The following is a 69,683-nucleotide window of genomic DNA, read 5'->3' as shown; positions in this document are numbered from 1 at the left end:
CACTGTACAGTACAGTGTAGTGCAACGGTGTACAGTGTGGTGCAGGTGTGTACAGTACAATGTAATACTGCAGTGTACAGTACAGTGTAATGCAGAAGTGTACAGTACAGTGTAATGCAGACGTGTACAGTACAGTGTAGTGCGGTAGTGTACAGTGTGGTGCAGGTGTGTACAGTACAATGTAGTACTGCAGTGTACAGTACAGGGTAATGCAGAAGTGTACAGTACAGTGTAGTGCGGTAGTGTGCAGTGTGGTGCAGGTGTGTACAGTACACTGTAATACTGCAGTGTACAGTACAGTGTAATGCAGAAGTGTACAGTACTGTGTAGTGCGGTAGTGTACAGTGTAGTGCTATAGTGTGCAGTGTAGTACAGCACTGTACAGTATAGTATAGATCAGTAGTGTGTAAGTAAGTGCAGTGCAGCAGTGTACAGTACAGTGTAGTGCTGGTGTGTACAGTGTTGTGCAAGTGTGTACAGTATAATGTAATACTGCAGTGTACAGTACTGAGTAGAGCAGTAGTGTACAGTGTCGTGCAGTAGTGTACGGTACTGTGTAGAGCAGTAGTGTACAGTGTCGTGCAGTAGTGTACAGTGTAGTGCAAGTGTGTACAGTGTAGTGCGGTAGTGTACAGTTTAGTGCAGTAGTGTACCGTGTAGTGCTGAAGTGTACAGTATAATGCAGCAGTGTACAGTACAGGGTAGTGCAGCAGGATACCTGGGTTCGTCTTGCGCGCTGGCGGAGGGTCCGGGGTCATCCCGCCGCCGCCCGCCCGCCATGGCTTCATCTCGTGCCTGTCGCTCTTCCCGCGTCATGGCTGTGTCACAACTTCACATTACAACAATATTCATTCATTCATTCTTAAAAACTTTATTCTAAATGCTGCGTGGATTCAGAATTCCGTTGTACAACGACCTCGGGCACTGACCCCGGCCAACAGAACTTTAATTGCAAGGTTTTGATGAGAGGTGCGTCTCCTGGCCGCAGCCCCAGGTGGTGGCGGTCTCTACAGCTTTATTTATCCAACCAATGTTAACAGATATTTTTAAAGTATAATCTTGAATGTTAAAAAGCGAGATATTCTGGTACATGACGTACTCCTAGCGTGGCGCGGCGTGACGTGGATGGCGCTGGATGCGCAATACCTTTAAAATCTGTGGAGAGGTTGAAGATGGGCCTGGCCCACTCGGAGATGAGTCGGCCGGCTCGCTCTCTGTTGGCCTTGGTCTCCTTGGGGTGCTTGTAGAGGTACATCACGGCCTTGCCGATGCCGGACTGCTTCAGCAACGACTTGTCTATGGGCGGAAACTGAAATGATGACATCGCTATTATTGTATCCGGAGCTTCATTACGTGGAGTTGTTGGGTGCGGGTGCGGGTACTGACGTCGGTGAGCAGCTTGAGCACGGTCTCGCGGATGAGCAGGCAGGGCAGCGCGCGGTTGGGCATGGGCGCGAGCCAGTCGCACAGCACGTTGAGCGCGTTGTGCTCCAGGAAGGCCAGCTGCAGGTCCTTCTTGATCAGCTGCGACATGGCCGTCTTCAGCATGGACACCTGCGGGGGCGACGGGTTAGCTTCCGGTGCCTGCTGTACCTTCCTCAGATACGTATGTGGACGAGCTCACGGCCCACCTGGTGTTAAGTGGTTACCGGAGCCCGTGGACATCTACAACGTAAATGCTGCCACCCACCTTGTGACATGAGTTCTAAGGTCTTAGTATAGTTAGAACGGCTGCCCCAGTCTTCAAATTCGAACGCATTACCGCTTCACGGCACAAATAGGCAGGGTGGTGGTACCTACTCGTGCGGACTCACAAGACGTCCTACCACTAGTAACGAATTAATTAGTAAATTTATGACCATTTAGAAAGAAAATAGACAGGACGAAGGCTACCCGAGGCGAGGGCCACTGTGATCCAGGAGTCAACTATTCAGAGATGGCAGCCATATATAATAATAATCTATTGTGTTTTAAGTTTAGTATTTTTGGAATGTTGGTATTTATAATCCACTTTTCTGGTTTATTACAAGATTTTTAATAAATATTGCAAATCATCTGTAGGTTGACCTTCTTCACGGCGGGTTGGTTCTTGCGATTGAGCTCCCTGTCCTCGTCGGCCGCCTGCCTCATGGACTGCAGCAGCTGCGCGATGAGGTCGTCGTTGTCGTTGATGATGTCGATGTCCCTGCGCCGCCGCCGGCCTCGCCGCTCGTCCCGCTTGCGCGCCAACATCACCTCGAAGTCAGACAGCCCGCCCGCCGCCTCCGCACTGCAACACGCCACTGGGCTGTACTGCACTGCACTGCACTGTACTGTACTGTACTGTGCTGCACTACACAGCACTGTACTGTACGGTACTGTATTGTGCTGCACTACACTGCACTGTACTGTACGGTACTGTACTGTGCTGCACTACACTGTACTGTACTGTAATGCACTGTACGGTACTGTACTGTAATGCACTATACTCTACTGTACTGTACCGTACTGCACTACACTGCACTTGTACAGTACTGTAGTGTCGCCACGCATCGAGACGCGCCCCGCTGCGTCTCTCCCCGTCCGCATACCTCTTAGAGTCGGGTGCGATGTCATCGTCGGAGCTGTCGGGCTGCGCTGCTTCCGCGTCCAGCACGCGCCCCTCCCCTTCCACCTCGGGCGCCTCGTCTCCCTCGTCTCGGGCTCGCTTGGGCTCTCCTTCATCATCAGAATCGAGTCGAACAGCTCGCCGTTTTTTACCTGTGCCCAAAGAAGATAGTAAAAAGGGGTATACGCATCTTCAAAGTAGAGGGTAATACGAAATAGCGTTAAACGCGGTTATCTCATTATGTAAATAAGGTTAGGGGAAGATGGATAGAAAATTAATTGGTTATTTTAACATGACAACAAATTAAAACTCATAATATTTGTCACTATATCAATCGTTTTCTAACATAAATTTATACAAAAACATATTTTACAACAGTTTATATATATTAGAAATAAAAAAGGACCCAGAATGGAACCCTGAGGTACACCCATTTTCAACACGGTGCCTGAAGATCTATTACCTTTTACATCAACTGTTTGTATCCTTCCTGATAAATAGGAAGTAATAAGTTCCAATGCACCATCCCTAATACCATAGTGATGTAGTTTCCTCACCAATGTTTCATGTTCAACACAGTCAAATGCTTAGGATAAGTCACAGAAAATTCCAAAACAATCATGCGACTCCTCCCAAGATTGAAATATATTTTTGATTAGATAAGCACCTGCATCAGTTGTAGAGCGACCCCTGGTAAACCCGAATTGTTTATTATGAAGCAGGTTATTTGAATTGAAATGTTCTTAAAGCTGTGACAAAATAATTTTTTCAAAGATTTTACTCAACGTAGGGAGTACTGAAATAGGTCTATAGTTTGAGGGGTCATCAGTACTACCAGATTTAAAAAGAGGAATCACTTTACTGTTTCATTAAGTCAGGAAATACACCACACCTAATACAGTCATTAAAAATACTAACAAGATGAGGAGCAATAATGTCTATTACAGACTTCAAAACTTTTACTGATATTCCCCACAAGTCAGCTGTATTTTTTACATTAAGGCTATTAAAACTTTTTATAATATTGCTGGAATTAATTTTCTTAAATTTAAAAATTTCATTACATTTGTTAACATGGTTATGCAATAATATTTCAGCTGCTGTGGGAGATGAATTTAGAGAAGTAGTAGTTCAAACTGGAATGTCAGAGAAAAACTTTTCAAAAGCATTAGCCACATTTTCATGACTAGTTACCAATTTATCATCTACCTTTAATGAGAATTCATGGTGGCTATTTCTGACTTTTCCACTTTCTCTGCCAATGATGTTCCAAGTCATCTTTATCTTGTCAGGGGCATTTTTTTATTAAATCACTTAAGTGTAAAGATTTTGCTGCTAAACAAACTTTTCTAAATAGTTTTGAATAGTCACTCACATATTGTTGAAATATTTCATCATTATTATAAGCTTTTTCAGAGTACAGATCATATAACTTTTTTCTACTTTTGTACACTCCGGTGGTGGCCCACTCGCTGAACACTGTTTTGTTTTTTAATGGTACGGTTTTAGGAATAAATACATCAGTAAAGACCAAATTAATTCTCTCAAACATATTCTGGTATGACAAATTTGGGTTTTAGTTATAAAAAATTTCTGTATGTTCTTGCATAATATTATTTCTAAACTTCTCAATTCGTTTTTTATTAATAGGAACAATCACAAGAGTATTTTTATCTTTAGAATTCATATTAAATTCAAAAGACACAAATTGTCCACTATGGTCTGATGTTAACTGATTAATATTTTTTTTGTTAAACGGTGTTACATTTGTAAAAATGTTATCTAAACATGTTGCCGATGTGGTTGTTGTCCTAGTAGGCTCTAAAAATAAGTTTGGGAGGTTATATGACTTTAACAAAGTTCTGAATCTAATAGTGGTATTTGTGTTTTCTAAAATATTAATAGGTTTATAATAATTAACCACATATAAAAATTTGTTTATTAGAGACAGAAAGCTTTAGCAATACATTTTCCAAAATATTTTCGAAGGAATCATATAACGCATCAGGAGGTCTGTAAACGCAGACAACAATGAGGTGCTCAAGCTCGACACAGGAAATTTCAATAATTCTCTCAACAGAGAGGGCCACTACGTCCTTTCGTTCCTTACATTTTAAACATTTACTAACGAGAATCAGTAAATCACCGCGAATAGCGTTTTCTCTGCAGAAGGAACTTGACAACTGGACATTACACATTTAAACCTGAAGAAACACTAAATAGACAAAATAAAACAAATCATACAACTTCACTCCTCGCGTTCCCGCCAAAAAGTCTCTAACCAAACTGATTTTTTTTAAGAGATGTTATGACCTGGTAACTGAGACCTTTAAGTCATGTCTTATTTTAATTTATATTATTCATATTTTTATGAAAAATTATATTATGGAGTGAAATGAAATGAAGATGATTAATTTGAGACACTAATCAACTGGGATGAAATTAAATGAAATGAATTGAGATGATATGGGATGAAATATAATCACAGTAAAATGGTGGTCATTTACTAAGATTTTTTCAGTGGGCTTTTTGGAGGATCCCGAGAAGTTACGTCCAGCGGCTTTGTTTCATTTTCCCACATTTGTGCACTTTCACAGATATTAAACAGTTAATAAACCACCATTATTACACATTTAAACCTGAAGAAACACTAAATAGACAAAATAAAACAGATCACACAACTTCACTCCTCGCGTTCCCGCCAAAAAGTCTCTAACAAAACTGACATTTGACTCGTCCACAGAGTAAATAAAAATATAGGATAAAGTACATATCAATTTGAATAGAGTAAATGACGATTTCATTTGAGGATAAGTAAAGGTCAAAAATCTTAGATTTTACATGTTGGGTAATTAAAGGTTATTATTCATTAACAATTGGTTTTCGTAATGAGCTAGCCTGTGTCCGAAATGGTTTTATAAACAAAGGAAAAGAATACTTGATGCCCGTTTGTACTGTGAGAAGAAAACGATTTACCAATCGTGACCCTTGATCGTAATAAAGGGACTGATGGAAAAATTGGAAATGATCAAATATCTTACCCCTGCGCGAGGGCGACCCGGAGCCGGAACGAGAACTGGACCTTGATTGGGACCTAAAATGAAATTTATAATACTTTTCAAGTTGTTACAAATTTACTTTATAATGTGACATGTATGTATATTATGAAGTACAGACCTTGACCGCACTGACTTGGAGCCGGAGCGCGACCTCGAGCGCGATCGAGACACGGAGCGAGACTTGGAACGAGACCTAGACTTCGATCTCGAACGAGATTTAATGAGAGATTTGGATCGGGATTTAGAGCGAGAACGGGACTTGGAGCGGGATTTAGAGCGAGAATGGGATTTGGAGCGAGAATGGGATTTGGAGCGAGAACGCGATTTGGAGCGGGATTTAGAACGAGAGCGCGATTTGGAGCGGGATTTAGAGTGAGAATGAGATTTGGAGCGGGATTTAGAGTGAGAATGAGATTTGGAGCGGGATTTAGAGTGAGAATGAGATTTGGAGCGGGATTTAGAGCGAGAACGCGATTTGGAATGCGAACGAGATCGTGATTTTCGTGGCTGGGACCTCGAATGTGACCTACTTTTTCTTTGCCGCTCTGAAATATAAAATACATTTAATAACATTTTAAATGAGAGAATATGCTTTTATATGGAATGAAAAGAAACCACTCTTATAGTCGATTAGGTGTTTATAAACTAACTCTGGATAAATGGGAAACAACGTGTGGTGCAAAGTTAAACACAAACTGTGTTCCAGCATCCGGTGATGTATGTATGTGTTATGGTGTAAATGAACTCACCAGCTTCAGCAGACCGGTAGCGGCCGGCGAGGGACCCTGCGCGACGCAGCGGTACATTATACCTAGACTGTGTGGTTCACAATCCCTTACTATTTATTAATAAATTACAAACCTTTAATCCAGGATTTGCATTTTATTTTAAAACTCTGAGTCTACTGAGGTTTTACAAAATAAGATACGATAAAACAAGATGCGGATCTTACCAGCAGATTTGGATCTTGATCTCCTTTCTTTAGAGCCACTGCGCGATCTCCTCGCGCTGGTTGCATCTTCATCAATCTCTAAGTTGGCAGGGGAGTCTGACTTGCTTCTGTTGTCTCTCTTGTCAACTTTTGGGGTGACGCTGCGAGATGTTCTTTGGGAAGCGCTATTGAACTTAGATCTCGAACCGCTTCGTGATCTGCTGCGAGACTTTAACGAGCCGCTTCTAGAACGAGCCTCGGCCCGCGATTCGCTCCGAGTACGACTTTTCGCATGGGAACTACTTCGGGATCTAGATTTCGCAGGTGATCCACTACGAGATCTTGATTTAGCCGGTGACCCACTTCGGGACCTAGACTTTGCAGGGCTACTGCTTCTAGAACGAGCCGGCGAGCCAGACTTTGAGCGTGAAGACGTATGTGACCCACTTCTAGATCTGGACTTGGAGGGAGAATGTGATATGCTGCGGGACCGAGAACGAGATTTTGATCTGGATTTTTTTCTTGAGTGTGTGGAACCATCATGAGACATTTCTGAATCCACCTGAAAGAACATTAATGAGATAAATATTTTGTTCCCTCAAAACAGTTCCAAGCTTTATTCATCTCTCAGCCTCTTGTGTTAGTTTACTTGTATTTATTATATTGTTTACATTGTTCTTATATGTTCAAATGTTTTTTTTTATGATTTTTATGTTAAAACTACACCTTTATATATTACTAGCTGACCCGGCAGACTTCGTAGTGCCTCAATCGATAAATAAAAGACCTAAACTTTTATATAAAATAAACTTTAAAAAAACAAAAGGAATCCGTCCGACGGGGGACACACGAAAGGGAAAACAAAATTGTTATTTTTATTTAATTCCGAGAATTTTTTTACATTTATGTACCTTTTAAACCTTCTCTGGACTTCCACAAATAATTCATAACCAAAATTAGCCAAATCGGTCCAGCCGTTCTCGAGTTTTAGTGAGACTAACGAACAGCAATTCATTTTTATATATATAGATTTCACTGTATTTGTGCTTTATTGTAGGAAAATTTGTGTCTTGTAAATTTTTTTTTTGTTTTTTTTTATTGCTTGGATGGGTAGTCGAGCTCAAAAGTTGTGTCTATAGTTTTTTTTGTGTACTGTTGTATTCTTATTTCTTTGCCTAATAGAACATAACTTAAATTACAGAACATAACATAAATATTACTTACAGATCTACTACGGGATCGAGACTTCCTGCCATCTGTAAAAGATTACTTATTTATGAAGCTTTATTTCAACTATTCCTGGTTTGAAGATTAGGGTATATAGTCATAAGGTTCTTGCACAAAATAAAAACAGTGAAATATTATATCACACTATCCCAATGAACAAGATTAAAAAATATATTGTTTTTTAATGTCACACCCTTGGACAGTTCTTTTAAACTAAATAGCTGCATGAATCAAATAAGTTATTCATCCAGCTTTAATCCATTTTTTTGTAAGCTCATGCCCCCCCTTGTGTTAAGTGGTTACCGAAGGCCTTACACATCTACAACATAAATGCAGCCACCCACCTTGAGACATGAGTTCTAAGATCTCAATTATTACAGTCCAAAAGCTGCCCCACCCTTCAAACTGTAACATTACTTTACAGATGCTTCACGACAGAAAAAAGCTGGGTGATTGTGTTACCCATGCAGACTCACAACATGTTCTACCATCAGTATAAAATAATGATAATCTTAGAATTGATGGTTTCAACGATGGTCCCACAAATAACTGAAGATGGGTTTCAGAAACTTGAGAAATCCATCATCTTTTTCAGAAAAGAAAATCCATTCTTAACATGACCTCAACAATAAAAAGTAAAAATAGTTTTCGAGATTTTGTGGCAAATCACAGGCTGAATTAAAAATATTGCAAAAATTACTAATGTTAAGTATGATTTTTACAACTCTACCTACCCTTTAGAAGCCTATGTTTCAATTCAATGCATCAAGTATATGTATCCGATCTGTCTAGTTTATTTAACAAAGGTGTTGTCCAGTACCCAAGTGTCATGAATATGAGAGCTAAGAAAGTGTAAGCTGGGTTCTACAAATCCTAATGACATTGACTTTTTAAATATAATTTAGAAAGCATAGCATACCTACATACATCGTGTTAACATAATATTTTAACTTTTGGGTTTTGGACAAACAGAAGATCTCCTAGAAATGTGCAGATAACTGCAAAATAGATAATCAATAATTCTATTACTAATCTAAATCACTATCTAATAATATGACAACCATTTTGTCTTCTTAGTCTAGAAAAACTTATTATAATTTGTTAAATAAATCACACCCAATCTATTTTCCCTGAACCACCTATTTCGCTTAACCACCTCTAAAGGTGGTTCCTGTGATTTTATTCGTTTACAATGGTATCTGCGAGTGATATCTTTCAATTATTGTAGCTGTTATCTGTAGCTTTTTATGTTTTCTTTAGAACAGGAATATGTGAAGAGAGTTTAAGTAAGTAATTTCTAGGATTTAACCTTTTGAAACAGTGAGGTTAGATTAAAATACTACATAAAAGGTTTAACCTGTATCGACATCCATTTCGATATACACTTTAATCAAATATACAATTCACTCTGAGTAATATTTTTAGATAAATTCTGTATTAAAAACACCATTTAATTATTAAACTCGAATTACAAATGGTTTCAAATTCTTCAAACAAATTACAGTTTTTATATTTTGTCACAATTTCATTTTTTTGTCTGCTTTGTTAAATTGGACAAAGGGAACGTGGCCAATACATCAAATCTTTGGTAATAAAAAACCAAACTCATGTAAATCTTGCGAAAATGAACTGGATTGAAACGAAATAGAATGGAATTAAATGAGACGAGGTACTTTTCAGCAGGATCGCGTGGTGTGAAGCTCTGTAAAGTGTTTTATTTGTTGATTTATTGTTTCTTCAAGTTTAAACGTGGAATAATGGTGGCTTTTTAAGTTTTTAACATCTGTAGACCTGGCTTCTCAGATTTTTCCAAAAAGTCAAATTCAAATTCAAAATCATTTATTTCAACTTAGATGTCAGTATAACACACTTGTTGAATGTCAAAATATAAATAACAATGTTAACTCTACCTCCGGTTCCAAAAAAAGCCACAGTTCTGAGAAGAATCGGCGAAACAAACTCAGCGGGCTTTTTTTTGGTTTTTTCTCAAATATTTTCTTTTTTTTTAAATAAGTAACAATATTTACAATAAACGAAAAAACAAGTCAAAAAATACAATTACAAAATAATAATAATAATAATAATAATGAAAAATGAAGAGGCCAGGAGCGAACGCCTCATTCCCACGTAGTGCCATCTAGTAGATAATCCTTAACTTTATAATATGCCTTGTTGCACAAACGTTCCTTGACAGTTTTCTTAAATCTATGAACAGGTAGTAATTGAACGTTTTGTGGGATCTTGTTGAAAAGTTGTACACCCAGCCCCCTAAAAGAGTTGCTTATTTTCTTAATTCGAGCCGCCGGCAACGCCTATGTTTGTTCCTAGTGTTCACATTATGCAAATCGCAGACTCTGGGGAATTCTTCAATGTTTTTACGCACGTATAATACATTTTCAAAAATGTATTGGGACGCTAAAGTTAGAATTTTGATATCCTTAAACTTGTCCCTCAAGGATTCCCTCGGGTGCATATTATAAATAGCACGAATAGCCCTCTTCTGCAGGATGAAAATCGTTTCGACATCGGCAGCATTGCCCCATAGCAAAATGCCATAGGACATAACACTATGAAAATAACTGAAATAAACCAGACGTGCCGTATTTTCATTAGTATACGTTCGTATTTTTTTTACGCAAACGCTGCAGAACTAAGTCTACTCGCTAACTTGCATATATGAGGACCCCACTGCCGCTTGGAATCAACTTTTATACCAAGAAAAACTGTCGAATCCACAAGCTCCAGTGTCTCTCCACTTACAGTAATATTAGTATCTACTTGTCTAACATTAGGTGTGGTAAATTTTATAAATTTTGTTTTTTTGTTACCTATTTAATAACAGATTATTAACAATAAACCAATGTACCACGCGCGAGAAGCATCATTCCTTCATATAGAACCGTCCAACAAACAATAGGTAGTCGATCCGTCCGTGTAACGGGCAACGGAAGAACTTTCTTAATAAAATATCGTTATCCCCAAAGGGTGATTCATTCATTCCTTCATAGCGGGGTATAGACATTATGTTTGCTTTAGGTTTCATACTTCAGTGGTTTGCTTGTTTAATTTGACAAATGAATCAACAATCATCTGAGAATTGAAAAGTGTTGAGACTTATAAGCGGGAACGTGAGTCCGCTCCTGGACTGAAGTAGTGTGAATTTTTTAATTTTGTTAATTTAATTTAGTGTCTCTTTAGGCTTCAATTTGTAATAGCGGTGGCTTATTAATTGTTTAGAATCGGTGAAACTGCATGAATGTGGGAAAATGAAATAGTCACTGGACGTGGTGGTTTCTTGTCTACGTGCAAACTAGTCTTTGCAAATAACCATCATTTTACTGAGACTTTATTTCATCCCATTGAAACGGGATGGGATAAAGTCTCAGCAATTAAATGAATTGAGTCTCATTTCATTTAATTTCATTCCAATTGATTACAGTCTCTAATAAATCAACGTCATCTTATTGAATCCCTATTATTTTCACTTTTTTTTTATTGATTAGATGGATGGACGAGCTCACGGTCCATCTAATGTTAAGTGGTTACCGGAGCTCAGACATCTACAACGTAAATGCCGCCACCCACCTCGAGGTATGAGTTCTAAGATCTCAGTGTAGTTACAACGGCTGCCCCACCCTTCAAATCGAAACGCACTACTGCTTCACAGCAGAAATAGGCAGGGTGGTGGTACCTACCCGTGCGGACTCACAAGAGGTCCTACCACCAGTGATTACGCAAATTCATTAAAACATCATAATATCACAGTCTCTTTAATAATTCAAATGAAAATATTTCTTTATAGAATGAGTTTTTTATTTTATTTTTTATTGCTTAGATGGTTGGACGAGCTCACAGCCCACCTGGTATTAAGTGGTTACTGGAGCCCATAGACATCCACAACGTAAATGCGCCACCCACCTTGAGATATAAGTTCTAAGGTCTCAGTATAGTTACAACGGCTGCCCCACCCTACAAACCGAAACGCATTACTGCGACAGAAATAGGCAGGGTGGTGGTAGCTACCCGCGTAAACTTATTAGAGGTCCTACCACCAGTAATTACGCAAATTAAAATTTGCGGGTTTGATTTTGGTTTATTACACGATGTTATTCCTTCACCATGGAAGTCAATCGTGAACATTTGTTGAGTACGTATTTCATTAGAAAAATTGGTACCCGCCTGGGTTTCGAACACCCCGTACATCGCTCAACACGAATGCACCAAACGTCTTATCCTTTAGGCCACGACGACTTCTAAACTACGTTATTTTTCAATTAACAGAAAATATAAAAGATCCGGTTTTATGGTATGATTCCTTCGCTTTTCCTGTTAAAAATGAAAAAAGGGTACAGATGAAATATTTTGACATTTGACATTATTTTGACAATGGGATTAAAGTTGAGATGAAAATGAAAACAAAAATCTAAAAGGAAACGCCATAAACCTAAGAGATAGATAGATAAACAATGTTTATTTTTGTTTGAGCAAATTGAAATTTCATCTTCTATATTTTAAAGATCTCTATAAATTCTTATCCTGAGAAAATTGTAATAAAGAATGGAAGAAGAAGACAAGCTGCCTTTAAAAAGAGTAGAATTTTCATTAACGAAGTTTAATGAAGTTGCAATTCCACATCATCTGGATTTACTACGGCAGCACAAGGCTAATATTATCAAAGTGCGTAAATTTGTATTAATTGTGGGTATAGTTTATGTTTATGAATTTAAAGCCTATCGAAGTTGAAAGTTGTTTCATAATCGTTTCCATTTTATGCGCAGTATTTTGTAGTTGTGATGTTGAGCTCTCTGTGAGCTAAAAATAGTTTAAACATCTGTGGAATAGAAGAATGTATAGAAAAAGCAAACGTCATTTTTTTATAAAAACTATTAATCTTTTTTGTGTTACGCTCAAAACTGATACAACTCTAGAATTTGTAAATAGCTTTATATGGCAAACCCAGTCATAAGTATTCACAAGGCATTCTTGTGGATAATAAAATAGAAAGCATTCAGTCTCTATTTTTATGTTCAGTTCAATTTACAATTAGAAACATAAGTAATTAAGATTTGTTTTAAGCTTGCAGTATTTTTTAATTCCAACCATAGGCTAGATTTACTAAATTTAAAAAAACAAGATTTCTACCATCAATTTATGTAATTTCTATATTCTGAAATAATTATAAAATTAAAAGTAATAATTATTCCAAATTTACCTAAAATCTTTTGGCTCTTGCTGTTCTTCCTTATCTTGATTTCAACAATATATGGTTGGTTGGTTAAGAAACAGTTAAACCTTATTTTTTTCTTCTTATAGTTCAATAAGTCATGTGGACTATAAGTAAATGAGATGTAGACAATGTTGATTAGGGCGTTAAGGTACTCTCAGCAGAATCTACCTTTTCTTTTATGTAGTTTACGCTGCCAGCAATTAGGGAGGAGAAAAAATGGATTATATATATATATATATATATACATATATACATCTAAGTGCATTCCCAATCTATTGTTAATCTAGTCTTAAATCTATTGTTCCAAGTTTTGAATATTTTACACTTGTTTGTTACATATGACTAATTGAAGAGTTAGTCACGTGTTTTTAATCACAATCATGGACAAATGGTAACGGTTTGTTGACAAGGAGAGCTGAACTGTGTCTAGTTTGTGAACAGTATGAGGAGGGCGGCGAGTACGCGCGAGTCCGAAGCGAGCAGACGCACGCGCGGCGGGTGGCGTCGCAGCTGCGCGCGCTGCTCGGCGAGCTGGAGGCGCTGCGGCGACGCGTGCGGCTCGACGACCTGCCGCGCTTCGACGCGCTCACCCGGAGCTCCCGGGACAACACGCTCAAAGCGATCATGGACTACCTGGGTGAGCGTACAGCCCCGCACTCTCCTGCTCCCCCAAACGTAACATACATGTATAATTTACTTGGCTCCCACAAAATTTTAGGTATTATTGAAAGCAGTTGTAGGGCGCTAGTGTCGCGCAGGGCGAGCTCTCGACCGATCGGTGAGAATAACTAAGAAATGCATTCTTGTTGGAACTTGAAGTAACACTGTGCTACATTTCATTCATTTTACTAATTAAACTTGAATGGTACTGTTTTTGTCAAACACGCTTAGAAATAATATGCCGTCTGTAAGATAACTTGCTACATAACACTGCGCATAGAGTACCTGTGTTTAAGTTAAACGGTGAACGTATTTCTGTTTCGAACTGCTCTGGGGTAGACCGGTGATATATAAAATAAAAGAGCGGACTGTATTATTTGGTAAGTTTATAAAAAGAGTAAAACAAGATAAAAACAAGTAAGTGTCGCGGGCGGCGTTGCTGCACGGAGTGACGAAGCCGGTGTCAATCCGCTACCCCGCGCCGCTGTCCTCCTCCCGGCGCCCGCGCCGCGCGATCGTCGATGTCCGTGCATCGACAGACTGCCCGGGTTGAAGTATATATGGGTACTTCAATGAAGAGGGAGGGGGCAGATGGAGTTGAAGCCTCGCACCACGGTCCCCGTCCTCGTCTTGACCTCTGCGACCCGTGTGATGCCGTCGCTGCCCGGATACGTCTTGGTAATGCGGCCCAAAGGCCACAACAGAGCCGGTAGCGTCCTGTCCTTCACAAGGACTAGCGTCCCTGGTATCAAGCTCCCTGTAGAGGTGGACCATTTAGATTTCTGCTGCAGCAGAGAAATGTATTCATTAATAAAGCGCTTCCAAAAATGCTGCCTGATGAGTTCCACTCGTTGGTAGCGCTCCAAGCGCGTGATGTTGCCGTCGGTAATCTGCGGGTGCGGAACTGACGTGAGCGGTCGTCCAATCAGAAAGTGAGCAGGAGTAAGGGCAGTTAAATCTAACGGATCAGAGGAAATAGGAGTAAGTGGACGGGAATTTAGAATGGCCTCAATTTGACATAAGCACGAAGACATTTCTTCATACGTGAGGTGAGTAAGACTGAGGAGTTTTTTGAGATGGCCTTTAGTGGCCTTAACCGCTGCTTCAGCCAGACCATTAAAATGAGGGGAATAAGGTGGAGAAAAACTAAAATCTATGCCTTCTTGAGACATGAATGACGCAATGTCTGAGTTTGAAAGGACGCCTTTGAGTTCGTTGCAAGCACCAACAAAATTTGTCCCATTGTCGGACCATATGCTGCGGGGCTTGCCTCGACGAGACACGAATCTTTTGAGAGCAGCTATGTACGCCTCCGATGACAATGCGGTGACGAGCTCGATATGAACAGCTTTTACTGCAAGGCACACAAAAATGCATAAGTATGATTTTACTAATTTACAGCCTCGCCCTTTACGATCAGCGATCAAAATTGGCCCAGCATAATCCACACTACAATTCAAGAAAGGAAATTGTAAATCAGTACGAGTTTTAGGTAATTGACCCATGATAGGTTGAACATTTTGTGCTCTATACCTAAAACATTTTAAGCAGTTTCTGACGACAGTCTTAGACAGATTTCTGCCTCCTAAGGGCCAGTAACTCTGGCGTATGTGAGTTAGTAAGAGCTGTGGTCCAGCATGTAAGAGATGCAAATGTTCAAAATGGAATATTAATTTAGTCAAAGCGTGTTTACTGCAAAGAACTATAGGGTGTTTTATATTAAAGTCATATGGGGAGTTGTCAAGCCTACCACCAACGCGTAAAATTGAATTACTGTCTATAAATGGTGTTAATGAAATAAGACGACTGCTACGTTGTAGGGACTTCCCTGATTTCAATATAAAATATTCTTCGGGGAACATTTGAAGTTGAGCATTATGTATAATGAGATTTAATGAGATTTGTAGTTCTTCATTAGATAGATTAGCTATATTTTTATTTGATTTGTTTTTAAAGTTATATATCGCTCTAAGTATGTAAGCAACTACTCTTTGTAAATAGCGTAAATTTGAATATTTAGTAATAAGATGATGAATTATGGAACTACCATGAGTTTTATTAGTATGAAGCGTATCGACATTACTACTAACTACATGACAAACTACGTCTGGTAGATCTTGTTTCATATTGGGTTTTTGTGGCCAATATTCTTGTGATTTAAATAGATAAGACGGGCCCGACCACCACAGCGAACTGGTGCTGATAGCATCAGCCTTCAGCCCACGGGAAACAAGATCCGCCGGGTTGTCCTTCGACGGCACGTAGCTCCAAGTACAACCAATCGTACTCTCTTGAATTTCGTTGACTCTGTTGCGCACAAAAGGCTTAAGTCGATTAGGCGACGTCGACAACCACGCCAATACAATTGTGGAATCGCACCAGAAATAAACGTTGTCTATACGCATGGTTAGAGAGTCACGAACTTTGGTACACAGTCTTGTAGCTGCTGACGCTCCGCAAAGCTCAAGTCGCGGTATTGTGGTGGGCTTAATAGGAGCTATGCGACTTTTTGAAGCCAAAAGTCGTACGCAAATAGAACCTGAAGCTTTAATTGAACGGATATAAAGACACGCACCGTAAACCTTCTCTGAAGCGTCGCAAAAGACATGAATTTCGTTATTTGTTGAGTCACTACATGAAATAAATCTAGGTATCTTCAGCTGATTGAGAGAAGATAAAGTACTAGTAAAGGAAGACCAAATATCCCTAAGTTCTTGAGACACTACGTCGTCCCAGTTGTACTTGTCGATCCAAAGTCGTTGCATGAGAATTTTTGCTTCGACAACGCACGGACTTACCAGGCCTAGTGGGTCGAAAATTTGACTTACAACCGACAACACGTGACGCTTTGTAATTTTACTACAGATGTCAATATTAATGGAAAAAGAAAGCATATCAACATTGCAACACCATTGCAAACCTAATGTTTTAGATGAAGTGTTGACGTCACTATTTAAGTCTAACATATTGTCAGTGGAAGCGTCGCCACGTTCTGACATTATTGCTGATAAGATACGAGAATCATTTGATTTAAATTTACGTAAATGAAATTGAGCTGATGACAAAGTATCAATCACGCCTTTACACAACTCAATAGTACCTGAGAGAGTGCTATTACCGCTTAAAAGATCGTCAACGTAAAAGTCGTGAATTATTGCATGTTTGACGTCTTCACTTACAGCTGACGAAGCCAGACTGGTCAGGCATTTCGTGGCTAAGTAAGGCGCTGATGCTGTTCCATAAGTCACCGTGTTTAAACAATATACTTTGAGGGCAGCATTGTGATTATCGCGGAAAACAATGCGCTGAAGAGATCGCTGCGAGGGGTTTACCTCTATAGATCGATACATTTTCTCAATGTCCCCTGAGATTACATATCTATGCTGACGAAAGCGTAGTAATATGGAAAGTAAGTCGTCTTGCACTACAGGACCAATCATTTGGATGTCGTTCAGTGAAACGCCGGAAGTTGTGATCGCAGATGCATCGAAGACCGTTCGCAGCTTTGTAGTTGTGCTGGACTCACGAATAATTCCATGATGAGGCATGAAATAACTGACTCCCTTGTCAGTAGATGACTCTGAAATATTGCGAACTTCACTTTCCTTAGTCATATGCCCTAGCTTTAGGTATTCATGCATGAAGTCTACGTAGCGCTGCTTGAAACCCAAATCACGCTGAAAGCGTCGCTCTAAGGATAAAAATCGACTTATAGCCATTTGAAGAGAGTCTCCTAATATTTGAGGATCCCTTTTTAATGGAATAGAAACTACAAAGCGGCCATCGTCGTTTCTATAAGTATTACGAAGAAAATGTTGCTCACATGCATTTTCTTCATTTGTGAGTGAGTGTTTTGATGGAACTGAATCGAGTTCCCAAAAACGTTCTATATTAAAATTGACGTCGTTTTTGACAAGACTACAGAAGTGAGATTGAGATTGAATGCGTGGAGAATAAGCCACAAGACCTGAAACAATCCAACCTAATTTTGTTTCGTGAAGTGTAGGTTGATTCTTACCTAAATCGATGGTATTATGTAATAATACTTGCCAAAAGATTTCAGCCCCTACAAGTATATCTACGACTGACGGAATGTTGAATGTAGGGTCAGCTAGATGTAGACCCGAAGGCAGAGGGACATGAGTTCTAGGTATGAAACGCGAAGGCAATACTTTTGTTACCTCAGGCAATATTAGACAACCTAAGTCGACTGTATAATTACCGTAATAGGACTCGAGCGTGAGATTACAAGACTGTGTACTATAAGAGGTCTGATTGTTTATACCTGTGATTGTAGTGGAGCTACTACCGTGTCGTGACAGCCCAAGCTTGGATGAAAAGGCGTCTGTGACAAAGTTGGCGGTACTACCGTTGTCCAGCAAAACTCGGGCGGGGTGCTTAGTGCCATCGGCACCACGCACTCTCACCATAGCTGTGGAAAGCAATATAAAAGAAGCTGTATTACTGTGTTCAAAATTGGCTGAAAAAGCAACATTATCAGCGCCTGGCATGGGGTTTGACGCTGCGCTACGCTCAGGCTCTGAATGTAAAAGGGTATTGTGTCGTGCTTTGCAGTACTTGCAATGGGATAGCTTGCACGTTCTATCAGTATGACCTAAGCGTAAGCAATTCATACAAACTTTAAATTTCTTTGCCTTTTCAATGCGCACCTCAGTAGGTAAGCTCCTGAATGTTTCACAGGTGTAAAGCAAGTGATTTTCATTACATAATGGACATCTAGAATGATTTGATTGAATTTGATTGCTATTAGATTGTATGATGTAATTTGTAGATTTGTTATTGTAATTATTGTTATTTGTTTCTTTAGATTTAAGGTTGATTTTACTGTTTTCTTCTATTTTTTCAAGTAGGTTAATTTGATTTTCAATAAAAAAAATAAATTGATTTAAAGTAGGGGGCTCTGAAAGTTTGTTACGATGCTCCTCCCAGTATCGGCTTGTGCTGCTGTCTAGTTTCTGTGAGATCATAAAGATGATTAATGTGTCCCAATGTTCAGTTGGCTGCTTTAAAGTTTTTAATGCCCTAATATTTTTATTTGTGACATCAATAAGGTAGCGCAAGCTTTTACTGGACTCTTTGGAGCACGGTGCAACACTAAACAACGCTTGAACGTGGTTGTGTATTAACAGCTGGTCCTTGTCGTACCGCTGACATAGCAAGTCCCAAGCGTTATTGTAATTTTCACTGGTAAAATCTATATTTTTAATAACTAAAGCCGCGCTGCCGCGTAAACAGGACCGAAGGTAATAAAATCTCATAATATCATCATTACATTTATTATTATGGATGAGGGAAATGTAGGTATCTTTGAATTCGAGCCAACCCTGAACGCTACCATCAAAATGTGGCAAATCAATTTTGGGCAATCGAACATTTGTGTGTACCCTACCTGAACCTTCTGAGTTGGTAGTTGCTGAAAGCAGGCTTCGCGCCAGTGCCACCGTAGGATGGTATTGGTCCTCGAACTCACACCGGGATTTAAAGTCGCCATCGGGTGCGTCCAACAACGTCTCGATCTCCGTCTGTAACTTGTCGAAGTCGTTGTATAAACACTGAATACGCTCATAACGTCCTTCCAACTCAAAACGTTGTAAGTCGGTCAAGCTAGAAAAACTACTAAGAGGTTTAATATAATTTCTGAAAATAGTAAGTTTGGCTTTAATTGCACCTCGTCGCTTAATAAGAGTATCTAAATCCTCAGAATGTTGGCTCATAATGTATTATAATAAGCAAAATAAACAGAAATAATAAGAATAATTAAATAAGAATTAAAGAATAAGAATGAATTTTGATTGTAAGATGAGGGTAGTTTTTATTTTGGCAAATTGAGGCGAAAATTAGGTAAAAAATTGAATGCGCGAAACGGCAAAAATATGAGGGAATAAAGGTTGTCTAATTGGAACGAACTCACTCAGGTATGCAATCCGTCCAATATTCCGAAGTCCAATATTCCGAAGTCCAATATTCACGACTCCTTGCAGCTTCAACGTAGTGAACAGTAAAACGTCCGTTCGTTTTTAAATGGCCAACCAACGCCGACAGTTTGTTGTACAGGTTTTATTCCGGTGAGTTTTAAGCTGACAAAACTAAAGGACCATGTTTCGAACTGCTCTGGGGTAGACCGGTGATATATAAAATAAAAGAGCGGACTGTATTATTTGGTAAGTTTATAAAAAGAGTAAAACAAGATAAAAACAAGTAAGTGTCGCGGGCGGCGTTGCTGCACGGAGTGACGAAGCCGGTGTCAATCCGCTACCCCGCGCCGCTGTCCTCCTCCCGGCGCCCGCGCCGCGCGATCGTCGATGTCCGTGCATCGACAATTTCCAAGTTCTACAGATATCTCAACGCTCTGTGAAATTTAATTAATATAAAAGAGTACATGTTGGGTCTGGTCGATGCGTTCGTTACTGTTTCAGTATGGTTGAAGACTAGCCGTGTTTACGTAACTGATGAAATACTGCATTCACTAGAACACATAAATTGCACTTCGCTCATTATTTGTTTTGAAGTTTCTTTGAATATTTCTGATAAAAATAACTAAAACATTAGTCTAGGTAGTTGGCATCGTATAGATCTTTAGTATTTCATAACGGAGACTAACTCTTGCAATGGTTTTAATAGTTAATATTCTGTTCTCGCATTTAAATTAAAATACAAATAAAAACTGATATGCATGAAATGGTATGTTGAAGTCGTCGTGGCCTAAAGGATAAGACGTCCGGTGCATTCGTATGTAGCGATGCACCGGTGTTCGAATCCCGCAGGCGGGTACCAATTTTTCTAATGAAATACGTACTTAAACAAATGTTCACGATTGACTTCCACGGTGAAGGAATAACATCGTGTAATAAAAATCAAACCCGCAAAATTATAATGTGCGTAATCACTGGTGGTAGGACCTCTTGTGAGTCCGCACGGGTAGGTACCACTACCCCGCCCATTTATGCCGTGAAGCAGTAATGCGTTTCGATTTGAAGGGTGGGGTAGCCGTTGTAACTATACTGAGACCTTAGAACTTATATCTCAAGGTGGGTGGCGCATTTACATTGTAGATGTCCATGGGCTCCAGTAACCACTTAACACCAGGTGGGCTGTGAGCGCGTCTAACCATCTAAGCAATAATAAAAAAAAACTTGGTAAACATTGATTAAAGACGTAAGGGGATGTCAAATAAAGCACAAAATGGTGAAGCAAGCAACCCTGCGTGGGCCCGCGGTGTGTTAACTAAATTAGAAATCAATAACTAATAATGATGATTGTCCTGAAATGCCTTTTGTACTACATCACCTCAGAAGGGTATCGGCATTCTACAGATGGTATATGAAAATAAACATTTTAAACGTTAATATTTCCTGTCTGAAGGTAGTGAAGGTAGGAGAGCTCTTACCATTAGTCCACTGAGTTTCGCCGTATTTTGTCAGTGCATGAGACGCGCGGCAACTTACACTTTGCATGAGAGTTAAGCTTTTTAATGTCTAATCAATTTATTATAAATGAATAGTATTATTTATTTAGTAACTAGCCGACCCGGCAGACTTCGTAGTGCCTCAATCGATAAATAAAAGACCTAAGCTTTTGTATAAAATAAACTTAAAACAAACAAAAGGAATCCGTCCGACGGGGGACACATCAAAGGAAAAACAAAATTATCTTTAATTAATTCCGAGCATTTTCATATTCATTTATCTACCTTTTAAACCTTCTCTGGACTTCCAAAAATAATTCAAGACCAAAATTAGCCAAATCGGTCCAATCGTTCTCGAGTTTTAGCCAGACTAACGAACAGCAATTCATTTTTATATATATTCTAATATATAAAATTCTCGTGTCACAATGTTCGTTCCCATACTCCTCCGAAACCGCTTGACCGATTCTCATGAAAATTTTTATGCATATTCAGTAAGCCTGAGAATCGCTACTATCTATTTTTCATACCTCTAAGTGATTAGGGCTGTCCACCCCTAACATATTTTTTTTTATTTGGACATTTTTATTGTTATAATGAGGTATTATGTGGTTGAATGAGGTTTTGTTATTTTTATTATATATTCCCTCATCGTTCACAGCACTACATACCTCTTTCACTCATTTACCACATTACACTTACAATAAGTTAGTTTTTTTTCTACACTAGAAATTCCCTAGAAATCTTATATATGGAAAAACAATGTTTGCCGGATCAGCTAGTAGATTATAAACTATTCACCAATTATTGAAATAAAGAAATCGAATTGGAAAGCACCTCGCAATGCTTGGAAGAAATGTACATACACTCGTCAACAAATGAAAGGCGCCGTGCGGAGGCAGAATGAAACAGAACAATCCCGCCCCATCTGTTCCCTGGTTGTCGTAAACGGCAGCTGAGAGATACACCGGACAGTGGGCAGCATGCCGCGCCATGCCGCGCCACCCCACGCTACCGGGCGGTACAAGTGACACTTGCTACTGACTGCACTGCTCATCTCCATTAGCGACGGTAACCACTCATCCTCGAGTGGGCTGTATGCTTTTCTGGCCGTCAAAAACTAGTCAAAAGTAAAATTTGTACATCAATATAGTTGAAAAGTGTGCAAAAGATTTGCAGTCTGAAAGAACGCTATATTACGCAATAATCTATAAAGATAAAATGAAATCCAAAAAATAACCATTCCTTAATTCTTTCTTAATAACTATGGTAACTATAAGTAGGTATCGGAACCTTTCAATTTCCAGAGCGTATTTTTAACTTTATTTAGAGACTTATTAAGGACCGATAACAATACAATACTTTTATTGCTTAAGTCGAATACGCTGACTAGTCCAGAGAATGCTTTCGACAAAGATAATGCATACATGGCAGGCAGCGGCTTGGCTCTGCTCCTGGCATTGCTGACGTCCATGAGCGACGGTGACCACTTACCATCAGGTGGGCCGTATGCTCGTCTGCCTCCAAAGGCAATAAAAAAAAAAAAAGATAAGACGAGTCTAGAACATATTCGAACTATCTAGTTCTATCAAGAATGTTCTGGAAAATTGTAGACATAGCCGACACGACTATAAAAGGCGTGGAATACGTGACATAAAGGCCGGCTCGGTGAATCTAGTGTAACCCCTCGAGGTAACTGCAATAGGTTGGAGCATTCAATATAAGCAACGAACGGGTCACTTGAAGCGAAGCGAAAGAAATTAATTATGATATTGAGGTCTACTTTAATTGTCGTAATAACTAAACAGATTTTTCATTAATATTTCGGTGAAGAGTTTCATTTTGTTCTCATGTATGGTGTTTTAGTTTTAGCTATACAGGACTATATTATTATAGTGTGTGTGGTGGGAGCCTGCACTACTCGGCACCATGTACACATGCACATACATATGTATGCCCGCGTCTGGCTTGTTTCTGCAATGGAGTTATCAGGCCAGCCAATGGAAAGATTACCCTAAGATAACTCGTAAGTCACGTCCCTAGGGGCACGGTGCGGCTGCCGCCCGATGGCTTCGGCAATCTCCTCACTTGGTGGATCATCAGCTCCGCTAATTGACGCCTATAAAAATGTAACCGTAATGTTTGGTAACGTGGGTTCAGATACGTCTCCGTTGTCGGCGAACCGGCGCCCGGTGGAGGCGGTGGAGGTGGCGGCGGGCAGCACCGTGTCCTCGGAGTCGGTGGGCGTGCTGTCCCACCACGACGAGGTGCGCGAGCTGGAGCTCTCCTCCATACAGTTGCAGGTCAACGACCAGGTCAGTCCACGTTCATCGTTACGGTTGCAGTTACGATTGTCTCGTGCCCACTCGAGCCGAGTGTTGCTATGTATTGAGGATTGTGACGCGGTCACGTAAGCACCATGATGCAGAGCCGTTTTCTCAAGACACTCAGTGTAATATACACTCCCGGACACATCTATCGGCCCACCTAGTGTTTTAAGTTTTGACGGTCTCTAGCTAAAAATAAATGTTAGGTGGAGCAATAAGTTTTTATGTAGTTTTGAAGCTGATTTATTGTTCAACTTGCTTAGCTATGTTTTTTTTTAAATTTCGAATTCTTAATTATGAAAAAAAAAAGTGATAGCGTATAAGATGGTAAAAGTCAACTAAGCGCCTTGGTGAAGGGCAAGAGTAGTAGTCTGGATTTGGATTATTTTTTGGGTTAGTCTGGATTCTGGAGGGTGTATTTTTTTTTTCCTAACTAAGCTGATAGCCTTGAGAGGCTATGTCAGCGTCGCCTTAACTAGTAGGTGAGCTCACGGGGCTCAAACCTGATGACGTTGCTAACACTGGCCCTAGGAAGAGCCGTGCTTTGCAGAATCTACCACCGGATCGGAAACGCGACCCACTGAGAAGATCCGGCGAGAAACTCAGTGGGCTGTGTTTGAGGGTTAATTTACTTACGATGACCGGGGAGCGTGTCCGGGAGTGTAGTGTGTGAGTGCGCGTGGTTGTGCAGGAGAGCTCGTTGCGGGAGCGCGAGGCGGCGCTGCGCGGCTGGTGCGAGCTGCAGGGCGAGGTGCGCGCGCTGCACGAGGCCTGGCAGCACGTGCAGGCCGCCGCGCTGCACCACCGACACCAGGTGAGGGGGGGGGGGTCACACCCGCTATACTATTCACTGCTGGTAGGACCTCTTGTGAGTCCGCGCGGTTAGATACCACCACCCTGCCTATTTCTGCCGTGAAGCAGTAATGCGTTTCGGTTTGAAGGGTGGGGCAGCCGTTGTAACTATACTTGAGACCTTAGAACTGATATCTCAAGGTGGGTGGCGTATTTACGTTTTAGATGTCTATGGGCTCCAGTAACCACTTAACACCAGGTGGGCCGTAAGAACGTCCACCATACTAAGAAAAAAAAACCACGCACTCGGGGACACAAAGGCAGTTTTCCAATTACAGCACAAGAGCGCATTATGCGGCATAATGCTCAACGTTGAATGTTTCAACTACAGCAACGCTTCGCACGATCGAGCACTCTCAAAAGTACTGCTCTCGCGTGATACTCGCAATCGATGCCGACTCAGTGACAGAAAATTGACAAGTGTTTTTTCTTTAAGTTGGCATTGATCGAAATTTTGTTTATATTATCGTTAGTAATATTATTTAATGTTGAAAAAAATTGTAAGGCTTCCGTTTCGTCGTAGTTTCATAGAAATAATCAATGTTAATTAAAACTGTGCTAACTTAGCGCACTCTGCTGATGCATTTGAAAACTAATTCACGTTCCAATTAAGCTTCAGCATAATTCAGCATTGTGCGTCACTGAGTCGCATTATGCTCCGTAATTGGAAAACTACCAGTGTTAGGTAATGTAAGGGTCCCCGGCGCCCCCATTGCAGGTGTCGGCGGCGGCGGCGCACGTGGAGGCGGCGGCGGGTGAAGTGCGGGCCGCGCGTCAACACCTCTCCGCGGCCGAGAGGTACCCACACCTACCCATTGTGTCCCTCACATCCAACAAACAGTACTTGTAGATAACGATTGCTTATACTCAAACAGAATAAAGGCAGGCGCGTTGGGCGCCAGCGGAGCGATAGCGGGAGCCCTGGTGGGGGGACCGGTGGGGGTCGTGGTGGGGATCAAGGCGGGAGCCCTCGCTGCGCTGGCTGGTTCTGCGCTCGGATACCTGGGGGGGCGGGTGCTCGCCGCTCGACAAAAACAGCCCCAGAAACAAGAATGATTAGAGACGTAGACGCGGGTCGTTACCGCACGAACTCGACCGGTGCTAAAAGCTCTGTGAGGGTTTCGAGTGCTCATCGTCTATAGCCACTCATATACACACAAGTATACAAAAACACATATAATTAAAGGCATAAAATACAATAATATGTTATGATTCAGTTCGACAAACCATTTATTTAAATAGCCACCATTTTTACTAACCGAATAGTAGTAGTGGTGTGCGGCCCCTTCGACCAAGACTAGCGCTGGCTCAGAAACCTTCCCCGGGTGCTAGCGGACTTCATCACGATCGGAGGAATGGCCTGCAGAGGAGTGCGTCGGCCAAGAACAAACATACAAACATTGATAATGTTCCACAATGGGTATATCAAGCTGAAAGGTCGCAATAGTATCAACAATGTAAACCACGTTAAAAATGTATAAAAATTAAAAGTCGAATTAGTTCAAATTAGTTTCACAAAAGAAGTAGGTACTTTATTAATTATTTCAACTGCTCGTTGACAGCTCTGAATTACAACAAAACTACCGCTAGGCCATTTATTCCGTTTAATATTTCAGAGAGATATAGACAATTACAAATTAGTTCAACTTATTTCAAACAATGAAAACGACACAAATTTTAATTATATTAATATACCTGTTGACAGGTACATTGGCTCAAAAACTCAAAACCAATTTTACAACTTCTTACGGCTTATTACGCAACTTATTACGGCGAATGTTACTAAATTTAACCTTTATTGTAAAGACAAAAGAAGCTGTTTAATGTGCCCACACAGTCGGAGCGGCGCCCGCTGTGTTTAAATATGTTTGGATCTCAATCAACTGACATTATGTCAACTTTTAGTGATTCTGAACACAATTAGCCCGGACCCACCATTGCGTTTGTTCCCTTTTCGTCCGACTTGAACCCAATCCAAAATTGGTATTTTTTTCTTTCGTGCGCTAAATTTGTTATGCGGACATAATTTTTTGAGATTCAAGTTATCACTTCCGTAACCTCGACCTAGAAGATAAATATTTTTGTTCCTCTGCCAAAGAGGACTTAATGTAAGCTATATCACAATATATCAATTCGTACGACCAGTATTAATACGTTTACTTCCTGCGGGTGCAGACTGGTGCTGGGGCATCCTGTGAGTCCGCACGGGTAGGTAACGTACGAGGTGTCCGAGCCTGGGGGGCGCGCAGGGTATGTGGAGCAGACCGCGGGCGCAAGGTTTTAGGGCCCTACCCACCAAACGACGCCCCTTGTTCTCTTTCACGAGGATATCACTCGACGTCCGATCTCCACTCGGAGTCAGAAGCCTTGCGCTCTAATCGCTCTATCGCCGGGACGTGGTTCCCCCCGTGGCGGAGGTTGCATCGCCACACATAATCGGTGGTGAACGCTTCCTCCGCCAGGTCCCAGGGAGGCATCGGAGCACCACCCTGCCCATATATTCCATGTAATAGTAATGCGTTTCGGATTGAACGGTGGGGCAGCCGTTGTACTGTAAAACTGAGAAAGGTGAATGACCGCATTTAAATAGTTGATATCTATGGGTGAGGTAACACCAGGCGGGCTGTGGGTTCGTATATCCGTCGTAAGTAATAACAATAAAAATTGCATCTTTTATTAAGTGGCCAGCCTATTTTTTTAATACGAATCATATCACGGTATCTTACGTAAAATGTAGTCCGTGTTGCAGAATAGTTTGGAACTTTTTACTTGGGAACATATTTTTGTCGGCGTATCGATTATTTTTATAGAACATTGTCTTAAATGTCTGTCTGTCTTTTCCGCTTGATATACAGATTGCGGGGCACCCTGTATAGATAAGACCATCAAAATTTTCGTGAAACATCCAAAAAAATTAATACCCAATAATAGCCTCAATACAATAATTATTATAGAAACACCGAAGGCAATCTCTCCAAACACAGTTTGTTTTGAAAATACTTATATAAATAAGTCGCTTTGTAATTGCACTTCGAGTTCGAAGGCAATGAGATGGCCATGAATAATGCCATGTCAACAGAAACATACAGTAATTTGTGCATAGTAATGCAGGTAGTGGTGGTCGTACAGAGTTGGGTACCATATAGTTAATAATTATTTAAGTTTAAGTAAGACACAATGTAATTAAGTACAATTAAAAGATGCGATTTAAAAATTGTAAATATAATGTAAAATATGAAAATATTATGTAGATAGACATTTAAATTCACTGTGATATAATCTGCCTAGACTAGAGGTCGGCAAAGTGCGGCTCTTTGAACTCTCGAGTGTGGCTCTGGCACAAATATCCTACTCTAATATTATCCGGCTGTGGACGAAAAAGCCGGTTAATAGTATGTACGGTCATTTAATATCAGCAGTACACATACAATATAGTACTTATTTTATGATTTGCAATAATAATTTACTACAAAAAGATGTATTATTTCAAGAAAAATATATCTTTTTAATATTAAATAATTTTTTATGCATTATTATAAATGAAATGTTAACACAAACAATATGTTTTGTTGTAGAAATTTGATTTTTATATGAGCTTATTTGTTTTAAATAAGCTCATATAAAAATCAAGGCTCGTGCAGCCTCGCGACGCCACGCTACCCCTCCTTTGCCTTCAAATGACTATGAACTTTTTAATCACGTAGATAAGATTCAAAATAGTTTGTAATATTTTGCCTCAAAAAGACGCTGCCGGCCGCTGCTCTTTCAGTGGGAATTGACCCTAATAGCCGTTCAACAGCCTGTTTCCGCGGAAGCCGGGTGCAGTCTTCGCGACCCTAACATTTAACAATAACATTTAGTAATTAAAATTTAAGATTTTTTTTTCTTTATTGCTTAGATGTGTGGACGAGCTCACAGCCCACCTGGTGTTAAGTGATTACTGGAGCCCATAGACATTTACAACGTAAATGCGCCACACACCTTGAGATATAAGTTCTAAGATCTCAGTATAGTTACAACGGCTGCCCCGCCCTTCAAACCGAAACGCATTACTGCTTCACGGCAGAAATAGGCAGGGTGGTGGTACCTACCCGCGCGGACTCACAAGAGGTCCCACCAGTAAAATAAAATTTATCCAGCATATAAAATTTCTACGTGATTGTGTGTATTACAATGAGTTAATAAAATCCAGACTTATCAATAGTAATCATTCACCGCATCCCCGCTTTGCGCACGCACAAGGACGGTGACCGGTGTTTGAAGAGCCTAAAAGCACCGAGAGTGAATACAGGGGATCCGACAATACATGTTTCAAGTGACGGCGGCTTTGCGTTGTCCCGTCGCCTGTGTTGGATATATATGACTTGAAGAGCACAATAAAGTCCACTTCGATAAAGCGGCACGACACGAGAACCCTCTCATCGTGGCCGCCGGCTACTACATTCCCGATCCTGGGGAAAAAATGGAAAGCAGTCGACGTCGCCCAAAACACGTCATCTCGGATCCTCCCGATCCACTAACGGTGCTTCTAGGTACTTCAAGCACCGGTCACCGTTCTCGTCGAACCCGTCGCTTGCGACGAAGGGCTCTCGCCGGATCTTCTCAGTGGGTCGCGTTTCCGATCCGGTGGTACATTCTGCGAAGCACGACTCTTGCTAGGGTTCGTGTTAGCATTGTCGTCAGGTTTGAGCCCCGTGAGCTCACCTACTAGTTAAGGTTCCGCTGGAATAGCCTCTCAAGGATACCAGCTTAGGCAAGAAAAAAAAAAAAAAGAAAAAAAGACCAATAGGATCTGTTTTATAGTAAACTCGTTATACATAATCTACACAATTCTACATAAGAACATAGCATAAAAACAGAAACTGTTATAAAGCATTATACTAATATGCTAAAAATACTGTGACGACGATTTCAATAATAGGGGTTAAAGTATGAAATTGTCGTTCTATTGTAATAGGTAGGTACCTACTACAAAATTACATAGAACCTTCATGGTTTGAGATTTTTGAGTGAAACTTTTCTATATGGTACCGAATGGTATCGATGAGGTTGTTCTTTAAAAAAATTTGCAACATTCGATTATGTATCGACTTTAGTTGTTTTTTTTATTCAGCTTATACAAGAAATATGGATACTTCGAAAATTCAAGTGATATTTGAATACGAGTTCCGACGCCGAACTAACGCTCCAGAAGGGCCTCGCAATATCAATGTTGCGTTTGGAGAGGGGACAGCTAATGAACGCACTGTGAGATTTTGGTATAAACGGTTTCGTGATGGAAACTTTGATTAAAGAACGAACCACGTGGAAGACCGCCCACACATGCGATTAACAATGAATTGAAAGAGATAGTGGAAGCCGATCCGAGCCAAACTACCCAGGGATTAGCGGCATGGTTTAACGTTACCTTACTAACAATATTGACTCCTTTGCGTCAAATCAATATAATAAAAAAATATTAAAAATGGGTGCCTCATAATTTGACTGACCTGCAGAAACAAACGCGTTTTGAAACTTGTGTTGCCTTGTTGAATCGATACAGAAATGAAGGAATATTGGATCGAATTGTGACATGTGATGAAAAGTGGATTTTTTACGACAACAGTGTCCTAAAGCAAAGCTTACCAATAAAAAGGTAATGGTAAGTGTTTGATAGTCTCAGCATGGTGTTATTCACTATAGCTTTCTCCGATCTGGTCAAGCAATAACTGCAGATTTCTACTGATGATAGCACAACTTGCAGTAAAACAGCCCTGACTCATGAATCGATCTTCATCATTATTGTGATGGGGAAGACTAGCGGCTATAGCAATTAATTAATACTTAAATAACACGGGTCAACACCAAATTTGACTTTGATTGCAGAGGATAAAATTTCGATGTTTTAGATCGAAATTAGACAAAAAAAATAAATAGGCATGAAACAGTTTGCTTTTGAACTTTAATAAATTGACCACTTAAGAAACAAAATTTTAAGTTTTTCTGGGCTTGTACAAAACCTCTGATCGTTGTTTATGACTCGATTGCCATCTAGTGGCACTGTGTAAACGTAAACAACCCACTCTCATAGCGCGGTTTTTTTAAAAGTATTAAATTAATTAAATTTAAAAAAAAAATTGAAAAATGAGTATTATTACTATGACTATCACAAAAGCAAACTTTATACCAAAAAAGGTATTTTATTTTCGTTTTTGTCAATAATTAACCGGAAAAACCTAGTATAAATGTTAGGACAAAGAACGATTTTTTTTTGTAAAGTTGTGTAATACTTGAACACATTGTGTTTACTCGTATATTAGAAAAAATAATATTCATAATAACACCGCACATCAAAAAAATAAAAGAACATAATGCAAATTCAAATGCAGTGTATCATAGACAAGTTTACGTGGATAGCATCATGCCCTTCCAACATATTGCTCCATGATAATGCGAGACCTCACAGCACGACAAACCGTTTTAACTCTACAGGAACTACAATTAGAAACAATTCGTCACTCTCCGTATTCGCCAGACCTTGCTCTAATGCCGGCCACTCACATACGCGCAAATATTCGTACATTGTACGAATGTTTGTGCATGTACAATGTACGAATATTTGCGCGCATGTGAAGGGCCGTCAAAAATTCATTCGCAAACTTAGCGGTTGTGCAAATGGTTTCGGTACTCAATTTGCGAACCCGTTTACGCTTCCTCCTACACTTGTTTACGAATGTCTCACGAATTTCTTTTCCTTTTTAATTCGTCAATAGAACATTGAAGAGAAAAAGAGTTTTGAATTCTTTCCCAGACATAATTAACAGCCATGCTGTTTTTATGGGATTTCTTTTGATGAAGATACGCTACACAGTAGACGTCACGATCTATGAAAATAGCGAAACGTCCGTTGCCTTCGCCATCCTGGGCGTCACTGGTCACACGAATGTGTGGGAGACTACGTAAAGGATCGCGGTTCGCGCGCTTTGATGTCTGTTAAAAAACCGATACAGCTTGGAAAACCACGAATGCAGCGAAAACTTTGCATAATCATTTGCAAATGTCGTACTACACTTGCGGGTTTGCGTATTCGTGCGAGTGTGAGTGACCGGTATAACAGCCTACCATTTTTTTCGTGATTTGGACAACTTTTTACGTGATAAAAAGTTTTCTTCCCAGAAAGCAGTACAACATGTTTTCACACAGTTTCTAGAATCTAGATCACCAGAGTTCTATCGCAAAGGCATAAATGACCTTCCCATTAGATGGCAGCAATGTATAGATAATACTCGTAGATAATAATAATAAATAAATGAGAAAAAAAAAACAATTTTCTACTTACCAGTACAAATCGGCAATTTCATGCTTTAACCCCTAATACTTAAGAAGTTGGTGCTCGAAAATAAGACTTGGCTCGCCTTAAAAATCTCATTACCAGGCCATACAATCATAAAAAAAGGATTAGAACTGTCAAAAGTGTCAAGTGTCAAAATGCAGTCTGAAGTCTGAACTTTCCGAGCTGCCATTCTGAAGGCGAAATATTCAACATTTTACTGATTACTCTAGTATTTATAAAAGATGGCGACGTTTGAGTATCATGGCGTTTCTTTAATAGAAGATGTTTTGTAATCGATCTGTATTTTAATTGTTCATGAATTGGATTAAGTGTTTGTAGATCTAAGATAATTGCAAATTGTTAAGTTTAAAGTGATACTTTCATCTGATCGTGAATCTTTGATGTATAAAATTGACGTTGTGGTTTAATTGAGTGTTACTTTGTATAAAGAAAACTAAGAAACAGGAACGAAGAGCGTCCGTCGAGATGTCGTTCCCGCCGCGGCCGCCGCTTGTGCCGTACGGCATCGCTCCTGGCGTGGTCACCATGTCAATGCCTACCCATGTACGTAGCTCACTCCTATCATAACCTATAATCGGTTATAAGTAGCTAGCTTCCAGCAAATTGAGAAATTTATTACTTGAGATGCCGGCAGCCCAGGTTCGGTCCGTCTTGCGCACATTTGCGAGGCCTATAATCTGCAGTTGACTAATGTGGATTGATGTTGATAAATGTGTAAGAACTTCCCTAATCCGCTTTCCTATTAAACTTGTAAATTTACAGAGTCATCTCATCTATACATGTAATTTGAAAATACTTTATATTTTTTATTAGAGTCCATCACAGGCGAAAACCATACTTTCAATGTGAAGTTGATTTGTTTTTGAGGAGTAATAGTGTTGGGTGATAGTTAAGTTAGAATGCTTTGTAATTTTTAGATACGTCAAGCAAATGTTAAAGAATTTCAGAGGACCAACTTATCCAATCAAACATTACCATACCAAATTATTGATTTTACATAATTATCATACCTTAAATGCAGAACTATTTTTATTTTAATAAATACATGCATTCCAATCTAAAAAAAATTAGCACTTTTGTTGGTATATTGTGGTTACTATTGCCTATAGCTATCAGCAACATCAGCAAAAAAAGTTTGAGCCACAGTTAGACCACTGCATGCTATTTAATCTTAAACTTAAACAGTTTTTTAAATCTTCATTAGAAGATAAATATGGCGATAGGGAAACACCATATAGGGAATTTGATTCTAGAGTAGGATGGTATAATAATATGGCAAAAATGAACAGTAATCGAAATGATGGGATCCACTTCCTAGGAAGGGGTCAAAATGAAAGTGGTTAATTAGTAATTAATATTTTTATGGTTAAAATTTTATGAGCTTCATTATAGCTACCATCATTATGTCTTATGTTATTAAAATCTCCAGGTAATGGTCGGTGCATATGGTACAACAAACACTGGAGGTCGTGGAGCATTATTGCCCGCACCGGGAGCTCCACAGGCGGGGAAAGCTGTCATTGCCAGAGGTCCAACTCGTAACACAAATGGTGCTAAAGATGTTGAAGGACCCCCTGTCACTGTGTTTATTGGTAAATTTCACTATTCACATTCTCAATATACACCCTATTATCAACTACTCAGGAGTAACAAGCCTGACCTAGATTGAATGCAGGGGTGGTTTCAGTAAATGTTAAGTCATCATCATCATCATTATTTCCTATTACCCTCTGCTGGGGTGTAGGGCTCGAATAAAATTTTTCCATTTACATCGGTCTTGGGAAGTCTGTTCTAGCTCCTCCCACGTCATGCGTTAAGTATTGTACATAAATAAAGCTATATTTGATTTTATACAATATTTAATATACAACAGTAAAATCTGTGAAACAAAATATTTTGACTTCAGAAGAGTTGTAAGCACAGTGGTAACATCGTTATTCCTTGTGATGCTGTTTGACTATATTGATTAGCTCTACTATTCAATTGGAAGGTTCCTATTTTAGTTATTTTTTTATTTTAGAATATATAAACAATATGTTTGCCTTCAGAGACTGAACTTTATAAGTTTTGAAAATGAATCAACATTTTTCAGCTTTGGATTGGGTACATAGTATAATTATTTTGTTGGATTGATTCCAGGAAATTTATCATCTAGAGCCCCTGACACAATGATACGTTCAATGCTCAATGCGTGCGGGACTGTACTCACATGGAAGAGAGTCTCCACTTTTGGGTTCTGTGAATTTGGAGGTAAATTACAAAACTTATAATATTTGGGAATCACTTTCATAATCATTCCATATTTTCTGTGTGATAAACACATTTACTTCTTATGATTGGTTCTTAAAGTTTGTGTTCATTTTCAGGTCCGGAAGCTGCTCTCCGATGTGTTCGACTTCTCAATGATAGGGAGCTGGGAGACAAGCGCTTGTTGGCTCGTACTGATGGCAAGATGCAGGCTCTAGTTGATTCTTACAAGAGTGAGAATGTCTCAGATTGACCCTAATATATTAGTATTATGTTAATTCTGTAGGAACTGGTGGTAGAGCATGTTGTGTGCGTCTGTTTCAATCAGATGACATCATATGCCCCTTTTACAGATAGGAGTACCTACTCGATTAAGCTAGTATTAATATGTTTACTTCTGACACAAATGTTTTTGCATCTTTTGATGTTGTCAGCCTTATTTTTTGCTACGAATCTTTTTATGGTACCCTTGCGTAAAACAGAATTTAAGAGTTGGCAGAAGAACAGTTTATTGTACTCGATATACCCCTCGTGAGACTTCCTGTATATGGATTCTCGGGATCCACTATTGGTGCTTCTACGCACTGTTAGCACCGGTCACCGTTCTCGTCGAACCCGTTGAATGTGACACGCGGCTTGTGTGCGCAGCGGAGCAGCGGTCCCGGCTGGAGGAGGGCGCGGGGGGCGGCGCGGCGGGCGCGGGGGGCGGGTACCTGGACGCGCGGCAGCGGGCGCTGGACGAGGCGGCGGAGGCGCGCCTGCAGCAGATCGCGGTGGAGTACCAGGACGACATCAACAACTATGACATCATACAGAAAGGTACCTATATACCATCATACAGAAAGGTACCTATATACCATCATGCAGAAAGGGCAGCCGTTGTAACTATACTTGAGATCTTAGAACTTATATCTCAAGGTGGGTGGCGCATTTACGTTGTAGATGTCTATGGGCTCCAGTAACCACTTAACACCAGGTGAGCCGTGAGCTCATCCACCCATCTAAGCAATAAAAAAAGGTACACAACGGTGATCTTATCTCTTCTGTGCCTCCGTCCCTATTTTCTAGAAAGTTATATTTTGAAGACTTCTATTTTAACCTTTTAGCTACTGGTATTTATTCATAAATGTGTTTGTCTAAATGCAACAACTGGTACAAATACATATTACATATACAAGTGCAATGCGTCACACAACCGTGTGTCCGCTGTAAAATTCATAAACACTACTTTATGATTTTTAAAAACCGAAAAATGTGAAAATTCATCTGTAACTAACAGTTTAAGGTAATCTCATTTATAGCTAAGTAATTTTAAAATTCCTAAATAAGGGATAAATTGTAAAGTTGAATGATTATATTACTATAGTCCATATACAAGAATTCTGTTTGCACTTGGTGCAAGCGTGAGCGTGTCGCGTCGTAACATGCCTGTTCCCACAGAGGAGGCCATCTCTAAGACGGCGCGCGTTCTGGAGGAGGCAGACATCTCGGAGGAGAAACGTGACGTCATCCACCGCGAGATTGGCAAGTTCCGCGAGAGCATGAAGGTGAGTGCGTCCCCCGGCCCCCCCGGCCCTCGGCCCCCCCGCGCCACACCGCGCCCCGCGCCGCGCGCTCTGTCGCACTGTCGCCGCCGGCTCCTGTGTCTGTGCGGACTGTTGGCTCACTTTGTTCTATTTATATATTGATTTGTTCATTCATTATTGTATACTCAATATGACACACCACTGTTTTTAGTCATCAAAAATATAATACAGAGATTGATATAGGGATTTGGGTATAATAATAATGGGTATAATATATAAACGTAACGTGCCCAAACGATTCACGTTTATTATGTTACAATGATAGCTTACCTTTAAATGCAATTTTATAATAAAGAACAGTGTGTAATTAGTTCACAACAGTCAATAGTAGTCCGGCGCGTGTGTGCGAGCGTGCGTGCGAATGTGTGTGTGAGTGTGTGCGTACGAGGGCGTGCGGGTACGAGAGTGCGACAGAGACGCAGAGACGTAGAGAGCGGGGAGAGAGCGAGACGCAGCGCTGGGCGTGCGTGTGTGCGCTGACTCGTGTGGACGGCAGGTGGCGAGGCGGTGAAGCGAGTCCTGCCGTGACTAGTACGTACGGTGAGTCCACTCCATACCGCACCCCACACCCCACACCACACACGCCACACGGCGCGTCACACTGTGACGTCACCGCACACGAGTCCTACACCACATTAGTAACACGGACACTCGTTGGGCTCACATTATCATTCGACATGGTTTATTTCTATTACACATATTATTTACTTTAATTGATTTATATCGGCAGACTTCTTAATGAAACGAATTGTTTTTCAGTAAAGATGTAGATGTTCAATAATATAATTAATCTTGCGGAATAACTTTGAAGAAGCTATTTGCGTTTCATTGACGTGCCGATCGGCAGAGATCCGTTTCGTTGTGAGTCTGCTCGGTCGCGAGTCCGCATTCGTGAGTTGTGGACTCGCGGCGGGCGCGCCCGTCTCGCACAGCGTGCGGCGCCGCACTGGCTGTGCGGGGCGGGCGGCGCCGCGACCTATCCGTCGGCGACATCGCGGGACACGTCGCGGGATCCCACTGGCGCGAGCCGTCGCCTCGTCACGTCGTCCCCGACCCTCGGACCCCATAGTAAGTAACACCAGTCATCGGCTGCTCCCACGCCAGGCACACGCGTCACACATACACACACACACACGCACACGTACACAACCGCGCGCGGTCGGCGCCCGCAGAACACGAGGACTGATCTACCGGTAGATCCCGAAAGCCCCTCAGCCTCATTAGTGGCGCCGGTACAGATTATGGACTATCATGTTTATTATTGTTTCGATCTAAATGTCCTCCAATTTAATCTGTTGCTAGCATAGAGATACAGTAATCATAAAACATAACACAATAAATTGCCTCTTGGATATTATCTTTCACAATACATCATACATAAGTGTTCCCTTGTTGTTCGTGTCCGGACTGTCGCGTGAAGGTACCGCCCGACCGCGCCTCCCTCTACCCGCGACATGAAGAGAGAACTAACGTCACCAACGACGGTTGCAAGGAAACTGAATCTTTGTGCAGAGCCTGAAGTAGGAGCAAGTGACTTCGCGCCGGTATTAATTTTGTTATGGAAATAATAAGTCGTCCCACAACAGATCAGTCGAACGTTGAGGTCGTAGTACAGCGGTGACCACATCGCCGCGCCGGCCGACACCTGCTGCCTCATTTGTTGGCTTCTTCGCGTCTAAACATATCATATTTTTGCATAAATTGTGAGAATGCCTTTCAACTGCTACTGTGGTAGATATATTTTTTTTGCAGACGCTGTAGATATTATAACATTGTTTCTTTCTATTCTAAATGAATAGACAAGGACGGTGATGCATAGTCGGTCCCGCGAGTCCCGCATTCCTATTGGACGTGAGCTTGTATTGCAGTGCGATGAGACTTTTGGCTTTTGGGCGCAGGAGGAGGCCGACGTGATTGGCAGAAGGAAAAAAGATCCCAAGGACGAAAAGGACAAGGAAAAAGACAAAGACAGAGAAAGAGAGAGGGAGAAGGATCGCGATCGTGAGCGCGACAAGGACAGAGATAGAGAACGAGACAGAGACAGGGAGAAGGATCGCCGCAGGAGAAGCGCCTCCAGGTAAGTACCGCACGAACTCCGCGGCGTGGCATGTGCGGTAGCACGACCGGTAGCACTCACTCAGTTGTGTCCGTGTCTGCAGGAGTAAGGACCGGCGCGAAGACCGCGACAAGGACAGGGAACGAGACGAGCGAGAGAGGGATAGAGAGCGGGAGAGAGAACGGGAAAGAGAGCGAGAAAGGTAATCAACGACTCGATTTTAAAACATTAATGTTCAAAATAGACACGAATGAAACGACACTTTATAAATACCTTTCCGCAGAGAGCTGCGCGAGAGGGACAGAGAACGTGAACAACGAGAAAGGGAACGAGAAAGGGAGCGAGAGAGAGACAGAGAGAGGTAAGTCAACTTCACGAACAACGTCCCCGGCCATCAACCTGTCTTCGCACAAGTTCAATTTTACGGGACAAATATTCACATTTTATAATTTTTATTTATATATTTATAATGATATCACATACTTAAGAATATAATATTAATACAATGAAATACCTAATTGCGTTTTCTGTAATATAAATAAGACGTTATTGACAGCATAAAGGGGATGGCCCATTTTCGGCCCAAAGCGGACAATAGATTATAGAAAAAATACTTAGTGTATTAATTTTGTCATAAATAAATATGCATTTACTTTCTTGCAAATAAGCGCCACTATAGTTTACAATAAGTAGTTTAAAAAAAGTAACTCTATTGAAAAAACAAGGATTTTTATTTTTGCGGGAAAAATATTGCCAGCTTCAAATCCTTTTACGTATGAAGTAAATATTTTGAGTATATAAATAAAACATAAATAAATCATTTTAAGTATTATCATTAATCAAACGATTTTAATGGATTTTATGCACATAAAATAACATCGAAGACATACCCATTGGACTTTAACTTGTAACTATACTTGAGACCTTAGAACTTATATCTCAAGGTGGGTGGCGCATTTACGTTGTAGATGTATGTGGGCTCGAGTAACCACTTAGCAATACCAGGGTGGCTGTGAGCTCGTCCACCCATCTAAGCAATAAAAAAAACTACTAGTATTGTTATTTAAATATGTACAACTAAAACAAAAACATAAAAAATAATGTGTACTCGTAAAAAAAAGATTAAGATATAAATCAATTATCGGTTATTTAAAAAAATAATCGATATATGAATTTCATGTAATTATTTTTCTTTATACTGACAACACTGAATTTAATCTGACTGACACTTCGCTTGCTGCTTGTGGTGTTGTGCTTGAGTACAAAATGGATGTGTTTTGATTTTTCTTCGATTTATTTTACTTTTATCAATAACGTTTCATACTACGACTAAAAAACATTGTGTGAATTGTGGTTTTACCCTGACCGAGATTTAAAACCGTGTATATGCTCTCCTTTGCTATTTTTAGATGATACTAATTGTGTATGAAGATGAAGAAAATATAGATATTTAAAGAATTAAGTGTGTTTTTATACCCTATTGGATAAAAATACATTAGGAACATTTTAAACATTAAGAAAAGAAAAGTTCTTGAAGTATCTCACAATCCGACACTTATTTATATAGAAAATTAACCTCAAAACGAGTTTTTATTTTTATTATATTTTTTATAATAGTGGCGTCAATTTCAATATATTTTTTAGATATCCAATACATTTAAGAATTTGAATCAGTACATTTTTATAGTAATATTTGATGTCCATCTTGGGCCTAGCACACTATGGAGAGTGGGCAATCCCCTTTAAAACTATGATTAATTTATCTCACAAAGTATTCATTCATCTGTAATATAAATAAGAAAGCAACGTTTAAAGCCCTTAACATCTATTTAAACTAATATTTAAACATTACTGTGCAAGACTGAACCACTCTCTTCACTGAATGACGGGTGGGTGAATCTGTCCCAAAAAATCTTTTTTGTGTTTTTTCTTTACATACTTTTAAAACATCATTATCATGGTCTCTTTAATATCTCAAATGAAAATATTTCTTTACTAGCGACCCGCCCTCGCTTCGCTTCGCAAACATTAAAACACACATGAAACAAACAAAAAAAAATAAAAAAATAAATAAAAAAAGTAGCCTATGTTCATTAGCGACAATGTCGGCTTCTAATGGAAAAAGAATTTTTCAAATCGGTCCAGTAGTTTCGGAGCCTATTCGAAACAAACAAACAAACAAATCTTTCCTCTTTACAATATTAGTATAGATAGAATGAGAATGTTATTATTCCTGGAATAGAATGAATTATCTAGCTAATATCCATACACAACTAGCCAATATAAACGTATGAGGTTATAGCGGTCATTATTTAATGTTTTTCTAATTTAGTAGCACAATAATATTTGAGCAAACATTGTGATGCAACTGAGAGTACACCCATATCGTTTATACAATATAAATGGTTCGATCGATTTACTATTTCTCGTGTTTTAGTTGATAGTTTTAACGCACTTTAGTTTTTTATTTCATATTACTACCATATTATCGATTTAAAATTTATTAACGAGCTTAGGATTATCCATCTTTTAGAAATAGTCAGTTTTCAAAAATGCATGTACAAAGTTCCATAACCACTGCTGCCACTCAACCTATTTTGTTATTTGTTGTTGTAATCGATTACAAAATATCAATGACCGACCCCACTACAGTGACAATAACAATAATGAATCTTAAGTTTTGACGTGTCATTGCTGACATTAAGTGTTCGTTCGGTTCCAGAGAGCGCGAGCGCGAGCGGGAGCGGGAGAGGGAACGAGAACGCGAGCGCGAGCGAGAGCGGGAGCGGGAGCGGGAGAGGTCCCGGTCGCGAGAGCGGGGGCGGAGCGAGGTGGACGCCAGGAGGGACAAGGAGATGGAGGAGGAAGCGCGGGACAGGAAGAGACTCGACAAGAAGGCCAAGGAGAAGGAGGCCGCCTACCAGGAGAGGTGCGTGCCACGACCGCGCCGACACTTGCGCTTACACTGTATGTGGGTACTAATATCACTTCATTCAGGTTGCGGAACTGGGAGGGACGAGAGCGGCGCAAAGCTAAAGATTATGAGAAAGAAAAAGAGAGGGAGCGAATTCGCGAGGAGGAGAGGGAGAGAGAGGCCAAACGACTTAAGGAGTTCCTGGAAGATTATGACGACGAGAGAGATGATCACAAATATTACAAGTAAGCGAGTCGGCGAGCGCCAAGCACCCCCTTGTTAGTTACAGTTACACCTCCGCGTTGTTAGTTACACTCATATGTTCGTTTAGGACGTACTGGGACAGTATTTAAATCCCTCAGTAGATAATTTTAAATGAAAGTGTATGACCAAATTGGATCACTCAACGTTTGAAGGCTGTCTACTGTTCTTTAGGTGACTTAAACGTTGCTCTGCTCCCACCCGCGCGGCGCCGCACGTCGGCTGTGCTCAGTGTCACTGTCTTAAGTCTCTTGATAATTTTTTTGTGTTTGGTAATGGGTTAGATGTTTTTGATTGATAGAAAGCTGTAGTGGTAATGTGGGCGGGATCGACCCACAGCCGCGCACTTCCGGACCCCCTACTCTATGGGTGTCGGTGCTGTGGCAGACCACCTCGATCAAAGCGCACACAAATATTATCGTGTATACGTTAAGAGCGAACGTTCTGCGCGCAGAGGCAAGGAGCTGCAGCGGCGGCTGAGCGGGCGCGTGCGCGAGGCAGAGGGCGACTCGCGCGAGCGGCGCCGCGAGCAGGACGAGCTGGACGCGCTCCGGGACCACTACTTCCGCGACCGCCCGCCCGACGACCGCGCCGCCCTCGCCGCCTACGCGCGCGCCCGCCGACAGCACGAGCACATGTACGCGCCGCCCGCCCCGCCGCCGCGCCCCCGCCCGCCGCCCTCGCCGCGCTCCCCACCGCCGCACTCCCCGCCGCGCTCCCCGCCACGCTCTCCGCCGCACTCGCCGCCGCGCTCGCCTCCGCAAGCGCTCTCCGACGACAGGTGCGCCGACTCGCTAGGTTCTAGCAGAAATAAAATGTTCCAAGATTGCAGCAACGAGCACTGACTCGAGCTCGTTCAGCGGACAGGCCAGCGCCGCACCCGCCGCTTCGTAATAAACTTGGCTTATAAATTGAAAAAAATATCTCATAGTTTGATTCTACCCTGAAAGGTATCTATCACTGACTATAATTTTGTCCATGCAGTTAGGGTCATAAAAAATCGGAGCGGTACAGCGAGTATTTCGCTCTCTCTTCCACTCACGAGCCTTATGGACGGGCATAGTGATGCATATTATTGTTGTCGATAAGCGTTATCGATAGTGTATTTAGTTTTGTCATTTTGTGGGTAAGTGATAAAAATGATAGAAAAAATCACTAATCGAACACTTACACCACGTATCGCCGCAGCAAGTTAACGAGAACGGCAGAAATTAATACTTTGTAACTTTTCGGGATCTATCTCATTTCAGTAAACAATTTTAACACATTGTTGATGTGTTAAAAATTGCTCATAGGTGCCACACGTGCTTGTGCTGGTATATTTTTGCCAACAAGCAAAATATTTGAATAAATTCTGCCGTTTTGGTACAAAACAAAGAAGTAGTCATTTTGTCACTAAAGAAATTCAAGAGAGCGAATGCACAAAATCACATTTCTCTTCGACATATGTACTATAATTTGCAGGTAGGTACAACAAATGACTCATAACATAACAATGTCTCACCACCCTTCGTATACCGCCCCCGCCGTGCACCTGCCTTCGATGACTCATTTGTTCTTATCGATAATGGCGTTGCGCCCGCGCAACATGCTCACCGCCCTAGCCGGGCTATGTGTTCTGACCCAAACTGCACGGACAAAATAATTCTACTATAGTGGACTAATATGGTTTTCGAAAAATCGTTATCGAGTGTTGACGAGTGTCCTCCCGCAGCGACGGCGCGTGCTCGGAGGCGGGCTCCACGCCCCCCCCGCCGGCGGCCCCCCGCGCGCCCTCCTCGCCCCCCGCCGCGCCCCCCGCGCCGCACCGCCACAAGCACCGCCACCGCCCGCACACGCCGCCGGTACGTACTGCGCCGCTCAACCATGTGCGCCGCACCTCCGACAGTAAGCCGTAATAGTAGTCCTTCCGTTACATGCTGTGCCGACGAACTTGCGATATGACGCCTTACAGTGCCACCTCACGGAGCGCCGGCGCCGCTCGCGGGACCGCACCGACGACGTGAGTCCACTAGCACATACCGCCGCCGCCCCGCTCATGTAGTACCGCCCCGTGCGATGACATGTGCTTGTTGTTCCCTAAACGATTGTATGCGTGTAGGCGATGTAAATAAAAGACGAGATTTTACTGAGGTATGAGCGCGTCTGATTGTCGTTCGCGCGGTGCCGATGTATCTGCCCGACTGACTGTATTAAAAAATGCCACAGTTCTTCAGACCATCGTCGACGATCGGGTGCGCTCGTGTATTTATTAAAGAAATAAACGAGAATCATAATTAACAAAGAAAACATGTAAACTGTTATAAAACACATAATTCTAAGTGTTACTAAATAAATAATTACAATATTGATATGTGTCGCCTACAATGCGGTTAAAATAAATCTAATAATACAATTATCATTTTATGAAACTCTTCATTGAAATCTCTGAGTGTTTTTGTAAATCTTAGTTGTAGAATTGGCTACTGCGACCCTGTACTCCGCGTATAGAGCTGTGTTCACTGTTACAGAGCAGCGACGGCGGCACCACACCGCCGCGGCCCCCCTCGCCGGCCAGCGGGGGGGCCGCCGGAGGGGACAGGACGCATGTGAGTATATTCTTATGTTTGTACGATAGGAATGGGGGGAGAGCAGCGCTAGTCCGCGGACCCGAACAGTGCAGGGGGGGGGGGGGGTGGCCATTGATTAAATAAAACCAATTTAAATTTTTTAGAAAGTATAGCCCAACTTGAGAATCTATTAGTGTAGTTATCCAGTGTAGCTTTATGAAATAATGAAATAATAATGTAACAGATATTCATAGTGGTGTCGTTATTAGCGGTGTACACAGTCGCTCCGACTCGCGGCACCCCGGCAGGATCACACGCTCTTTTCATTAATTATTTATCATTTTTTTCTAAGAACTTCAGTACAATATTTCAAAGACGCGTTGGGATTGTCACACCCCGCGTTCACAGACTACGAGTAAGTCGTGACCACCTTCATGCTTTGAAGTGTAATTAGAAAAGTGTTTTGAGGTTATGAATAAGCTCCTAGCAGTAGTCGGGGCACTAATAACGCGCTCCCGCCGTCCCACAGAGTGGCGCTTCGGGCTCCAACTCTCCGCTAACGATAAGCTTCCGAAACCGCCGCAGCCCCATCAGCGTGGACCGCACGCCCGACGGTGAGTAGCTTTAAGGGTCACTTCGACGTCTTCTGATTCTTAAATGGTGTTAATAATTATTATTAAAAAAAAAAAACTGTTTCAACCCATTTAAAAAGGAGGGGCTTAATTCTAGTTACTCTAAACAAGTAAACGTACAAGTCGACTAGTGTGTGAGAACAGAGAGAGAGAGAGAGAGAGATTGACACAGAGCGTGTTGCAGGAGCGGGCGCGGAGGGCCGAGTGCGCCGCCCGCACGCCGCCTTCGCGCAGGACGACGACGACGTGCCGCTCAGTACGTACGCACGCACGCACGCACACACGCACGTACACACGCAAACACACGCACGCAAACACACGCACGCAAACACACGCACGCACGTACACACTGGTGGTAGGACCTCTTGTGAGTCCGCACATGTAGGTACCACCACCCTACCTGTTTCTGCCGTAAAGCAGTAATGCGTTTCGGCTTGAAGGACGGGGCAGCCGTTATAACTATACTGAGACTTTAAAACTCATATCTCAAACTGGGTGGCGGCATTTACGTTGTAGATGTCTATGGGCTCCAGTAACCACTTAACGCCAGGTGGGCCGTGAGCTCGTCCACTCATACATGCAATAAAAAAAAACACGCATATAATATACTCTTAAACGGTTAAATAGTTACTTAAATACTAGGATTAGTTCTTCAACGCGGATCGAATATTTGTTTCGCGCTAGGAATAGGCAGAGAGTGGACATTCCCTGTGCCCGCAAAACTCCCTCGCCCAACGCAACCTCACCTATGAAACTACAAATAAGAATTGCTTTTAGTCTTTGTCGTGTCATTTATTTATTTATTTATTAAGTTGCACCAACAAAGTGATCATCAATATAAAACATTGAACAATTGACAAAAGGTCATGGCAGATGTCTCCTCAATTATAGGTGCAATCGACAGTGCATTAACATCAAAAATAAAATAAAATATACAGCTAAGATTTGATTACATTTCATTCATTGCTTAAGATTAATTTATATTTAATTGGGAGATGATCCGCTTAATCCCTCCATTATTCTCTATTGTCATGGTCTGTATGTGTAATAGTATAAGTAAACACTTCTGATGAGGCCACATAGTGTCAATACACCATCGTGCGTCGTGGAGTCCATTGTCTTCACGAGTTCTACGGGGGACGATCGTCTGTCACTGTAATAATTATAATTTCAGAAGAGAAAAAAGACAAAGAAAAAGCGGACAAAGAAAAGAAGAAGAACAGTGACGGAGACAAGGAGAACAAGAGCTCCGAGGAGAAACGGAAACACATCAAGAGTCTCATCGACAAGATCCCCACGCAGAAGGAACAACTGTTCCAGTACAAACTGGACGCCTCGCAGGTAGCGTAGCTCGCGCGACGCCCAGCCTCACATAGCGCGGCTTGTGTCGGGCTGGAAGTGATTGGGTTAAATAATTGTTGTCTTGTCACAGATCGATAACACGCTCATGGAGAAGAAGATACGTCCATGGATCAACAAGAAGATCATAGAGTACATCGGCGAGCCGGAGCCCACTCTCGTCGACTTCATCTGCAGCAAAGTGCTCGCCGGCTCCGCGCCCCAGGGAGTGCTCGACGACGTGCAGATGGTACTCTACCGCACTGTACTGCGCTGTACACTCCACACCAAACTACTATGTACTCTACCTCACTGTACGGCACTGTACACTCCACACTATACTACACTGTACACTCTGCACTGTTCACCCCACACCAAACTGCATTGTATCCTACCGCACTGTACTGCACTGTACACTCCACACTATACTGCGCAGTACACTCCACACCAAACTGCATTGTACTCTACCGCACTGTACTGCACTGTACACTCCACACTATACTGCTCTGTACACTCCACACTATACTGCGTTGTACGCTCCATACCAAACAGCGTTGTACTCTACCGCACTGTACTGCACTGTACACTACTTCATACTATACTATACTGCACTGTACACTCCACACTATACCGCACTATACACTACATTTTGTACTGCCCTGTACACTCCACACTATACTGCACTGTACACTACATACTGTGCTGCACTGTACACTACATACTATACTGCACTGTACACTACATACTGTGCTGCACCGTACACTACATACTGTGCTGCACTGTACACTACACTGCTGTAGCTTATTTTACTGGCAGCGTTTTGACATTGATATGATATTAGTAAAGGAATATCGGAATGATGCCACACGTCGGTTACAATAAATGAGAGTTGTTGGTTCAGGTGCTGGACGAGGAGGCGGAGGTGTTCGTGGTGAAGATGTGGCGGCTGCTCATCTACGAGCTGGAGGCCAAGCGCGCCGGCCTGCACAAGTGAGCGACGCACAGACGGACTCTCTGTAAACTAATGTATGGTTATCTTTTGAAATAAAACTATTTTTGTACCCGCGTGTTTATTGTTGCATTTTAAAGTCGCTGAATGAACACGAGCAGCCGCGGACGCCGCGTCGATTATTATTATTATTACATGTAAATAGTAGATATTTAAATTAAATGTAACGAATTACAGTGCGTGAGATCGCAGCCGCCGCGCTCCGAGCTGATTATATATTTTTGTATATGGATTATGTACGCAACGAGCAGAGCAGCGACGGTGTGTCAGGAGTGACGTCACGCGCCGACCGACCGCGCGCGCACTAGTGACGTCATACTACACCATTACTCCTCTTTGTCAATTTGTTAGATTAACAGTTCAGTCAGAAGCAATATATATATGTACCCGGCACACGGCTGCGACATGTATTTACGTTTGTTGAATTATAACTTGTACACGTTCGTTATGTAAATATCTATAAGGGAGTGAGCGATTGTGTGAAGTGTGCGTGCGTGCGGGCGCGCACGCACGCACGCACGCACACACGCACGCACGCACGCACACGGGACGACGTTGTAATGTGTACTGAATGGTTTTCGAGAATGTGTGTCTGTGTGTGACATGTTATTGTAACGTTAAGTTTAATATTATATACCTCTTAGATAATAAAACTATTGTGGAAACAATTTCGTTTTATTACACACGTAGCGTCCAGCTGTGAGCGTGCACGTGTACGAGTGTGTCGCACGTGCTAAGAATCTCGTTGAGCGCTCTTGAACCAACAATAATTAGTTGACATAGAAATATGTCCTGCTCACGGCGGCTTCGTGTCGTCCGGGCGTGACCCAGGGTACAGGATACAGGGGGACAATAGTTAGGAAGTGGGGGGGGGGGGGTTTAGGATTCTATTTATTTTAATGGAAGGTGCTACACATCGTATTTTTATTCCTTACGTTAGTAAATCGGTTCGCGGTCTACCTGGCGTTAAGCAGTCGAAGTCCACAGACCTCAAAACGGGTTTGCCGCCACTCGGCTGAGATGTGAGGTTGCAGTCCCAAATGCATTGTGTGACGGCTGTACGTACATGTCAATAGCGGGGCGGGGGGCGCGGGGGCGGGGGGCGCATACTTTCTGATTAACAATAACTGATCCGCGTGGACTAGTTACTTTGGCATGAAGCTAAATTTTACTCCCCACTTCATTAACATAGAAACTGAAAATATTTTTGAATTGCAGAATGTTACGGAACTATTGAAACCCTTGTGGTGACTTACACATAATTGCGTAGTTCACAAGTCTTTGTGTGAAAGGCGCGAGATGCGCCGTCGCAGCTTCCTGCGCCAGTCGTCCGCAGACCTCTGACCGCGAAGCTCACATCACATTTACTCGCACACGCCTGTCTCGATTGACTAAGTTTATATTGAATGTTTAGTGTGTATACTTTATGTCTCCTTCTGTTTTTTTTATTTTTTTTTTATTGCTTAGATGTGTGGACGAGCTCACAGCCCACCTGGTGTTAAGTGGTTACTGGAGCCCATAGACATCTACAACGTAAATGCGCCACACACCTTGAGATATAGTTCTAAGGTCTCAGTATAGTCACAACGGCTGCCCCACCCTTCAAACCGAAACGCATTGCTGCTTCACGGCAGAAATAGGCGGGGCGGTGGTACCTATCCGCGCGGACTCACAAGAGGTCCTTCCACCAGTAATTACGCAAATTATAATTTTGCGGGTTTGATTTTTACTGCACGATGTTATTCCTTCACCGTGGAAGTCAATCGTGAACATTTGTTGAGTGCGTATTTCATTAGAAAAATTGGTACCCGCCCGCGGGATTCGAACACCGCTGCATCGCTCGATACGAATGCACCGGACGTCTTATCCTTTAGGCCACGACGACTTCAACGATATACTATGTAATAAATTGCTGTGTGTGTGTGAAATTGGACAATCATTCCGGTAACGGACCTAAACCCCATATTGCCTGGACCAAGACTCACGCAGCAGACCCCCTACCCTTATTTTGAAACATTCTTTATCGGTGTTTTACTTGTATTGGTCTTATCGTGATGTTATATAGCCTTCCTCAATAAATGTGCTATCTAATACTGAAAAAAATTTTAAAATCGGACCAGCAGTTCCTGAGCTTATCGCGTTCAAACAAACAAACTCTTCACCTTTATAATATTAGTGTAGATGTAAAATTGCTCTAAATGCAAAAGAAATCAAGTGGATTATTCAATAAACATTGACTGGCTGAAAGTCGTTTTAAAGTACCTACATACATGAGAATGTTTTAACTGATTACAAAATACTGCGACTGTGTTATCGACTCATGTAAATTGCAATTTTCTGCAAAATAATCACTTTTTCAATCATTTTTAAAATGATTTTGCGAGGATAGTTTGTTTACGAACTTTTGTAGTTGCGCTTTCTTGAACTGTTTGTTCATAAATAATGTTTTCTTCTATGGTGCAGTATTTGTCAATTCTATTTATGGTAACTATGTTATTTACACAACAATATACATATGTATCTAGGTGTGTAAAATGGTTACAGCTTTCGTAACTTATTCTTTGCTAGAAACTTTTGAAGTCGTCGTGGCCTAAAGGATAAGACGTCCGGTGCATTCGTATGTAGCGATGCACCGGTGTTCGAATCCCGCAGGCGGGTACCAATTTTTCTAATGAAATACGTACTTAACAAATGTTCACGATTGACTTCCACGGTGAAGGAATAACATCGTGTAATAAAAATCAAACCCGCAAAATTATAATTTGCGTAATTACTGGTGGTAGGACCTCTTGTGAGTCCGCACGGGTAGGTACCACCACCCTGTCTAGTTCTGCCGTGAAGCAGAAATGCGTTTCTGTTTGAAGGGTGGGGCAGCCGTTGTAACTATACTGAGACCTTAGAACTTATATCTCAAGGTGTGTGGCGCATTTACGTTGTAGATGTCTATGGGCTCCAGTAACCACTTAACACCAGGTGGGCTGTGAGCTTGTCCACACATCTAAGCAATAAAAAAAATTTAAAAAATACAGGGTGACAAATTGATTATGTAACAATATACATAATTATTATATATTCTGTTTCCTTTAAAACATGCGAATTTCAGTCGCGAGTTGACGGGAACTAATTTATAGCTACACAGTGTTGAAATATATTAAAACTGTCAAATTAATATTTATTTCGGACTAGCTGACCCAGCAGACTTCGTAGTGCCTTAATCGATAAATAAAAGATCTAAACTTTTGTATAAAATAAACTTAAAGCAAACAAAAGGAATCCGTTCAACGGGGGACACATCAAAGGAAAACCAAAATAGTTATTTTTATTTATTTCCGAGCATTTTCATACTTATATACCTTTTAAACCTTCTCTGGACTTCCACAAATAATTCAAGAGCAAAATTAGCCAAATCGGTACAGCCGTTGTCGAGTTTTAGCGAGACTTACGAACAGCAATTCATTTTTATATACCTAAGTATATATAGATAACCCAAGTTGTACATGATCACTTTCGTATTTCAGGCAGTCCACGCTAACACACTCCCGTACCTAATGTTGTACAAATGTAAGAGCATTTTAACTACAACTGATACCCAAGTGCCTTTACAACTGTCGGCTTGGACATGTGACATGCGCCCCGCCGCGGACCTCACGTCGGGCGCGCTAGGGTCCTTTAACACATACAATGAACATTCGAGAGTTCTCCCTGTGTTCACTGCGGACGGCGAGGATCAGCCTGGTTTAGGCGGAACTAGACACGTCGCAGGTCGGTCCGGGGCTAATGGCAGGAGAGACTGGACGGTTATAAACGAGGAGTACCCGGGGCTGTGAGTACTCATCGTACATCAAAGAATCTAACGAGAAACTGCTTTTTTTTTTTTAAAACCTAGTCCAAACATAAGTTCTGTTGCAAATGAAAATGCATTCTTTTAAAATGAAGTATGTAATGAAATATTATTAAAATTTATACCTACTTAAAAATTGGCCTCAACAACAACAAAAAAATCAATCCGAAATGATCACCTTTGAATTTTATACAGGCCTTTAATCTGTTTGGCCACGAACCTATGGATTCACGCACTGTTTCCAAGGGAAATTTCGCTACTGCTTGCTCCGAATATTCTTTAGGAGACTCAATGTCGCCTTGTCGTTTAGAGCAGGCCATGTCCTCTAAAACTGACCATAATTTGAAGGCTAAACAGTTGATGTCTTGGCTAAATGAGGGCCAGTCTTATGCTCTTATAAAATCCGGAACGTTGGTTGCAAGCCAGGCTTGGGTAGTTCGTGCCTTGTGACCAGGTGCAGAATCCTGCTGGAAAGTCCACGGTATGTTTTTAAAAAGTGTATTGCCGAGACGTTTCACAACATGATCCAAGACTGTATCTTGATATACTTTGGCTGAAGTTTTCACTCCTTTTACACAAAAATGTAATTTTGTGATTCTTTGATAAGACACGCCCCACTAGACCATCATTGACGCAGAATGATGACCATGTTGTACCTCTCCCACAACTTGAGCAGCTTTAGAACTGTGTGAGCGTACACTTTATCATTTTGCTTATTGTAGTGTTCTTCAATCGTGAAAGTCTTTTCATCGATAAAGAGAATATTTCTGTGGCTTTCACCTGCGTATCGCGACAGAAGTCGTTTTGATGGATCCACTCTTTTTAATTGTAGAGATTGATTTAGGGCATCTCATTATCGACGAAGCACCGAGCTTCAGGTCTTGTTTTATAATATACGACACTAGCGGGAATTTTAATTTCTCGCGATAACATTTTTTGCTTTCTAATGGGGTTTCGACGAATTCTGGCTTTAACAGCATTAACAGCCTTTGTAGTTCTAACAGCACGCGGCCGCCTCGATCTTTTCTGGTCTTCGACAGACGAAGTGTTGTTGTATCTGTTCATAGTACGATATACGAACGTAAGGCTCATACCAAGTTTTTGAAGTGTCTGGCATATGACCGACGGCTTCATACCCGCTTTGTACAAGGCGATCACTGCAATCCTATTTTCTTTAACAACCTATTCCCTTTAACGGCCCTCTGGTGTAGTGGTAAGTGACAAGGGGGTCGCGGGTTCGAATCCCGCCAAGGGAAGATATTTGTATGATAAATATAAATGTCATTTCCAGGGTTATGGATGTCTATCAAATATATGTATGTGTATAATAAAAATCTTACATTTATTTCCGTTATCTGGTACCTGTAACACAAGTTCTTTACGAACTTATCACGGGACCAGTTAACGTGGCGTGATTAAAAAAAAAATCCATATTATAATTTGATAATGAAGTCGAAAAAATATATGAAATGGCACAAAATCGAAAGAAGTTTTTAAAATAATATGCGTGTTCCAAATTCAAAATAATAAGGAACTTCGTTCCAATAAAAAATTTGAAAAAAAGAAAAGTTTTTATGTAACAGTATTTATGGCCAGACTAGTTAGATGCACAAATGATAGCATTTTAATTATCTCATTATTTAATCTAATAATAGTCTTCCAATCGCAGGATGCGTCAACTCATGAAAAAAAAATCAGTAAGTTTGCGTGTTTTAATTCGTTACATAGATTTTGAAATATTTGTAGACGTTTTATATTAAAAAAATTTTTTTTTCAGAAATACTTCATTTAGGATACACATACCGGTTGGTTTTGTTTCATCACTATAACTATTCAGACAATGATTACTATTCTAAGACAGCTTCAGATTTCATCGGAAGTACCTCTACCAAAGCGCGAGTCCAAAATGTTCTTCCTTGATATAATCTGTGTCTGTATGTTGTTGTTGTTGTAAACTATTAAATAAATAATAAATAAATAAATATTTACTAACAATCACGCCACGTTAACTGGTCCCTTGATAAGTTCGTAAAAAACTTGTGTTACAGGTACCAGATAACGGAAATATACATCCATAACCCTGGAAAAGACATTTATATTTATCATACAAATATCTTTCCTTGGCGGGATTCGAACCCGCGACCCCCTTGTGTAGTGACCATGTCACTTACCACTACACCAGACGGTCGTAAATTGATTGGTCTTACTTAGTTCCCTACTTAGTGAAAACATTCCTTAATACAGCTACGTTGATACTTCAAGCAACAACAACATACAGAGCGCTTGTCTTTTCAAGAAGTTTACGTGTTTTCGGCATTTAATATAGCATTAATTTTAATTAAAAAAATGTTAAAGTTCATACCCAAAGTAGATAGACCTGTTTTTGTAATAAAATTTGCCTTGGTCACGAAAAGTGTTATTTATTTTCTGTAGGCGACATTTATAGGCTTAACAATCTTACTGTTTACCATACACATTTGGTGAACACTTATACAATAAATGTTTAAGTGTAAGTGATTATGGTTGAAATTCGATCATTGGGCGAATTCTATTGTAGTATATTTTAACCAACATAAAGCCATGACAATGAGTACGAAGTGTGGCAAGGATTCCCCAGTTCATTATGAAGTACTCGGTAAACTAGTTTTGTCTGTGTCAGGTCTAAGACAATAAGAAAGCTATAATTATATATATAATTATATATAAGTCGTCGTGGCCTAAAGGATAAGACGTCCGGTGCATTCGTTGTTGCGATGCACCAGTGTTCGAATCCCGCAGGCGGGTACCAATTTTTCTAATGAAATACGTACTTAACAAATGTTCACGATTGACTTCCACGGTGAAGGAATAACATCGTGTAATAAAAATCAAACCCGCAAAATTATAATTTGCGTAATCACTGGTGGTAGGACCTCTGGTGAGTCCGCACGGGTAGGTACCACCGCCCTGCCTATTTCTGCCGTTAAGCAGTAATGTGTTTCGGTTTGAAGGGTGGGGTAGCCGTTGTAACTATACTGAGACCTTAGAACTTATATCTCAAGGTGGGTGGCGCATTTACGTTGTAGATGTCTATGGGCTCCAGTAACCGCTTAAAAATCAGGTGGGCTGTGAACTCGTCCACCCATCTAAGCAATAAAAAAAAAATGTGAGTAAAATATAAAAGTACTAGCTGTACCCGCCCGCTTCGCTGGGCATTTAAAATTAACATTATTATTTCTCACCCCCACAAAAATTCTCATCATTAACGCCCCCGCAACTGGTTTAGGGAGTCGAACATTCATATAAATATTCGCTTATCCATTTTCTACATGGATACCAAGTTTCAAGTTAATCGGATGCATGGTTCAGTAGTTATAACGGAACATACGTAAAAACCACTGTAGATTTATATATTAGTATCGATATAGATGTAAGTAATAAAAATATGAAACACTAGCGACCCGCCCTCGCTTCGCTTCGGAAACATTAAAACACACATAAAATCAAAAAAAAGAATAAAAAATAAAATAAAAAAAAGTAGCCTATGTCCATCAGGGACAATGTCGGCTTCTAATGGAAAAAGAATTTTTCAAATCGGTCCAGTAGTTTCGGAGCCTATTCGAAACAAACAAACAAACAAATCTTTCCTCTTTATAATATTAGTATAGATATACAATAGAATTTATTCACAACCAAGAACAGATTTCTTGCAACAATTACAGCATCGTGGAAGAAATGCTTTGGGAGGCTTGGTCTGAATGAAGTCGTGTCCTCGTACCGCAGTGTAGGCGGCGAGGTACGCCCTGCCCTTGCTGTCGTACTTAGGACCCTCCGGTATCATCACGTTGCGTTGGCACAGACGATCCTTGAGAATGAAAAATAAATCCATAAAACCAGTGGCGGATCAAAGGTCCAGAGCACCCTAGGCAATCACTTTATCGGCGCCCCTGTACCGGCCATAAATGGCTATCATAATACTATGAATTTTAACTAGTCGTTTTTGCAATTACGAAGAAGTTGTATCATCAAACCCTAGACTTTAGTAGACCAGGGCCCTTGTGCTTACGCTAACGCGAGAATGAAATGTGACGTTATAACTGTGAAGAAATCAAGAGGGACGACAGAACGAACATCGAAATTCATGATTCCTCTCTGCTCTGGGAAATAGGCTAAATAGGAATAATCTATTATAGATTTAGATTATAGATCAGTATTTAGTTCTTAATCGTGGATATGTTATTTTCTTTATTTATTTAAAACATCTGAGCTCGCGCGCTCCTTGTAACTACGCCCCTAGACATGTGCCTAGTTCGCCTTACAGATAATCCGCCTCTGCATAAAACCTTGTTTCGAAGCCGTCGTGGTCTAAAGTATAACACGCCCGGTGCATTTGTATCGACTGACGCAGTATGCCGGCCGGGCCACTGTGCAAGACACGGATCCGACTTCGTTGTGTCCCGCACTGGGCCTGAAGTCTCAAGTACCAGTCATTTCTATTTGATCACAGACACCATAGCGTAAATGCCGCTCACCTTATGACGTGAGGTCTAACTCTCAATTCTATTGTATCACAGCTGCCCCACACTTCAAACCGGAGCGGCAGAATGTTTCCCGGTATAAATAGGCAGGGCGGTGGCTACTATACACCCTACCTCCAGTAAGCCAGTCTTGGGTCGACGGGTAACTGGATGAATCTTTCGTGTACATACCCTAGAATGGTTGAGTAATATAGTTAACCTTAAGTCTCTGAGCATGTATGTATCCTCCCCTGGCGGGCGCCATGTCCAGCTGCTCGGAGTTCGGCAAGCTATTCTCGTTGACCTCTAGGGATGTCGTCTTTGATTCATCATCTGAGGATTTCGAAATCAGCACTCGTCCCAGGGGCCCTCGTCCGCTCGCAGCCAACGTGTCCCCGGTCGGAGTGGTTCCGTTCCCAAGTTTCAGCACAGGTATCTGAGGCTTCGAGCTCCTGTTACTTATGAACTTTTTGAACAGATCTTTATTCTTGTTAAAAAACGATTTAACTTTAGATATTTTGTTCACGTACTTAGGATACTTGTCTTTAATATCATTCGCTTGATTCAATAAATTGTTTGGTTTCAGTATGCTTTTGTGTTCTGTGTTCACTTTAGTGTTGTCTTGTTTTGTTAAATCGTTCTCTTTCTCTTTTACACTCTTAACTTGACTGAAAGCTCTCCTGCGGATGTTTGGCGTGGTCGATGCTCGCCGGATGCTGCTGTTGTTTAGAACGTCTTGTACCTTACCCGACGTCACTCTTGTTACAGCTGCTGTTGTATTTACTTTTGTAGTAAGTATATTAGTTTTACTCGTACGAATGTCTATGTAGTCGTCATTATTTCGTCTCAATATATTCTTCAATTTGTCCACAAATATGCTGGTCTGGTTATTGCCTGCGAATGAACGTATCTGTAAGTTAGATCACGTTAGCGCGAACCTAACGCTGCGGTCGCCACCACAAGCCCTCGTGAAGCCACTGCAGCTTGTTCACATAATGTGTACATATCAATGAGATAAGGTGGTTTATTACATTACGCGGATACGAAGTCTGCGCCAAGGTTTTTTATATCGCTCCTTAAAAATACCCCATGAAATTACTGTTTCTTATGATGATGAATTATTGTAGGAAAATACTTCTTGAAATACTTACTTGGTATCTTCACTGCCTCATAACATAACAGTATTAGATTAAATGTAGTGAATAATACAAATATTATTCGTGCCATTACATTCTCTCACCGCGGTGGGTGCGCGCGTAACTTCTTACTAGTTTTATTGTTGATTGAAATTTGATATCGTTATGTGAATGGTATATATGCTTTATAACAGGAACGGACGGATATTTTAAATGAAAAATATTCAAAAAACACATAACATTTACTCGCAGCACGATGTTAAACTCTGTTTAGTTCATCGCTAACATTAAATGTAGGAATAAGATCCGACAAGTAGTCGTCATTCGAATGTTTTGTTTTGTTTTGGACGAAGTCAGGACCGGCGGAGTCTAGGTCCAGCCCTAAGTCATCCAAATCATCTCCGTCCTGCATGTACTGGCGCCTGTCCTTCGGCAGCCTGAACTCCGGGAAGGTTCCGTCGTCGAGGCTGATGATGGCCACTCCGTCTTCTTTTTCTTCCTGTATGAACCGTCTGGAGCCCATACTCCGACGACTGGGGTTTTTTACCTGCACAGATACTTTTTTTTTTTTTGTTAAAGCCTTTATCTATACTTATTATATAATATATAATATTATAAAGAGGAAAGACTTGTTTGTTTGTTTGTATTGAATAGGCTCCGAAAGTACTGAACCGATTTGAAAAATTCTTTTACTGTTTGGAAGCTACACTATTTCCGAGTGACTTAGGCTATCCTCTTTTTTGAAAAAAATTAGGGATCCTTACTAAACCTCCAATAATGTAACCCAAGGTGTAAAAAAATTACCTAAAACATTCTTTACATCGCGTGCCCTGCGAAAACTATTGATGATAGAAAATAATAATGTACTACGACTTTGTAGAACTCATTATTTACAAAAAGTGTCGCAACTGCATATGTCTAACTATTATAGTTATGCCGCAATAAGTCTTCTTTTATTAAAAAAAATAAAATAAAAACTTCAGAGGTGTCAAGGGACACCCGGATGGAACGAAGTTCCTTTCGATTAATTAGTGAAGGAATTGTATTTTTTTTTTAAAGTTATAATAATAAATTACGGCATTATGAAGAAGAAGAAGGGTCGTCATACCCCCTCACGGGGGCATGGAACGGGCCTCGGGGCAAACCCCACTACCCGGGCTGAAACTCCCTACCACATAGGGCAGGGGTGACGTAGATGCAGGGGGGACTTTGGGGAAGGTACGCTGTTCGCAGCGTGCACGGCTGCATAGCATCGACAAAATGATATATAAATAAACATAATACGATGGGCTGGTCGGATGACGGTACACAACTATCTAAAGTAACTAAAAACTAACAACTCTACTATATACATAAGCCAGGACAACAGTCAGCAACCGTGGGGCCCGCCACTAGTTTGGCGCTCACCCGCTAAGGGCTCCCCAGAAGGGGAAGACCGTCGCGGGGAGGGACCGATATAATCACTCCCCATAAGGGGGAGTGGTCCACCCAACGGGGGTGGGAAATGGGTCCCCATAAGGGGGCACCCCAACGATGTGGGGGGGAAATGACGAGTGTGGACAGCTCAGTCCCATGGGGGCACTCATTATGAGCACTCCCATATCACTCCGATTAAGCCGACTATCTTACCATAGCCGGGGGTTCCAGTAGCTCCCTTGGTAGCGCCAGACCATCAGGTGGTCTAGCGTGCAAGGGAGCTAAATTGTGGAGATGCTCGTGGGGTCCACCGTCAGCCCGCTCGTAAAGATTACGAGCTAGCCTCCGGATGAACTCCTCGAGCGACTCCACATCCAGATCCCGGGCGATTACGGCATTACTGACGTAACGCCCTGCTCCGACTATCGTGCGAAGAGCCAGATTCTGCTGGGCCTGTAACTTCACCCGCGTGTCCTGCGGGATGAGGTGATACCAGGCCGCAGCTGCGTACGTGATACGGGAACGGACATACGTCTTATAAATGCCGAGCTTAGTCCTGACCGGCAACCTGGAGGCCAACACCGGCCGGAGGAGAAATCTCGCGTAGCGAGCCGCCGCCAACGCCGACATGGAGTGGGCGGTCATCCTCAAACTCCGGTCGATATCGACCCCCAAGTACCGGACGCTGGATCTAAACTCGACATTAGCGCCACGGAGACTGAGCTGTCCCGGGACGACTCTTGTGCGGACCGGACCGAAGAGGATAGCCGCGGTCTTCCCCACGTTGACCGCGACCCTCCATCGGTCCAGCCACTGGGGCAGTAAGTCCAATAACCTCTGCATCCTCGAAATGGCCGCAGAGGGGAAGTTGGATGACGCGAAGTAGGCGCTGTCGTCGGCAAACAGCGCCAACTTCACGTCGGCTTCCCACGCTTCGAGGTTGCCCTCGAGCGTGGGAATGTCGTTGGTGTAGAGAGCGTAGAGGAATGGTGCCAGGACGCTCCCCTGCGGAACTCCGGCCGTGACTGGGCGCACCGACGACTTGGCGCCCTCGACCGCGACAAGGAAGGATCTTCCCTCCAGGTACGACCCCAGCAGTCGCACGTAGGCGTGCTGGAGGTCCGTGTTCTGCAACAGCTTGTGGATCAGTCCCGCATGCCAGACACGGTCGAAGGCCTTCTCGATGTCGAGAAAGACTGCGGCCGTGTACTGGCGCGCGTTGGTCCGATCCGCCAAGTGATGCATGACGCGGATCAATTGCAGCGTTGTCGAATGACCGCTACGAAACCCGAATTGCTCGGGTCTGAGAAGGATGTGCGGCGACACCCTTCTCAGCAGCAGCCGCTCGAACAACTTGCCCACGTGCGACAGCAGCGTGATCGGATGGTAACTGGAGGGATTTCTCCTGTCCTTGCCGGGTTTGGGCAAGGCGATAACCTTGCCCAATTTCCAAATTCCCGGGAAGTGTCCTGTGGACAGAATGGAGTTGAACAGCCGTGTCATAAATGACACGACCGTTTCAGGGAAGTGGAAAAAAGCGAGGGAGGGAATACCGTCCTCGCCCGGCGCCTTGCGCCTCTTCATCCGCTTGATGATGAGGCGCAATTCGCTGGGAGTGATGAGATCACCATCTCCCAACGGTGGCACCGGGGAGGAGAGTAGGCTTGCTACGCTCTCTTCCACCGATTGGTGGAATGCGGCCTCTGAGGGTGCAGAGTCATTAGGAGCGAACTGCCGCTCCAGCATTTCGGCCAGGATGTCGGCGCGGGCCTGAGCCGAGAAGCATCGGTTGCCCCTCTCGTCCACGAGTGGACAAGTCGGGGCAGGCCGATTTGAGAGCTGGCGACAAAGCCGGTGGAGGGATACTGAGGAGGGGTCCTCGCGGGCCACCTCGATCCTCTCCTGCCAGGCATAGCCCCTAAAGGTGCTAATCTTTGTCGCCAGCTCCGCTTCCAGCTCATTAAGCTCGCGCTTTATCCTGGGACAACGAGTTGTCGCCCAGAGCCTCCTCAAGCCCCTCTTCCGGCGAATAATCGCCTTCAGATGGGCCGGGAGTATACCTCTGGGCCCGCCGCTGGGCACAAGAGTCGTCGCCTGGTCGATCGCTCCCCTGATGGAGTCAACAAGGCGGGTTGCCGCATCGTCGACCCCATCAGGGGTGTTGGGGTCCTGAATCACGGGAAGGTCGACTAGTCGTCTCTTAAAGAGCTCCCAGTCGACCTTCGGTCGTAGGGGCGAGGTCGCAACCCGGGTGAGCCCCATTCCCAGTGTCACTAGGATAGGGAGATGTGGGGTACCCAGGTCGTACAGTGCCTCGATCGTTACGGGGCACCGTAGCCCCTTGTGCACACACACATCCAGCACATCGGGCTGATAGCGCGCGGCGGTCGGGATGTGTATGGGTTCGTCGGGGCCGACCACAGAGTAGTCGCCCCTATCGGCATCTTCTAACAGCCGCCTGCCCACTGCTGAGTTAAGTCGGGAGCCCCACGCGACGTGCTTCGCGTTGAGGTCCCCGACCAGCAGAGCTGGGCGGCTGTCGTGATTCAGGGCCCGTCTTATGTCCTCAGGGTGAAATTCAGGCCCCGGGGGTCTATACGCGGCATAAATCCGCATATCTCCCCCCGAGGTGTGTACCCTCACACCGACTGACCTTGTCGATGTGAAGGACAGCAAATCCAACTGATCATGCACCGCGTCCCGCCTGACGAGGGCCGCAGTGCCCCTGAACGGCCGCCCGGCAGGGGTAAGCTCGTCACGTCGGTACATGAAGTAGCTTGGAATCCTGAACGCATCCTGAGGACGTAGCTTGGTCTCGCCCAGGAGCACAACCTCTGGGTTATACTCCCGGGCGAGAACAAGCAGGTCGTTCTTTCGGGACTTTATCCCGTCGGGGTTCCAATAAATGATGCGCAGCTCCTGGCTAGCCATTGAACTGCGCAATCATTCGGTAGAACCCCGACAGGAGCGCCCCGAAGGGACTGGCTCCCGAGGCGATCTCACGGATTACTCCGGAGATCACCTCGGACAATTTCTCCCACAGTGTGAGCAGCCATGCAGCAAAGCCGGCAGGCTGGGAGGCCTGTCGACCGCTGCGGCGCTCGCGCTGAGGGCGGGGGGGAAGGGGGGGCTGGCTGTTCATATTAAAATTGTCTTCGGCCAGATGGGCCGATGGCAATGGCAGATTGGAGTTCGATGTTTGGACAGTAGGAGAGGCCTCATTGACCTCCATTGTCTCAACGATAATTTGGGATTGTTCGAGAGGTACAGCATCAGTCGTAAAATGTGGAACGCTTCACGATTTTGCGTGTCATCCTTGCGCAGGGGCCATGCTAATCTTCTCTGTATCGTTCCAATTTTAGTATATGTACTGCCGAAGCAAGTACATTATGAAGAAGAAAAAAACAATACTATGAACTAAATTACTATTGTTGAAACGCTATCTCGAGAAACTGTACTCATTACGTGGACCAATCGGATACGAGCAATGTCACGCGATAAGCGCCTACACGTTGATTGGTCAGAATGACGGATCTAAAAAGTGTCGTGACAACTTTTCGTAAAAAAAATTTCCGTCTAGCACCCTTTCACAACGCGCGATAAGGAACTTCGTTCCAACAACGTCAAATATCGTTAAAATATTGTTAAAGACCCGAGCGGAGCCGGAGCGGGCGGCTGTTTTAAATATAAAAGGAAACAAAGAACCATATATTGACAGTCGCCTTAGACGGACGGTGGATGTGATCTGGTTAAATAAAGTAGCCACTACAGATTTAGAATCTTGATCTTAAGAAGCACAAACTGTCGTGAGCGGGTTACCTTTAATATTTTGTATTTAGCTTGCTGCGTGGGCTTAGTACCATCATCATGGAGTTCCACGTAGTCGCGCTGGTCGCTGGTCATGATGTCCGTCGGTCTGTCGTCCAGGTGGTGAAGCATGTCCTGTCCTGTGTCCTTGTCCTCGGTGATAATGTATTGGTTATTTATTGTTTCCGGTACGAATATGTTGATGGAGTCTAAATCCGTATCTTGTTTGTTGAGAGCGACGCCTGTGGAGTTCAGACACTACTATTTTGTTTTTGTTTTTTTGTTTTTTTTTATTGCTTAGATGGGTGGACGAGCTCACAGTCCACCTGGTGTTAAGTGGTTACTGGAGCCCATAGACATCCACAACGTAAGTGCGCCACCCACCTTGAGATATAAGTTCTAAGGTCTCAGTATAGTTACAACGGCTGCCCCACCCTTCAAACCGAAACACATTACTGCTTCACGGCAGAAATAGGCAGAGTGGTGGTACCTACTCGTGCGGACTCACAAGAGGTCCCACCATCAGTAATTACGCAAATTATAATTTTGCGGGTTTGATTTTTATTACACGATGCTGTTTTGTCACCGTGGAAGTCAACCGTGAACATTTGTTAAGTACGTATTTTATTAGAAAAATTGGCACTCGCTTGCGGGATTCGAACACCGGTGCATCGATCGACATGAATGCACCGGACGTCTTATCCTTTAGGGCACGACGACTTCACTGCTACACATATTCTAGTGGATGACCTTGACGTCTGGTTATATCCTGCGGATGCAGTAGTTCCTCCGTCTCTGAAGGCTGGTAGTCATAGTTGTCGTCCATCAGCTGTCGCCGGAGACTCTCCACTAGCACTCGAGATGAGTTCGATTCTGAACACGAACGTGACTGTTATATTATGAGTATATCTAATCTATACACAACTCTGTATTCAGCTACATAAAGAATCATCAAAATCGATTCACCCAGTCAAAAGTTATGAGGTAACAAACATAAAAAAAAAACATACAGTCGAATTGAGAACCTCCTCCTTTTTTGAAGTCGGTTAAAAAATAAGCTTTAACGAACTTCCTTCTGAGGTACTCGTTCAACACTATATAGTATTTAACGGCATGCATCGACACGGTCCTCCCCCTGATCGATGACACTAGCAGCGTTGACGTGCCTCACTTCACGTGACCCACATGCTCAAGCCGCCACCGATGACAAAATAATTAGTGTCAGGCCTATATTCCTAATTACTAGAAACACAAAATACAATTCTATAGGTAGAAGGAAATCTCAATCCGCCATTCCCGCATAAGCAGCATACAGCAGCGCCGCCGACTAAACACTCTTCGATGAAATGAGAATTTATATTAAAAAGTAAAAGTACAAATTGTAATGAAAGGTTTCCGTATCTCCAAACATCCCGCGCGGACACCACTCATACGTTAATTTACAATTTCTCGCTATAAGTACAGTAAGACACGCGCGAGGCACTTTACAAAACCCAAATCCAATGTGGATATTTACATTGTTTAACGATAGTTACCATGGAGCATCGCATGTGGAACTCGTCCAACGTGGAACCTCACTAGCTAGTGCATAGATTTTTACTGGTGGTAGGACCTCTTCTGAGTCCGCATGGGTAGGTACCACCACCCTGCCTATTTCTGCCGTGAAGCAGTAATGCGTTTCGGCTTGAAGGGTGCGGCAGCCGTTGTAACTATACTGAGACCTTAGAACTTATCTTTTTTTTTTTTTTTTTTTTTTTATTTTTTTTTTTTTTTTTTTTTTATGATTGAAGGATTACTGGTGGCCCGGAGGCCACCAGTAATCAAGATGGGTGGCGCATTTACGTTGTAGATGTATATAGGCTCCAGTAACCACTTAACACCAGGTGGGCTGTGAGCTCGTCCACCCACCTAAGCAATAAAAAAAAAGATATGACGCAGGTCTTTAAACAAGCTCTCAAAGTACTCCTAGCTGTGGGCAGCCCCTTACCCGTGATTTTGACCGACTCCGGCCCCTGTAAGAGGCGAACTTCCCTCTTGAAGATCTAGGGGTGACCTGAGGGGGTAGAGGCCGCGCGGCGCGCTACCAGCACTCTAGTGCGCTGCCAAGGAGTGTCTATAATAGACAAATCGGTTGGCGGTGTATCATAGTGGGTGGGCCCTAAAATTCCTTGGGCCCGCGGTCTGCTTCCAACACCTTGCAGACCGTTGAGTCCCACTTACCCCGCGCGGCCCCTAGGTGCGGGGACCTCGTAGGAGGTTCGGCCCACGGCACCAAAAAAAAAAAAGCCTCTTACCCGTGATCTTGAATTTGAAGTGTTCACGAGCGACAACGGTAACCGGTAGAGGACGGTTTACCTTAATTGGCAAACAATAACGGGAACAAATTTTGTTCAAAACATGAAACACACAGAGCTGAGCCACACACACAGAGCTGAGCTGAGCAAACAGAACTCACTGTTTGTGTCAAACTGCATAATTTTCAAATAATCCTTACCGTTTCCACGCACCGTATACACAGCCAGCACGTATATGAAATAAACAATGATCATGGCGAGTGAGTGCAGCGCGTAGTGACCGCAGTGAGCGCAGCACAGGCCACAACGAAACGACCGACTTCACGCAACACAATAAAAACTCGAAGGTCGCGAACGAAACAGATTAAAATAGACGTATGCTTTTTATATATCAATCGACTAGCTTTTGCCCGCGACTTCGTCCGCGTGGAATAGTCCGCGTGGGATTTACGTAGAAGTAAGTATATTTTTGAATAATAGAATGTTAAGGAGCTATTTAAGGTACCAAAATCATGCCTTTTAGCCGACTTCAAAAGAGGAGGTTATTAGTGCTCCGCTCGTATTGGTCTTAGCGTGATGTTATAAATAGCCTATAGCCTTCCTCAATAAATGGGCTATTTGACGCTGAAAGAATTTTTCAAATCGGACGCGCAAACAACAACAAAGACAAACAATATTTAATCTATTCTCAATTTGACAACAGACGTCAAGAACAAAAGTTTGACAATAAATAGTATGCATGCGTGTGTGCGTCAAATACACGGTATGTAGTGTGTGTAATGTTTTCTTTATTGATTTAATGTATCTTTTATGCATTATTTAAAAAAAATTGTAGCATTGTGCACTTCTTCTCTATATTCTCTATAAGTGTGCAAAATTTCATACTCCTCCGTCCGCGCAATTTTCGTAAAAAGGAATACAAAATTTTTGCTTCATGTATTAATATATAGATTAAAAGCAACATTTTATTAGTTTATTTGATTATTCATGAATCATCTACAGTAATTACTTCTACAGTAAGTATTTCTCAAGAAATGTTCAAGTCGCTCAACGATATCTACGACTATACATCAAGACAAAAAAGTCGCAGAATTTGTAAGTAATTTTTCATATTTTTTATTTCTTAGATGGGTGGACGAGCTCACAGCCGACCTGGTGTTAAGTGGTTACTGGAGCCCATAGACATCTACAACGTAAATGCGCCACCCACCTTGAGATATAAGTTCTAAGGTTTCAAGTACAGTTACAGCGGCTGCCCCACCCTTCAAATCGAAACGTATTACTGCTTCACGGCAGAAATAGGCGGGGTGGTGGTACCTACCCACGCGGACTCACAAGAGGTCCTACCACCAGTAAGATTTCAATAGATTTTTGTAAATTTTTGACTTCATCATCCACCCGGTGCTACCTGGTATTATTACCCGGTGTTACTTGGTTAACAAAGCCCACAAGCAGCGCTATCCGTTTCGGGATGCAAGGCTACATTGGTATTAGTACTACCGGGTATCTGGCTCTTCGGATTGCAACGTGGCAAAAACAGGCAGGATGCCGGAATGCGCCCGCTATTGTTATAATGCGAACAGAGGAGGTGCAGTATGAAGCTAAACCGAAGAACGACCGATGTGGACGCCATACAACGAATTAGCAGCAGAAGCTCCACGGGACCGGAGCCGCCGTGCTCCTGGCTGTATCCTGCTAACAACACTTGTAGTAGACCGAGCGTGGACGTCGCGTCCGTTGACACTCGGAATACTGTGATGTTGTATGTGATGCCATTGTGTGCACACAAGTACCCGTAGACACTCATTTTACTGGTAGTAGGACCTCTTGTGAGTCCGCACGGGTAGGTACCACCGCCCCGCCTATTTCTGCCGTGAAGCAGTAATGCGTTTCGGTTTGAAGGGTGGGGCAGCCGTTGTAACTATACTTGAGACCTTAGAACTTATATCTCAAGGTGGGTGGCGCATTTACGTTGTAGATGTCTATGGGCTCCAGTAACCACTTAACATCAGGTTAGCTGTGAGCTCGTCCACCAAGCCAAGCAATAAAAAAAAAACACCCGCCTTTTTGTCGATGTATCAAGATTTTTAATTAGATTGTAATTCCGACAAAAGTCAAAAGAGTCTTTGGATTTTTGCAATAACTATATGGGAAACCTGTTTTATTTGAGTGAATCCCGGTGGTCATCACTAGTGTTCGCGATGGCTGCGCATCCCCCGGGAGGGTGAATGAAAATTAATTTGTTTGACGCGTTGTCCCTTCGGTTAAAGTTTGAGAGCCGCCGCCTATTGTATTCGACGCTTCTCAAACTTATCCAACTAACTTGTATAATTAATTGATCATAATTTAATTGAGTGCTTTACTTAAATCTTGTTTGTATGAATCTGCGATTGTTCTTTTGTCAGTCAGACGAGCTCTCGGTGAAGTGATCGTCGAGTGTCTGACCGTGTGTAGCATCACCGGGTGTGACGTCACGGGTGTTACTATGCGTGTCTGATCATATTATGTCTGTTTTGGATAACTACATGTGATTAATGAAAACTTAAGAATAAAAGAGCCAGTTATCAACCGGACAGTCGACGAAACATTAGTAGGCGCATCCATGACGTCACGACCTGCAATTTTCCATAAAACTACAAAGATCTTTCTTGTCCTTTCGGAGGCTCGAGACATCATCTGCAGAATAAGAGAGAGTAGAGTTTCTCGTCGAAGCATAACTTGTACAAATAGGAGCGTTTACAGTTTCCTTGAAATTCCCTTTTTATTTTTAAGATAATGAGAGTTTTCTGTTGATGAACTGCCTGAGCGCTCCGAGCTCCGCTACGCTCGGGAGGAATACGTGTACAGCGACCACGTCCGCTGTCGCATCGCTACAGCTTGCTGCTGACCTTGGGCGCGCGCTTCGACACATGCGGGATCGAACAACCTACGCCTTCCTTTACAACACATTTCTTTTTTTTTATTGCTTAGATGGGTGGACGAGCTCACAGCCCACCTGGTGTCAAGTAGTTACTGGAGCCCATAGACATCCGCAACGTAAATGCGCCACCCACCTTGAGATATAAGTTCTAAGGTCTCGAGTTTAGTTAGAACGGCTGCCCCACCCTTCAAACCGAAACGCATTACTGCTTCACGCCAGAAATAGACGGGGTGGTGGTACCTACTCGTGCGGACTCACAAGAGGTCCTACCACCAGTAGTTGCGTAAATTAAAATTTGCGGGTTTGATTTTTATTACACGATGTTATTCCTTCACCGTGGAAGTCAATCGTGAACATTTGTTGACTACGTATTTCATTACAAAAATTGGTACCCGCCTGCGGGATACGAACACCGGTGCATCGCTCAACACGAATGCACCGGACGTCTTATCCTTTAGGCCACGACGACTTCATAATATAAGCCCAGATAAGTATTTTGTTTTCAATGATATTAGAGCATCCAGTTAGTATTCTTTATAAGGTTTACTAACTTCACTTTAGTATCGCTCCGATAGTTACAGGTCAACAATTGTATTACAATATTTCTTGTTTGTGAACATTTCAAAAACAACAACATGTCAGTAGCAAAGCAATTGCAAGCGAATCGTACTATAGCTTTAATTAATAACCGTTCAGGACGATGTTTCCGTCTCGGGCGAGTTTTGTGTAAGACATTGTTCTGTCTGTGATTTCGTGAATTGTTTAAAAATAGACAAATAACATCGCCCTCCGCCCTGCAGCCGCCCTCTCGCGGCCCTCTCTGTACTGTAGTCGCCCTCCGCGACCTATTGTACTACGCACGGTCCAGGTTTACTCTTAAAAGCAAAAAAAGCGATAGAGATTCAAAAAGATATTGTTGTTGTAGATGAGCACACCAGTTCGAAGCCTTTCCGTACCGATGTCTATGGACCCTGGTAACTACTTGACAGCAGGTCAATAACGATTTGAGGCAGTACTGGTGAAATGAACTCAGCGCGTTGAAACACATTATCTATATATTAATACGTGAAGCAAAAACTTTGTATCCTTTTTTACGAAAATTGCGCGGACGGAGGAGTATGAAATTTTCTATACTTATAGAGAACTTAGAGAAGAAGTGCACAATGTTAATATTTTTTTTAAATAATGCATAAAAGATACATTAAATCAATAAAGAAAACATTACACACACTACATACCATGTATTTGACGCACACACGCATGCATACTATTTATTGTTAAACTTTTGTTCTTGACTTCTGTGGTCAAATTGAGAATAGATTAAATATTGTTTGTCTTTATTAATATTTTTTTATAGAATCATCTTGGCGAAATTCCAATTAATTATATTCGAATTTCGTCTACTGCGGGACCTCTAGTATTCAGTTAATATGAAATTGTGACTCAACTATGTGTAGTGGACTGTATGATTACGATAGGCAACGAACTTAATAAATAAACTCGCGAGGATTGCACGTATAAAATTTGTATATTTTGGAAATTTTACAATTCGCGTACAATAAATAGCACGGATAAAAAGAGAATGACATATCTAAGACATTCCAAAATTCAAAATTCAAATGTAATGTCAAAAACAACAACCACAACAAAAAAAAAGGTTTTATACCAATTTTTTTTTTTTTTTTTTTTTTTTTTTTTTTTTTTTTTTTTTTTTTTTTTTTTTTTTTTTTTTTTTTTTTTTTTTTTTTTTTTTTTTTTTTTTTTTTTTTTTTTTTTATAAATAAATAATAATAATAATACTAACAATCACGCCACGTTAGCTGGTCCCGTGATAAGTTCGTAAAGAACTTGTGTTACAGGTACCAGATAACGGAAATAAATGTAAGATTTTTATTATACACATACATATATTTAATATACATCCATAACCCTTGAAAATATATTTATATTTATCATACAAATATCTTCCCTTGGCGGGATTCGAACCCGCGACCCCCTTGTGTAGTGACCATGTCACTTACCACTACACCAGACGGCCGTTAAATTTTTGTTTGTTGGGTTTCCAACAATATGTATATACATATCGACACATTGTCTGTGCGTTGAAGTTAAAATTATGTTTTTCTTTTTACTGAGACCGGGGGAAGTGTTTACTGCAACCTCTATACATATATACATAATTGTATTGTACAATGGCTGTTCGATCCTTCAAGTCGATCTATGACCGACTACCTCGCGCTAGGAACAGTCATAATGCTGATCGCGAGCCACACGTGACTATGTGTACACAGGATTCATTTAATTCCAGCACAGTGACCAATCGTTTTTAAACTTGTCCACAAAATCCTGTAGGGTGACCAAAATATATGCTCTTACCGTAAATTTTTTTTTTTATTGCCCTTGTAGTCAGACGAGCAGACGGCCCACCTGATGGTGAGTGGTTACCGTCGCCCATGGACTTCAGCAATGCCAGGGGCAGAGCCAAGCCGCTGCCTACAGTTTAATACTCTCCACAAGCCTCATTTGACGAAGGACATGTCATAGCGCTCGGGAAACACCGATCTATGGCTGACTACTTCGTGCTAGGAACAGTCAGGGTTGGTGATCGCGAGTCACACGTGACTACGTGTACACAGGATTAATTATAATTCCAGCACAGTGACCAATCATTTTTAAACTTGTCCACAAAATCCTGTAGGGTGACCAAAATATATACTCTTACCGTTGTATCTGATGATACCATGAAATCCCGTTGTTTTCTGTTACGATAGTTTATTTTATATTTGTACAATAATTTGTTCACAGTAGAGATGTTTAGTTTTGTATTTTTGATGAATTAAATGAAATACATTTGAAAAGAAGCAAGAAATTTGTATAAATTGAAATTAATTGATAGATACCTATTTCAGAAAAGAAGCGGGAATTGTTCCCTCGTAAAAATGTTAAGAGACAGATTAGATTTAAATTACAGAGTAGTTAGCTTATTATAGGCGACACGCAGATACGGCAAAGGCGTAAACAACCGTAAATTATTAATATTATTAAATGTAACTCCTTAAGCGCATGTAGCCATAATGTCCAATGTTCCATACACATCCTGGTCGACAGGCCCGATCTTGTCAGTTTCTCTAGCTCGTCGACACTACACGTGAGCGATAATTGGTGTAAGTATAATTGGCGTCCAACCGATCCTCTCTCACAAGCGGCCGTGTGTGTGAGCGAGACCGCGGCGTGGGCGGTGTGTTACGACACATTACTCAACATTATTGTGTAGTGCTACAATCAAGGACGACATTGTCTACGGAAGATCATCTCCAACGACTTATTGCTTTATTCGAAGCAATTGTTCACGTTGAGGTGATGATAACTTGTATGAAGTTAGCGATTGATTACTGTGAGGGCTTACCTGATTGAGCTCGAGTTCGATCTCTCTAATCTTTTAAAAGTGATGCGACGACTTTCGGAACGATTAATAACAATTCACTTTTAACACTTTTACTGGTGGTAGGGCCTCTTGTGAGACCGCGCGGGTAGGTACCACCACTCCGCCTA

General features: G+C 42.0%; 6 protein-coding genes and 2 non-coding genes across 18 annotated transcripts in view; 3 read left to right on the top strand and 5 right to left on the bottom strand.

Moving 5' to 3' along the window:
* Positions 1-9,389, bottom strand: part of LOC101746900 (protein IWS1 homolog A) — a 10,284-nt gene extending 895 nt beyond the window's left edge. For 2 of the 4 annotated variants that reach the window (XM_004926298.5, XM_012690510.4), the window contains exons 1-10: positions 9,162-9,389; positions 7,802-7,833; positions 6,599-7,139; positions 5,765-6,191; positions 5,629-5,681; positions 2,571-2,739; positions 2,068-2,269; positions 1,387-1,554; positions 1,147-1,309; positions 719-818 (exon numbers count right to left, since the gene is read on the bottom strand). In XM_004926298.5, the coding sequence (XP_004926355.1) occupies positions 719-818; positions 1,147-1,309; positions 1,387-1,554; positions 2,068-2,269; positions 2,571-2,739; positions 5,629-5,681; positions 5,765-6,191; positions 6,599-7,139; positions 7,802-7,833; positions 9,162-9,177 (1,871 nt within the window). In that variant the 5' untranslated portion in view covers positions 9,178-9,389. The remainder of the gene's footprint in view (positions 1-718; positions 819-1,146; positions 1,310-1,386; positions 1,555-2,067; positions 2,270-2,570; positions 2,740-5,628; positions 5,682-5,764; positions 6,192-6,598; positions 7,140-7,801; positions 7,834-9,161) is intronic. The other 2 variants (XM_062675754.1, XM_062675755.1) reach the window with 2 other exon arrangements.
* Positions 2,294-2,405, bottom strand: Mir3250 (microRNA mir-3250). The gene has a single exon (NR_130616.1). It is a non-coding gene; the product is annotated as a microRNA mir-3250 (primary transcript).
* Positions 9,390-12,188: 2,799 nt separating the features above from the next.
* LOC101747035 (syntaxin-17) lies at positions 12,189-25,498 on the top strand. 2 transcript variants are annotated; one of them, XM_021348098.3, is made up of 7 exons: positions 12,189-12,481; positions 13,473-13,668; positions 13,750-13,809; positions 23,278-23,432; positions 24,136-24,258; positions 25,015-25,094; positions 25,172-25,498. In XM_021348098.3, the coding sequence occupies exons 1-7, from the start codon at positions 12,362-12,364 to the stop codon at positions 25,350-25,352; spliced, it is 915 nt and encodes a 304-aa protein (XP_021203773.1). In that variant the 5' UTR covers positions 12,189-12,361; the 3' UTR covers positions 25,353-25,498. The 2 variants fall into 2 exon arrangements, with proteins under 2 accessions (XP_021203773.1, XP_037876046.1); XM_038020118.2 differs by lacking the exon at positions 13,750-13,809.
* On the bottom strand, positions 14,061-22,671 carry LOC105842541 (uncharacterized). Of its 4 annotated transcripts, XM_038020114.2 has the most exons (3): positions 19,102-22,671; positions 18,061-18,123; positions 14,061-15,045 (listed from the first exon to the last, which is right to left on the bottom strand). In XM_038020114.2, exons 1-3 carry the CDS (start codon positions 19,424-19,426, stop codon positions 14,261-14,263), a joined length of 1,173 nt encoding a protein of 390 aa, XP_037876042.1. In that variant the 5' UTR covers positions 19,427-22,671; the 3' UTR covers positions 14,061-14,260. The 4 variants fall into 4 exon arrangements, with proteins under 4 accessions (XP_037876042.1, XP_037876039.2, XP_062531737.1 ...); XM_038020111.2 differs by having other exon boundaries at positions 18,061-22,671; XM_062675753.1 differs by having other exon boundaries at positions 14,061-14,581; positions 18,061-22,671.
* Positions 25,499-31,470: 5,972 nt separating the features above from the next.
* LOC101737821 (RNA-binding protein 25) lies at positions 31,471-46,886 on the top strand. 3 transcript variants are annotated; one of them, XM_038020120.2, is made up of 21 exons: positions 31,471-32,172; positions 33,059-33,221; positions 33,769-33,879; positions 33,996-34,109; positions 34,525-34,695; positions 35,317-35,423; positions 37,361-37,539; positions 37,622-37,720; positions 37,802-37,879; positions 40,241-40,447; positions 40,516-40,677; positions 41,148-41,474; positions 42,408-42,537; positions 42,648-42,695; positions 43,204-43,281; positions 43,772-43,856; positions 44,059-44,130; positions 45,049-45,215; positions 45,307-45,462; positions 46,114-46,238; positions 46,399-46,886. In XM_038020120.2, exons 1-20 carry the CDS (start codon positions 32,095-32,097, stop codon positions 46,204-46,206), a joined length of 2,625 nt encoding a protein of 874 aa, XP_037876048.1. In that variant the 5' UTR covers positions 31,471-32,094; the 3' UTR covers positions 46,207-46,238; positions 46,399-46,886. The 3 variants fall into 3 exon arrangements, with proteins under 3 accessions (XP_037876048.1, XP_037876047.1, XP_037876049.1); XM_038020119.2 differs by having other exon boundaries at positions 31,472-32,172; positions 46,114-46,886; XM_038020121.2 differs by lacking the exon at positions 42,648-42,695 and having other exon boundaries at positions 31,480-32,172; positions 46,114-46,886.
* Positions 46,887-48,796: 1,910 nt separating this feature from the next.
* Positions 48,797-52,475, top strand: LOC134201215 (uncharacterized). Its single transcript, XM_062675570.1, has 3 exons — positions 48,797-50,044; positions 51,732-51,759; positions 51,840-52,475. Exons 1-3 carry the CDS (start codon positions 49,719-49,721, stop codon positions 51,852-51,854), a joined length of 369 nt encoding a protein of 122 aa, XP_062531554.1. The 5' UTR covers positions 48,797-49,718; the 3' UTR covers positions 51,855-52,475.
* A 3,424-nt stretch (positions 52,476-55,899) lies between these two features.
* On the bottom strand, positions 55,900-63,611 carry LOC101747173 (uncharacterized). 2 transcript variants are annotated; one of them, XM_012690496.4, is made up of 4 exons: positions 63,412-63,532; positions 61,668-61,790; positions 60,930-61,159; positions 55,900-56,241 (listed from the first exon to the last, which is right to left on the bottom strand). In XM_012690496.4, the coding sequence occupies exons 1-4, from the start codon at positions 63,464-63,466 to the stop codon at positions 55,954-55,956; spliced, it is 696 nt and encodes a 231-aa protein (XP_012545950.1). In that variant the 5' UTR covers positions 63,467-63,532; the 3' UTR covers positions 55,900-55,953. The 2 variants fall into 2 exon arrangements, with proteins under 2 accessions (XP_012545950.1, XP_037876094.1); XM_038020166.2 differs by lacking the exon at positions 61,668-61,790 and having other exon boundaries at positions 63,412-63,611.
* LOC119630528 (U6 spliceosomal RNA) lies at positions 60,390-60,496 on the bottom strand. The gene has a single exon (XR_005246273.1). It is a non-coding gene; the product is annotated as a U6 spliceosomal RNA (small nuclear RNA).
* Positions 63,612-69,683: the final 6,072 nt, after the last annotated feature.

Source organism: Bombyx mori, chromosome 24 (assembly GCF_030269925.1).
Source record: "Bombyx mori chromosome 24, ASM3026992v2".
NCBI lineage: Eukaryota > Metazoa > Arthropoda > Insecta > Lepidoptera > Bombycidae > Bombyx > Bombyx mori.
The sequence above is the reverse complement of the archived record's forward strand: the minus strand, read 5'-3'. Positions and strand labels throughout refer to the sequence as shown.

Coding starts and splice junctions, on each gene's coding strand:
- LOC101747035 (XM_021348098.3), top strand. CDS start 12,362: ATGGAAGAAGAAGACAAGCTGCCTTTAAAAAGAGTAGAATTTTCATTA. Junction 12,482..13,472: donor ACAAGGCTAATATTATCAAA/GTGCGTAAATTT, acceptor GTTTGTGAACAG/TATGAGGAGGGCGGCGAGTA. Junction 13,669..13,749: donor AGCGATCATGGACTACCTGG/GTGAGCGTACAG, acceptor ACAAAATTTTAG/GTATTATTGAAAGCAGTTGT.
- LOC105842541 (XM_062675752.1), bottom strand. CDS start 19,426: ATGAGCCAACATTCTGAGGATTTAGATACTCTTATTAAGCGACGAGGT. Junction 18,124..19,101: donor TACCAACTCAGAAGGTTCAG/GTAGGGTACACA, acceptor TGCTTTCCACAG/CTATGGTGAGAGTGCGTGGT.
- LOC101737821 (XM_038020120.2), top strand. CDS start 32,095: ATGTCGTTCCCGCCGCGGCCGCCGCTTGTGCCGTACGGCATCGCTCCT. Junction 37,721..37,801: donor CGGGAAAGAGAGCGAGAAAG/GTAATCAACGAC, acceptor ACCTTTCCGCAG/AGAGCTGCGCGAGAGGGACA. Junction 40,678..41,147: donor GATGATCACAAATATTACAA/GTAAGCGAGTCG, acceptor TTCTGCGCGCAG/AGGCAAGGAGCTGCAGCGGC.
- LOC134201215 (XM_062675570.1), top strand. CDS start 49,719: ATGATCACTTTCGTATTTCAGGCAGTCCACGCTAACACACTCCCGTAC. Junction 50,045..51,731: donor AACGAGGAGTACCCGGGGCT/GTGAGTACTCAT, acceptor TTCCAATCGCAG/GATGCGTCAACTCATGAAAA.
- LOC101747173 (XM_012690496.4), bottom strand. CDS start 63,466: ATGATCATTGTTTATTTCATATACGTGCTGGCTGTGTATACGGTGCGT. Junction 61,791..63,411: donor GTATACGGTGCGTGGAAACG/GTAAGGATTATT, acceptor GTTCGTGTTCAG/AATCGAACTCATCTCGAGTG. Junction 56,242..60,929: donor CTAAATACAAAATATTAAAG/GTAACCCGCTCA, acceptor GTATCTGTGCAG/GTAAAAAACCCCAGTCGTCG.